We start from the raw sequence: 72,089 nt of genomic DNA on the forward strand, positions 1-72,089 counted from the left end.
TGAAAGTGCACACTGGGAGGGTTTACAGAAGGTGAGACTTAACGTGTTTATGCGTGTGGGTGATTTGTATATGCGTGAGTGTAGTATTTGAAAACAAAAAGAGCCAGGTCACATATTTTACATTTGTAATAACTATAAGTGGAATTCGTTTTATAGTTAATTGTAACAAATGCATATTGACAAGAAACAAATATACTGTGGGTGTTTCTGATCACATGAGCGCCGAAGACAAATTATTGAAAAGGTATGTCAAGGGACCATTCCGAAAGTCTCCATCTCGGAGTACCTAAAGCTGTGAAATATTTCTATAATTTCCTTCATTTGCAGTTGGATAAGCATTTCATTTTCCCGAGCACTTCCTCTTCAAATCTTCTCACCATAGTTTTTCATTCAGTAAATGATCAAATGAGCTTGCTAAAACAACTTTCAGGCTGGAAAATTCAAGGCGAGGCCTCTGTCCCTGCCTTACCTGATCATACTCAGGCTGCTCCGTGACTGAGAGGCTGACTAGTCTGGAATGGATTATTAGCAGCACGCATGTGCTCACGACGCTATACGGCTGCGAATCAGGAGAGGAGGCAGCAGGGTCTAATCCCACCCTTCATGAAAACTGTCACAGGGTACCGTGGGTTCAGTAATGCTTGCAGACCCCACCCACCCTGTGAGTGCTTGGAATAGGGTGTTGCAGCCTGAAAAATGATTGACAAGGAGCCTCAGGAAGTATAGGGCTAATGCCTTACAAGGCAGGTGCTGCTTGAAAATATGACGCTCCTCTGAGTCATAAATGGGTGGTCTCTTGGGACCCCCAAAAATTGCAGGACAGGGCTGGCTCTAGGTCAGCCTTTGTCTACTTACATTCTAAATCATGCGCATGTTTCATTCTCGATAGTGCCTGGCTGCCTGACTCTTGTGTCAGTCAGGATGAGAGGCAGGCAGCCTGTCATCGATGGAAGCGCTCGGCACAGGCCTTAACCGTAAACCTTTGACTTTATAAAATGTATATTAGAAGGTGTTATGTGGATGGTGATTTCTCTTAGGAATTACCATCTAAATAACATAGAAATTATTTATTTGCTCTCCACCTTTATCGGGTTCTGGGCTGCTAAAGGAGTCTCTGTGGAGGGCTGACCACATCCCTCTGTAGGTTTTTGTGGGCCTAACCCCCCTTCTAGGAGTCTCCCTCCGGTGCTGATTGAGAACCCAGGTTCTCACCCACTCATCAGCAGTCTCCCCCAGTTCCCTGGGACCAGACAGTTTAGAATCCACTAAATAAGATAAGCCAGGATTCCTGCTACAACTCACCTCTCTTGACTAACACAACATACCGGCATGACTCATATCATAATCTCTCTTTCTTCGATTTTCTAGATAAAATCACAAAAGTCATTTAAAAACGACATACAAAATATCAGTACATAGCCATTCGTATTTTAAAACTCCCACCAAAAAACGTACAAGAGAAAAAAAAATTAAAAGGTGAATTCAACAACTGTAAGAAAAGTAAGGCTGGCCTAACTTGGTTAGAATTGAGCAGTAATAAAATTGGGCGTAAAAATTATGTTGCAGGTAACTCTATTTTGGGTAAAACATAACCACATGTAATATGTCGTCGATCGTGGTGTTATCACAGTTACAGGGGGGCAAGTCTGAGTGTTTAAAACAGCCGCGGTTAAAAGGGACCAGTCAGTGAAATAAATTTGATCTAAAATAAGTCAACAGATGGTGATGATAGTGAGGTATATCCAAAGTCAGATACAGTTGAATATTACTAACTGTTTTCACCAGCAACGCATGCTGCATAGAATGTTTTGTTAATGCGACACCTTCGCGTTCTGACCTGAGTTTATCAATGAGTGCATATTCAACCCATTTACCATCGGTGCGAGTTATGCTTGTAGTGTTGACAAACGTATCCGGCCTCCCTATAACTCTCAGGCTACATTCCACATACGCCAACCATGGAATCTGTAAGGGCTTATCTAATAGTAAGCTGTCTTGCTGGATCAGTCTGCTAAAACCCAACTCTTCCTGTGTCCAAATCGAGTTCCAGAGTTTTAGTGGACTAAGGCAATCAGTTCAGTTAAATAATCCACACCGAGTTCTTCATGAAAGATTTCACAAGGTGTGTTTTGACCAACACCCAGGAGACTCCTAAAAAACTTGTTTTCTACAACTTGGAGTGGGGCCACCTGGCCATATACGCAGATTCCACTACCATAACATACTAAGTGGATACATTTAGCCCTGAAGATCTCCAAAACTGATTGGATATGAGTACGCCCCAATCGGTGGAAAAAATACCTGACACCAAATATTGCCCTGCTAAAAGCAGGAACATTTTGATTAATGAGCGAGAACTCAGAATCCAGTTGTATCCCCATATAATTGAACTTATCCACCTTCCTAATGTGCTGGCCATCTATCACACACTTCATGGTTCTCGTTTTTAATGGGCCGAAATTCATCACGTGTGATTTAAAAAAGTTGGTGGATAGGTCAAGACTGTTCATAAAATTAATAAAAAGAGAAAGAAGCTTTTTCAGGCTTTTGGCATACATTAGAGCAGGAATGGGGCAGCCACCTACTCTAGGGACATCAACACCCTCCACAGTCAAGACCTGCTTTAGACTGTTGATATAAAATATAAATAAGAAAGGAGCTAAAATACAACCCTGCCATACCCCTCACTGAAGTTTAAAGTGCTCAGCGCATTCCCCATTGTGGCCAAGCTGACGCCGGTGGACAGGCCATTGGTGCAAATCACACAAGAAATTAATCAAGACTATATCAACATCCATCTGTTCCATCATCGACCAGAGCTTAGAGCTATTGACTCTATCAAAGGCCGAGCTAAGGTCCATGAAGGCCATATTACATGCTTTAGTAATAGTTAGCTGCAGCTGGTGTTCCCCGGTTGGTTTGAAAGACTTAATAGCTTCTACAAATGTTTTACCATGCATATGCAAGGTCGGGATTCAGGCACCACGGAAACATCCAGAAAATTCACCAGAATAAGCATCAAGCAACTGGCATAGATGACCTCACAGTGAATCTTCCGGAATTCAGCCCTCATCAAATTAATCCCCTGTACCTGTTCCTTGCTATAAGCAATCATAATGTGACCTTTGTGAACATTCTAAAACACCTTCTAGAAGACAGCCTCATCAAGTGAACCATCTGAACCTGTTCCTTGCTATAAGCAATTAGAACGCAACCTTTGTGAGCATTCTAAAACACCTTCTAGAAGACGGCCTAATAAAATTAATTAATCTGCACCGGTTCATTGTTATAAACAATTAGAAAATGACCTTTGTGAACGTTCGAAAGCGGTCTTATTTAATAACTGTCCACACTCCTCCCCTTCGCTTAGCCGCTTAGCCTCTTTGCCGGCCACTCACCTGTTTCCTGGCTTCCTATATCCTCCTGGTTTGACCTCAGCGCAAAGAACATCCTGCATTAGTTTCACACCTGGATGGAAAAAAGACACAGAAGAAAAGGAGAGACGCCTTAACAGACTTAATTTTTTCTACACACTGAGCTCCGTCGCAAAATTGTGCTGCAAACAAAGGTAACCGGTGTTTTTGTTTGACTTATACATACCTATTCATACTGTTGGCAAATTTGCTTATGGGTTTGATGCTAAAATCATACTCACTACAGTTTCGAAGATTTTGATAAAGGAGTCTCTACGGACAATCTGAAAGAAAACAAAACTATAGGATGGTTGAGATTTGAAAACCTTTCATGAGGTGATACCTTAAGAGATAGAGTTAATACTAGACTAAAGCATTATTATTTGTTTGTTTGTAGATATCATATCTGCCGGTACCATTTATCAGACTGGTTTGAATGTCTGCTGTTACCAGTTATCAGACTGGCGTGAATGCCTTCTGCAGTGTTGCAGTTGAGTAGATGAGCCGCAGCATCTTTGACTCTCTCTCTCCATCCTAACCCCCTTCCCCCTAGGATTTGCCACTGGAGCAGTGTCTCCTCCTGTAAACTGAGGGCAAGTCTCAGAAGGATTCGGGAACTAGCGTTGTCACCCCGTTGGAATCATTTGGGATCCAGGTCAGTGGCCTATGACAGAATGTGCTCCTTAAGAGTTAAGTTGTATTGCTTCTTAGAGGTACTTACCTGGTTTCCATTAATCCAGCCCTCTAGCGCCTTCACTGAGATGTCTACAAAGTCTATCCAGCTTTGGGTGCTGACTTTCTGGGTGTCTCTGAACTTCACCATGTACTGCTCAGGGATCAGACCAAATTTCCTGACTAGACATTTTCTCATGTGATAGTAAGATTCTGCTTCTCAGCCCTGTAGGGTCAGGAGCCTATCCCTCCTAGCTACTGGGGTCAGTTCCCACAGAAGTGAATCAATATACTTAGAGTGGAACCCCCTCATATCAAGGGCCCTTTCAAATGCAGTCAGCCATTTGTCAATGTCATCCCCCTCAACGTACTTGGGCCCATCCCTTGGCGAGCCTGGGGTCACACCCACCAGCCCTGGAGATCTCAACATCTTCCTCTTTGTTGCTGCCACCATTATTGCTTGCTTCCTCCCTTGCCCACTTCTTCTCTAGTTCCAGTTTCTCCTTCTCTAAAGCAATGGATGCTAACTGAGCTGGAAGCTGTCTCTCGACAAGGGACAGCTCTGGTTCCTGTGTATGGGAGCCTCCCCTCACTCCCCTAGCTGGAAGTATGAACCTGGTACTGGGTGTTATGGACATGTTGTCATCATCCTCCACCTAGAAATTGTTGGAGGGGACAATACCCTCCCTCCCCCTCATCCCCTGGAGCTGTCACTGCCCAGGCCTTAAGGTACATAACGATATCTACCTTAGTAATCCAATTAGCAGCTGGCAGCCCCCTAGTCCTACACTGTACCCTAAGCTCACCTACTGTGAGTTTAGACAGGATAGCCAAATTCAGCTCCATGGCATCCCAAGTTTTGGGTCACAAAAACGTTGGCAACACAGCGATAGAACAATTTAGAAAAAGCAAAATAACGGATTAAAAACAGTTTTAGTCCAAATTTTAAAAATAATTTTTGTCTAAGTCAATTTGGAGAATTCTTAAAGATCTTCACTTAATTACTATATGGTGTATTCAAACGCAGGTACTTATCCTCACAGATAAACATCAAATGTTGGAAACTGGATTATTAGCAGGGATAAGTAGGGACTAACTACCAGTAATAAGGCCACAATCACAATAAAAGGTCCAGTCAAGAGCTCAATAAATCATTCCCTTGCTCAACACTTGGTAACTAGCAATGAGCAGGCTGGCTTTACTTAGGAGACAGGTGTTTAAAGCAACACATTAAATAGGTAGGACATAATATATAATAGAAACCCAACACCAATTTATAACAAGCATTTGCAATGCAATAGGTCTCGCCTTTGGGACCTTATATGTATTTAGCTATGCAGCACATTGCCTGAGTGCTGAAACATCTACTGTTCTTTAAAAAGGAGGGAAAGTCAGCACCAAACTGCATGACGCACCAGGTATGGGAACACCTGGAGAGAATTATGGCCTTTCAGCGGGAAATGGTATAGTCCAAAGCTCTGTTTTTGATATAAAATCAGGGCCTTCGGTGGTCTTATCACTGAAAATATAAGATTTGAAAAAAATATTATTGCCTACGGGTGCTCGTGGAAGACCATTTATTTGGATTTGAATCTAGAGAATTCTAAAGTGAATCTGGTATTTTACTGACCTCTGCTGCTCGTTTACTACCAAGAGAGTTAAATAGAGGCAGTTGCCAGAAAAATAGAAAAAAGAAAGACCCTCAGCATAAAGCATTTCTGGTATTTTACTGACCTCTGCTGGTTGTTTTCTATCAAGACAGTTAAATAGAGGCAGTTGAATAGGAAAAGAAGTTCCTAAGCGGAAGCAGACAAGTCCTATGACTGATCTCCAAAGCCCACAAAGTACATACACATATAAGTATATAATAAAGTATATAAGTATATACAAGAGGTCTTGAATGCTCAGCCTAAAAATAGGTAACATTTTTATGAACAAACAGACACCAAAACAACTAAAATCCAATTTAGGGAACCGTAGATATGAATCTCTAAAGAATAAACACTATCGGAGAACGCCGCGCTGTTACCTGGTGCCTTTACTCTGCTGCTACTGCCGAACCCCTCAGGGTACTTGCGGTGTTCAATCTAATTTTGCCGCGGGAGGCGGAGGTTTGGCTCCCGCAAACTCGCAGCGACTCACGGGCGTCTTCTGCTTTAGACAACGGGCCGTGAGAAGTGATCGTATGCCTGCTTCCGGCCCGATCTCGGCGTGTGGGCTGGTTGTGCCAAAACCGAACTTGCCTGCCCTTTACATGCGGTGACTCCGCAGCTTCAGAACTGTGAGTACGGCCTCCCTGCTGCAATGTGCATCTAGCCGTTATCAAGCCGACATTCACTGTGGACCAAGACCTTCTCTCCGTCCCGTCCGCGCCCTGCATGTGCAGCATGCTGTGCACCTCCTGATCCTCATAGCGCTTATATACCACAGTAACACTTAGCGCTTGGCATTAATTAACTCAAGCAGAGAACTGCTGAGAAGCAGCCAGAGCCTCAGGGTGTGAGAGGAGGCCACTGGTCTGTTTTGCGAGGCCTTCCCGAAGTCTGCATAGGAAGGCACAAGTAATATACCTGGTATTACAGCACCCGAAATTGAACTCTTTTCTGACCTGACTTCATTCCATATGTCCAGTTGGCGGGCGTGTGTACCTCGGCCACTCCTAATTTCTTTGTATTCAGATATAGTTTTCATTGAAAACGCAGGACTACAAGGCCCAGAGTGCAACGGTTAATAAGTTCTGTATCGCCTACACGTCCCTGGAACAGAACAACTTGTAACATTTTCTATTGATGGTGGACGGTTGATATCTGCGACACCATCCTCCTGTGGTAGAAGTCCCCCCTAAAACCTGACTAGTGAGAGCGCCAATTCCGAGCGGTTGGAGGACAGGACTTTGTGCACCTTTGTGCGCCTCCCGCCCGGTGTTCCCGGCCTTGTCTGGTTGTTGTTCACCCGCAGCGCTGCCCCCGTCACCAGGGAGATGGGATTGGAGTGAGCCACTGGAGTCACTGGAGTTGTTGAGGGATTATCGCATCCAGTACCACAAGCGGTGCACGCCGCAACGTCACCATTCTGCGCCTGGAGGTGCCTGTCAGCGGCAGGAGGAGGCAGGGCAGGGCCCCCTCTCATACAACTGACAGCGTGGACAGGACCAAGGAGCGAGGACCTTTCTTGCCTGGTACCACAGTGCAATTATATCCTTTGTCATAGCTGGATGTTGTTTCCATCTGTGATGAGGTGGTATTGATCGTCCTATTGATCCTCCTATTTCCTCATACAATGAGCAAAAGCAAGGGGTCGGTGGGGGTCAAAGGGACACTGGATGCATTTATTATAAGGGCCGAATCACTGCTCAATCATGAAATTGAACTTACAGAGAGGAGGTTATCTTTAGATCCCTCTTCCCTGCAGAGGCGCTCCTCTTTAGGTATTGCTGCTTCAACTACCCATCTAGCCTGTTTGACAGCTACTCCGCAGGGGACATCCCAGGCTACATATATTTACGAACCGCAGACCCCCACTACGGACATTTCCAACGAGCCAAGTATAGCCTTAAGGACTCGAACCTCCAAATTTCAGAGTGATCAGATGAAAAAAGACCTTACAGCGAAGGGTAAACGGGGCAAAGGTAAGAACATACATAAGACTAAAGTACAAAAGGATCCACGGCATATTTACCCTGCATTGATCCAAACAAACTCTATAAGCACACAGACCGATGATCTCTTGCCCCTAATATCTGGTATCCCTCTAAATGCGACTATCGAGGCTGGCAAGTCTGCTCTGGATAATGCTCTAAACCAGTTTACAGATCAGATTGACATTAATCTTGCCAAAATGAACGGACGCCTAGAACATATAGACATGGTCTTGAATAACGAAGTTGAACGATCAAAAAGTACTTCAGAGTGTGTCTTCTTATATCACTGATGCTAATGCTAAAGGGGAGGGTTTGGGTGTTGATAATTTAATTTCATTAGTTAAAGTTCCCATCGAGAAAATACTGGATAGGGTTTCTGCTATTGAGGATGTATTGAGAAGAGACCAAGGGGCACGTTCTGCGAATAATTCAAACACCATCGTAATACCTACTCCTATATCGGATAACGATAGGACAATTCTTGCCCCTCATGAAGATATTTCTCATGCCTTAGCAAGGGTACCTGAAGGGCATGAGAATATCATAAATATGAAATACACCGAAACCTCAATAAACAGTAACTCTAGCCGCTCTCAACCACTGCCTAGGCCTCATGTAGCCCATACGAATTGGGAGAATAAGGAAGGGGCAAGATTGCACTTGCCACCAGAAGCCACACCATACATAATAGTACTGGCAAATGTACCTTCTCTTACTCCCCTAGCCAATGAAACCTGGGAGGCACTAAGGAACAAGGCACTCTGTTGGCTTGGAAATAAGATTGGGCTAACAGAAGCTCTGCTTGCCGAGTTCAAAATGGTAAGAAGAGTGGGCTGGGTAGGGACAAGGGAGAAAACACTACCTGGCGATTGTATAGTTCTCACACTTAGATCGCCCAGTTTAATACGGGAGATCTTGCGAAGACTTGGTAGTGTTCATGTGACAACTAGAAGCATAAACGTAGTTCCTCTAGGGTTTTTCTACCCTCCAACAGTTCATGTCCAGCATCAAGTATTACAGCAGAGACCTACACCCTCAAATATTCATCTTCAATCTAATATCCCACTACACAATAGATTTGACATATTCCTGGAGGAGATAGATTGACTCAATCAGACACCTAGACATGTAGTGCAGAGTAAGCCCATTGTAAGCCACCCACATGAGCCAACTCCAACTTCGAGCTCCGCTCCTCCCAAGCAGATAGATGACCAAAAAAGCTGCGATGTCATACAAGATGACGGAAATTTGTGCAGTACTGCGCCATCGGCTGATATCCTTTTAGATGTGGAGGTTGAAGGTGATAGTAATGAATTCTGTTATAAAAAACACAGCTTACATCAGATAAATATAATAATTCCCTGTGTACCTCTAATTACTCCATATAATAACAGTCCTCCTCTCAATGCCTCTCCCCCCTGCAATAATTATGATGCTTCCAGCAGGAACTGTGAAGATCAGGGTGTCCATTGATGTAGTGCAGAAAAAATAATTCCCGGCAACTTGGCTTACAATACTATTAATCTATGTATGCCAACTGCAAATAATATTGTTGCTACTGGTGATGACAATAGGACTTTGATAACATCACCAGGGAATAGCTTTAGTATTGTAAGTTGGAATGTGGCGGGGCTACGCAGTAAATGCAGTAATCTGGAATGATTGGAGTTTATGACAGCTTTTGAGATCTTGATGGTGCAAGAATCCTGGGCTAATAACCCTATACATCTTAATGGGTATACGACCTTTCACTCCAAAGCAACTCCATCCAGCCACAGAAGATCTAAGGGCGGCCTCTGTGTTTACGTATCTAATAAACTGGCCTCAACTAGTGCTATCATACACCCACCCAAGTTGTCTTATCAAATAGTCCAGGTCGTGTGTACAACCTCCATTTCTTTGATATTAGTTAATTTTTACAATAATGCTCGTGACCTGGACATAATAGATTCTCTCTGCCAACTTGATGAGGATTTGGAATCTATTCTGGACAAGGGTCCTAATGAAAATATCCTCCTTTGGGGGGGGTGACTTCAACATTCAACCTTGCCAATCTGTGGCTAATAAAGTTTGTGGTATGATTTCTGGAAAGGGTGACAACATCACCCACTTTTCTCATTCAGGGTACGGAGAGAAACTCATTGAGTTGCTTTTTAAATATGATCTAGGCTTTAGCAACGAATTTGGAGGCAGCCCGGTCATTGTACCTTGTACATTTGATGGTAGCCGAGGAAGGAGAATCATTGATTTTCTTTTATTTTCCAATCGCTACTCAGCCGTAGTTTTTAACTTTATACTACATAACATCGCATTAAGTGATCACTTTCCACAGAGTTTGTCACTGAAGATCAGTTTTCAAGGTGAGCCTGGCATAGAGCAACCCACCCTTGCAGCGGAAAATTTAGCCCTCTTTCGTCTAAACGGCTTTGCCCTGCGCTGGTCAATGGTCGATCCATCTCGATTTCTACAGAAAAAATGAACAAATCAGAGGAGGGCTTTTGAGGTCTGTTTGGACGAAACTGCGGATGCCAACGCGGTTGTGAAGGCCTTTAGTCAGATTAGGGAGGAAATTAGTGTAGGGTTGACTACTAACCAGATTAGTAGGGCCACGAAAAAGCACGGGTGGTTTGATTATGAGTGCAGTCTTGCGCACAAGAAGTTAAAGCGGGCCTTGAAGGAGGTACCTAGGAATATCTCCGTAGTACAGAACTGCAGGCGGGCTTATAAGCAAGCTTTAAATCATCGCAAAATGATTTTGAAAGAGGAGGCCTGGGATCATCTGCAGGAGGCAAGCCAGAGCAAGAACTCTAAACGATTCTGCCGTGTGGTAAATTCACCATTTTTCTGTGACAACGATAAGCCTAGTATAGAGGTAGCAATTACAGAACAAGAATGGATGGCCCACTTTGCGAAACTATATATGGGCCCAACTGAAGAAAGACAAGATAACTCTATGATAGGGATGAATGGTGTCCCTACTGGGCTTTTTATTTCACTGCAATATTTTGATTTTAATTTCACACTGGAGGAGGTGATATGGGCCCTCAGAGCAAGCGAGGGAGGAAAGGCACCCGGCCCTGACGTGATTCCGATTGATATCTTTAAGGACAATATTGATCTCCGGGGTCCTCTTGTGACCCTGGTTTTTAAGTCCTTTCGGGAAGTTGGTTTCCCAGCGTCATGGTCGGAATCACATATTGTACCAATATTCAAAAAGGGAGATCGAAACTGCCCCGCACACTACAGACCCATCTCCTTGTTGGATTCTTTGGTTAAGGTGGTGGGCCGTATTGTGTTAGACAGACTACAGGAGTGGGCAGACTGTAATAATATCTTGACTGACTTCCAAAATGGTTTCCGCCAGGGTGTTGGGACCGTAGAGCAGGCCATTAACCTGAACCTGTTAGTGAGCAAATACACACAAATAAAAGGGGGTAATTTGTTCTTGGCATTTGTGGAGTTATCCTCCGCATTCGAATGTGTGGTCCATGATAAACTTTGGTCTATTATGACCTCCATGGGCGTTGACTGTGCCATCATTAACTTTCTTAGATATTTATATTCAATGAGTTCTGCCAAGATGAGATATGGTATGAACGGTGAATGTACAAGCCCAGTAGACATCAAAAAGGGGGTCCGCCAGGGGTGTGTGCTCGCGCCTTTCTTATTTATTTAATTTATATATCAATGGCTTGGGTGGTACGCTTGTGGACTCATGTATGGACCTGCCTCAAATTGGCAACAGGCCAGTACCAGTATTACTGTATGCTGATGATGCAGTGCTTATGGCCCGTACACCTAATGCACTTCAATAACTTTTAGATAAATTTGTTAATTTTATGGAGAATCTGGGTCTTTTAATTAACATAGGTAAAACGTTTGTAATGAAAGCTGGCCTTAAGTCAGCTAAGGGACGCAACATTTTAATAGGAAACAAGACTTTACCTCAAACACTAACTTTTTCATATCTAGGAATAATGTTTGATAGTAATGGTAACTGGAAAAGTGCAGTAAAATTAAGAAGAATGCAGTTCCTCAGATCAATTGCGGGTCTGAGTAACTTTTCAAGGAAACTGGGTTGTAAACTCCCAAGGGATATGTTGAGTATTTATAACGCAAAATGCCGGTCAATAGCTATGTACGGTTCTGAATTGTGGGGACATGTAGACGTTGAGTCTCTACAGCTGGTAGAAAATGGGTTCCTTAAAAATCTGTTAGGGCTGCCTAAAAGCTGTTCTAACTTTGTCTGTCATGCATAATTGGGTTTAACCTACCTGGAGGACCTGATTAGGTTGCAGCCAGTCCTCCCATGGCACAAGTTATGGACATCGGATCATACAAGTTTTAATAGAGCCATTTTACAGGATTGCTGTGGCGCTGATCATGCAATGAAAAAAACATGGTTGAAATACGTAAAAAATTTCATGCATGATATTTGTCACCCTGAATACTATGCAAAGCCTGAATCTTTACTGCATATTTCCAGAGAATCATTAAAAAGAGTATGTCTGAACAACTAGGAGGAAAAAAGATTAACATTGGAACTTGTGAAGCCCACCGTACTACAAAATCAAATGATATTGACCTGTTATACGATACAACCGTAATTAATCGGGGTTTTAAATGCCCAACATAGATTTGTTTTGACACGCTTTAGACTGGATATTTTTTATCGCTTGACTAGTTTCCCTAATAGAAACAATTGGTCTCGTCAATTAATATGTTGTCCTTGCGACCAGATCACCAGACAATCAACCATTCATGTATTGATTTTTTGTAAATTTTATTCTGATTTAAGGACTATTTTTATCAAGCCTTTATTGAAATCCTTAAACTTCAGACAATGTATACCGGCCTATATATTTTTACAGCTGCTTCCGGATTTGTTTACTTGTGTGGTAGTGGCAAGGTTTTTGAGGTCCGTGATTACCAGAAGGATTTAATTAAATCGGTTTTTAATGATTTGAATAACTTTCTCTTTTTAAACTTGTATTGAACTGCAAACTTTTATGATTCTTTCTATGAATCGAATAAAGTTAAATTGATTGATTGATTGATTGACCTGGGACAAAGTCAAAGTTTGAGACTGACTGCAATAGAGTCATGGTTGGATACAGTAAGGGGAGGCCTTGGTCAAAATGTTACCATCACACTGAGAAACTTTTTCAGAGCTTTTTACTCTTGTTGTTGAGCAAGGCACTTCCTCAGGCTGGATCCTCGTCAACTTTGTCAGCTTGGCTCAGCACTAGGTCCTAGTCAACTCCTGGAAGTCTCATCGACAGCTGGAGCTATGTAGCTTTCAGTGGAACCAACCTGAAATCCAGACTGGGTTGCAGTTTGACGTTGACGGCTTGACTCTCGCCAACAGGCCGGTCCACCTGTGGAGTTTTTTACCAAAGTTGCTCCAAATTTCTGGAACTTCTTCCAGAAGTTCTTTTTGTGTGTTCAAAGTGTCTAACACCAATCCAAGGGTCTAGAAGCTCTGAGATGGTTATTGGGATGTTGGGACTATATTTCCCACAATGCACCTGGCCAAATCCTTAAAAGTCCACTGGACGCACACCTGATGTGTCCTTCTTGGTGGAGATGATGCAGACGGAGATGTGTTAACCTGTTGCTTTCAGGGAGTCCACTCCTTAATCCTTGTGAAGCAGGTGCAGTCCTTCAGAGTGCTATCCTTTGGGTGCAGATCAGGCTTCCAGCAGAGCATTCCTTCTTCTCCTTGTTGTTTCAGGCAGGGATCTGAGTTGCTGGGCAACACTCCCATATTTATTTACATTTCGTGGGTGTCAATCAGGCGGGTACAGCTGACCAAAGGGATATAAAATATATGTTATAATGTCCCTGCTCATTGTTACAAGGCACTCTACTCCTGGGGCACTTAGGTATTTTGAGACTTTGGAAGTACCTTCAATTCCTAAGTCGAATTTGCTTATAGCTTTATTTTAAAAGCCGCCGGCAAGGCGGGACAGTAAGCATCACAGTAGTGCACACTTAAGTGCATTGAATCTAGTGGGCCTATAAACCTAAATGCCCTAACATACACTAGGGATTTATCGGTAGGTTGTCAGTACCAATTGTAATTATGCATAAATTCCATGTACTTGTAATCAGAGTACAGGCCCTGGGATTGGTTTGACAGAGGGCTGGCGCTGGATTTTTTGCTCCTTTTTAAGCCATTTCTCTTTTTGTTTGTTTATTGGATTGCCTGCAGTTAGGTGTAGGGACCCTTGTGGGATTAAGTTGTTAAGGAATAATGTTTGCACATTTTAAAGGCCAGGATTAATAAATGTATTTTCTTCCTCACATTTATTTTATTTTGCACATATTTCTTAATCATTTTACTGTGTTGTTGATTTACTGATTGGGGCCTACTATGTCCTACAGTAGGTCTTGGGTGTATTTTTTTATATTTTCACATTTTCCCTGCTTCTGTGCTATAGGTTTAAAAAAACAAAATGAGGGGCTTGTAAATAGCCTTCTTTTAAATGCAAATTGTAGGTTATTTTCAGTCGCTATGTGCCTGTTGGTGGTTAGGATGATAGTGACAACTGGAGTCCAGGTCCATGTAGTCAGATATGCTCCTTTGTTCTCAGCTATCTTCTTCCTCATGTGCCTGCTCAGCATTGTTTATGAGTTTTTTCATGTATGAAATGATCGATGTCGTGCTTTAGTTTTTTTCTAACTTTTAAAAGTATTTTGGAGGGGTAATTGATATTGTCTTGGGCTGTTTGTGGTTGAGGCATTTTTGTCAGCTTGTTGGTTAGCTAGTGGGTAAAGAGCAGTCCCATGTATAGTCCCATACAAAATTTGGATAAATAGTTTTTATCTGCAAGAGAAAGCTCTCCTCTCTACTTTGAGACATTTATACACTCAGGTCACATGGGGAGCACATCGCAGAACGCTCAATTTGCAAATAAACAGCTTGCAGTGGTAAGCTGAGTAGACATTATGGTATCCGAGGGGTTTGTGCATCTAACTCACTGACCCATCTGAAAATTCAACAAGCACTTTTGGGTATATAGCAACTCAAAAAGATAGGTGTTGGTGGTGAGAGAGGGAGGGATGTTCATCTAACAGAAGGAAGTGATGCCAGGTAAAAAGAAGAGAATGCCAGCATCATGCGATTCAGCCCCATGGCTTTCGCTAATAAGCTGCAGTCATCACCCAAAGCACATTAGAATGGCTCAAGGGACAGAGGGATACAATCACCCTAAAGAACCCAAACAGCCTACCACCAGCTTCTCGCAGGCCACTAAAGGAGGTATCGCAAAGAAAACAATTACAACAACCTACTGTCAATGCTATGTTTGCAGAGGGGTTGCTGCATTGAATCCATGAGAGAGTCCATTTTTTCAATGAGGAGCTGGCAAAAATGTTAGTTCTTGACCTTAGGCCTTTTTCTTTCATGGAAGAAGAGTGCTTTCCTGACTAATACATAACTACATATCTCTCTCTCTCTCTCTTTCTCTCTCTCTCTATATATATATATAATTCACTGAAAAAACCATAGGTTTCACACACGTTATAGTTAGGAATTAGCATTTAAAAAACCTTGCAAATTCTCTGAAAAAACCATAGGTTTCACACATGTTATAGTTAGCGGAAATTTTACTGATAAAAAACCAATGAAATTCCCCCGTTATAGTTAGTGCAGGCAACTATAACTCACGCGACCGCAATCCTCTGCTGATGCTAATACTGTATTTAGACACTTATTTGCCCATGTCTTCTTCCATACATTTTTAGCTATACATATATTACAAATATTTTTTTTTCATAAAGACACATATGTCATCAGCAGAAGATTGCGGTCGCGTGAGTTATAGTTGCCTGCACTAACTATAACGGGGGAATTTCATTGGTTTTTTATCAGTAAAATTTCCGCTAACTATAACATGTGTGAAACCTATGGTTTTTTCAGTGAATTTGCAAGGTTTTTTAAATGCTAATTCCTAACTATAACGTGTGTGAAACCTATGGTTTTTTCAGTGAATTTGTACGGTTTTTTAAATGCTAAGTTACTTTACGCCATTCGTGGCGTGCGCGCCCACTTAACGCAGTTCGTTCCGTGCGCGCACGGTGCGCTTCGCGCACCGTGCGCGCACAGTGAGAACGCGGTGCGCTTCGCGCACCGCGCGCCCACTTTACGCCCACCCACTTTCCTCCGTGACTATGGTATGGGTGCCATTTACCACAACAACTTGCGTTATGACATGCAAGACATTTATAGAGGAGATGGTGTGCACTTCAATGATGAAGGGAACAGAGTCTTCCTCTTGAACCTTAGACTCTGCATCGGTACTTACTTGTAGGTACCACTAAAAAATCATTTCATAAACACAACGGCTCTTTTTAGAGCCCCCTAATATCTAAACACTTAAATCTGATTTTCATTTTTTTTTCTTTTTTTTTTCTACCGTACGCTTACCGTAAGCTTACCGTACGCGTACCCCGTGATTTTTTTTAAAATCAATAAATGTTTTTTTTGTACTTTTCTGTCCTTCTTTGACCCCCTTACAAATGTTAGGGGGTCTGTAACTCTCCTCATTGCCCCCTTTCCTTGTTTTCACTCTTTTTTTTCAGAGTGAAATACACAAAATGGCGGCCGCCGCTTCCTGGTTTCGACCGATTCGAATGTTTACTAAGATCAAAGAGCCAATCAGAATCGCGCTCGCGCACGCCACCGTACGCTTACCGTAAGCGTACGGTAAGCGTACCGTAAGCGGGCTCAGATATATATATTGATTTAAAGGCTATTTTCTCAGAATCTACTGAACAGATTTACACCAAACCTACAAAAGGCACTTCCTTGACCTAGGGACTACCTCTCTGCCAAATTTTGAGTAATTCTGTTCAGCCGTTCGGGCTGTAGCTCGTTCTAAAGGTCCTATGGAAAAATGCATGGGAAAAACGCGTTTTGGGATCCCCCTTTTATCTCAGCCCCCGCTTGACGGATCCCCCCGAGACTTTCAGTGTAGGAGCGGAGCGTAGCGCCCCACCTATTTTGAGAAATTCGCGAGGATTCGTCAACCGGCGCCAAAGTTATTCAAAATAGAATGTTGAGGTTTCCTATGGAAACGTGGTCCTAACTATAACTACCTACTGGCGACCGCCAGTAGGTAATGTATATATGTATATATATATATATATGTATATATATATATATATATATATATATATATATATATATATTCACTGAAAAAAACATAGGTTTCAGGGGTGTTATAGTTAGCTGGACATTTCCCTCGTACAAAACCCTAGAAATTCCCCTGTTGTAGTTAGTTCAGCTAACTATAACTCGCGCCCCCACAATGCACTGCTGATGACGTCACACATTGCATCACTCATGACATGGTCAGTGACATCACTGATGACATCTCAAATGACATCACTGATGACATCACTGATGACGTCATCCATGTGAAAAATTAGTGCATCTTCTCACACCCTCATATAACCTTTGATACACCGACTCAAAATTTCAGACGGCCATTTTGACAACCATAGATACTACAATACCAATAACTACTCACCCACTCATTGACTTTTAAGTCTACATACATCTCCACTCACTCACCTGTACAGTCACTCGTACTTACAGTCACTCTGTGCATTTATACACCTATATAGACACTCACACACCGCCAATCATCCATTGAGGTACTGACACATCTAGTCAGTCATGCAAATAATTAATCACAGTAAAATTTACTCACCTATACAGTTAAAAACACTCAAGTTCACTTACTCATAAAAATACTAACAAATTCTGTGTCTTCCTGCAGAAAAACAAACAGCACATGACACAGATATCCTTGCACTATGGCGCATACAGCCACTCCCAAAATCACACACTCTCACATATAGATAGTGTATATGTGTCTTACACACATATACACTGCGTTTCACATATGTATTTACTGACACATGTACAACTGAGATATACATTCAATCACTAACACACCCATACATACACTCACCCAACCATACAGTCCATCACAGATGCACTCTTAAAAACATGCACCCACTGAATCACCCACTCACACATCTAGTCACAGAGTCACACACACCCTACCCACACAAACACTCAGGCACCCATACAGATACTCAGACAACCAATCAATAACCCATATAGACACTCATATAGCTATTCACAAAACCATGCAGCCACTTATACACCAACACACAAACACATACAGACATTCACACAGTTTAGTCACTAGTCTGCAGTAAGATACATTTAATAACTCACTTATAGACTCAGTTACACACCTAGAAAATCATCCATTCACACACTTGTACACCCACTTATTTTTCAACAGGCCTTTCCCTATATATATTAAACATAATAAAACTGTTCAGAAACACATACTCAATGGATGATGTCATCAGTGATGTCAGCAGTGTTGTCATTTGAGATGTCATCAGTGAAGTTATCATTGATGTCACTGACCATGTCATGAGTGATGTAATATGTGACGTCATCAGCAGTGCATTGCGGGGGCGCGAGTTATAGTTAGCTGAACTAACTATCACAGGGGAATTTCTAGGGTTTTGTACGAGGGAAATGTCCAGCTAACTATAACACCCCTGAAACCTATGGTTTTTTCTGTGAATTTCTAAGGTTTTTTAAATGCCAATTCCTAATTTTAACGCCCCTGAAACCTATGGTTTTTTCAGTGAATTTCAAAGGGTTTTTAAATGCCAATTCCTAACTATAACATGCATGAAACCTATGGTTTTTTCAGTGAATTTCAAAGGTTTTTTAAATGCTAATTCCTATCTATAACTTATCTCTGAAGATATCATGAAAAGCATTCTTTTTTAAAAGTAGGGTGCACATTAGTTTTGTGGAAAAGCATCTTTGTGATTGGTTAAGAAAAAACAGTTTCAACGTGGAGTACATATCATAGGATAAAATTTGCTCAGCTCAACCACACCTGCTACTTGCATTTGGAAGGCACTGTTCGAACTTAAAACAGTCATCAACTTTTAACCTGCACGTGTCGTTAAATGTTCAAGAAAATGTTACAAAAAAATATCGTAAAGTTTTAAAAAATTGATGAACTTTTAACCTGCACGTATTGTAGAATGTTGTAGAAAGTGTGTTGATAGAATACGTTGCACTTCTGACTTCTATGTGTTATTGAATATTAAAAAAAACGGTTCATATGGAAAATTAAAAAGAAACCAATAGAGAAGTTTTGAAACCTAAAAGAATCAAGGAACTATTCTAATTTATTCTTTACATGTATTTATGTGTGCAGCAACAAAATTATAGACACAACAGCACTAGGAAAAGGAAGAAACAGGGAGTGAGGGGAGGGGGGAGATGGGCAGAATGGCACACATGCACAATTAAGTACAACACACATATAGACTATCAATGGCCAAAATGAAACACACCAACAAGGAGCACAAGTCACACAACCTGCCAACATCACACCACTGAACGAGCATAGAAGTGAAAACCACGCTGCATTCATACAGGATGTGTACAAAGGCCAGTCGTTGGTGTTGTGGGATGTCTGCGACCGTGGTCATCACGGATGAGATGCCCAGCATGTGGCACATGGTCGAGTTCACTGTGTGTTATGTTGCCAAACGGCTGCTCCTCCCTCCCACAAGCCCCCACACTTTTGTATGGTGAGCTGTTGTATCTCGTGCACTCGTACGGCACGCCATTGTAATGCCTATTTGCGCATGTCCTGCTACACCAACTACAACATCACAGTGCCGTTTGGAGGTGGTGCATGCCACTTTGCAACATCGACTGCTGCGGCTCTTGTTACAGGCCACACCAGAACACAGAGACACACTTACCGCACTTCCTGTACACGGACATGTCCGAGACACCCCGTTCCCCTTGCCGGATAGGCACACCCCTGCACTGACCTGTGAACGACAGACCAGCACACGCCAGTTGTGCATGCAGGAGGATGCGTACGTAGCTACACATCCAGGCTCACTGCCAACGCTGAGGTGACAGCACACTGTGATGTTGCAAGGCTCGTGCCTATCATGCTAAGACAATGACCACAGGGACACACTTAATAAGATGTGGGTTTGGGGGGCATTGGCGGTCCTGAAGTTGTTGAGATGAGTCTTCTGGCCCTCATGGGTATCCCTGTATCAAGCTCATTGACTCTATGGCAGCTGTGGGTGTTCTGGTGTGGCTCTTGGCTGTGTTCCCTTTCATGGTGCAGGTAGTTGTCCTGCTTAACACCAGCAGAAAGCAGGTGTAAAATCCCTGGTGCTAACATGTCTTATCGCCGGAATTTGTATCACATTGCAATTGGTGTGAAAGTTGTGATGTGATTTTTTTCGTGTGAACAACAATATACGAACTGAGCAGTGTATCTCGTCAAGATCCAGCACCTGACGCACTATTCCCAATCAATATAAATACAATGAGATTTCTTAATAGATTTTGTGTGTATACTGTAAGTGCAGCCAATACCTCAGTGCAATACAATACAGGATTTTAGTATTTAGAATAAATCGCAAAGGTGCGCCTCGTGTCTTTTTGCACGGGAACGGTTACTCTCCATTTCATTATCAGCACTTTAACGAAAGTAAAGTTGAGATAAATCTAACACACTATTCAGAAGTTGGTGCAAACTGCAGATATCACCAGTATTCCAGCGATAAGTGCCCCAAAATTTAACACCATGGTGGACTCCATCAAATAACAGTAATAAGAACAAGAAAGAGTCACACAGCAGTTAAGAAAACAACCAAAAACATTGTTAATTTTTTTTCAAACTTTATTTTTTATAATAATAAATATATAAACGATAAACTATTTTCAAACTTTATTTTTTTATTAACATAAATATAAACAATAAACTAATAAACAAAATGTAACAACAATAATACAAAACAACAAAGCGGAACACTCCTGTGGGAACTACGGATGTCGACGACAGACCTGGAAAATGAGAAAGATTGTTAAAAAAAAAACAACATGGTATTCTCAACAAAATACCACAAGAAAAAAAATAACAGATATATAAAATGTATACAGCTAACAAAATTTTATAAGTTTATCTTACAAAAACTGTAAATGTTGCCGCTTTAAAAAGTTTACCGAATCTGAGGAAAATTTTTTGCAGAAGGCACCACGCCCACAATGTTTTTCTTCAGTGGTGAAGAAATTTTTAACTTTTTCCAAGGGGCAAACAAAGACCAATGCCACCTTCTTCATTCGCAAGATTTGCCAAAGAGTTCTGTTACGAGGGGATCCTAACAAAAAATACTCGTGCGGCACAGCAAGTATGATGAAACACATAAGAACCCTTCATCCAAACAATCTTGCACAAGAAGAGTGCAAACAGGTGAGAAACACTCCTGTTCTGTATCTGTAAAAAAGAATCACAAATAAATGTATATTAATAACTTTCAAATGTATACTATTCCATTACTGTACAAACACATCTTATATAAAAACTGACTAAGAAACTATAGCCCTGAACCACAAGTGTGACGATCGTTAAAACACTACATGCATAGTGCATATTACTTTGAAGCAGTTCATGCCCTAAAGCCTACCTCACTAAAAGACTACATGCTAACTGACTAAATGATTACAGTACTATAAGGAGACACACTGGGTGAGTGACAGGGTGTTTGCTAGAAGAGTATGAATACTAACTAGGGAATTGAAGGTGTGAAACACAACTGTGTAGGTGATTAGAGGACTGCATCCATACTGCATAGGCATTTAAAGCAGTCCATGTGCTAAGGCCTGGCTCACTGCATGACTACTTGGGTACTGACTGAATGATTAGAGTACAGCAAGGAGAGTGCCTAGGTGAATTTATAAGCGCTAGGCTTTTCGCACAGGGAATGGATTAGTACTTGGTACTGAATGGGTCACTAGAGGAGTGCAAAGGCGGTCACAAGTGCTGGACTGTATGTATACTGACTAGGAAATTGAAAGTGTGAAAGACAAGTGTCTGGGTGGTTAGAAGACTGCATGCATAGTGCATAGGGGTTTGAAGCAGTCCATGTGCTAAGGCCTGGCTCAGTGTATGAATACTTAGGCACTGACTGAATGATTAGAGTACTGCAAAGATAGTATCTTGGTGAATTTATAAGTGTTTGGGTTTTAGCACAGTGAATGGATTAGTACATGGTGCTGAATGGGTCACTAGAGGACTGCAAAGGGAGTGACAGGGTATTTCCTGGAAGTGTATGGATACTGACTAGGGAATTGAAGGTGAGAAAGACAATTCTGTAGGTGGTTAGAGAACTGCATGCATAGTGGATAAGGGTTTGAAGCAGTCCATATACTAAGGCCTGGGTCACTGGATGAGTACTTGGGTACTGACTGAATGATTAGAGTACTGCAAGGAAAGTGCCTGGGTGAATTTATTAGGGGTTGGCGCAGTGAATGGATTAGTACATGATGCTGAATGGGTCACTAGAGGAGGGCAAATGGAGTGACAGGGTGTTTGCTGGAAGTGAACGGATACTGACTGGGGAATTGAAGGTGTGAAAGACAAGTGTGTAGGTGCTTAGAAGACTGCATGCATAGTGGATAGGGGTTTGAAGAGGTCCATGTGCCAAGACCTGGCTCAGTGCATGAATACTTAGGCAGTGACTGAATCATAAGAGTACTGGAAAGAGAGTGTCTTGGTAAATTTATAAAGTGTTTGGGTTTTGGCACAGTGAATGGATTAGTACATGCTGTTGAATGGGTCTCTAGAGGACTGCAAAGGAAGTGACAAGATGTTTCCTGGAAGTGTATGGATACTGACTAGGGAATTGAAGGTGTAAAAGACAGTATGTTAGAACACTACATGCATACTGCATAGACATTTGAAGCAGTCTATTTGGTACTTAGAAACCAACTAAATAATCAGACTACTTCTAGGACAGTTCTTAGGTAAAACTTTTAAATGTTCAGTTCTGCCACAGTGAACAGAATAGTACATGGTACTGCACCTTAGTGTCAAACCCTGACTCATTTTATCAATGCATAAGCAAAGACTAGCTTCTAATGCTACTAAAACTTGACAACATGAGAGGTTTTAAATTAGTTATCTGTTAGCAAATACATGATGTTACCAAATGCTTCTCTCACGGTGGTTCTCAAATGCACACAGACTCACAGTGTAATTCTAGACAACAACCACTATACCTAGGAGTTTACCAAAAATCATTCACTACTGTGGAAGTGGTAAGCGAACTGCACACAATCTTCATATTTCAGGACTGCATAAGCAAAGACTGGCTTCTAATGCTATTAAAACTTCACAACATGACCGGTTTTAAAACAGGTATATGTCAGCAAATACACGATGTTACCAAATGCTTCTCTCACAATCCTTACCCAAATGCACACAGACTCACAGTGTGATTTTAGACAAGCAACACTATCCTAGGAGTTTACCAAAACTCATTCACTACTCTGGAAGAGTTAATGGTACTGCACACAATCTACATATTTAAGTACACCACATCAGTGTCAAAGCATGACTCATTTAATCAACGCATAAGCAAAGACTGGATTCTAATCCTACTAAAACTTCACAACATGACAGGCTTTAAAACAGTTATCTGTCAGCAAATACATGATGTTACCAAATGCTTCTCTCACAGTGATCCCTAATACACACTAACTCACAGTGTGATTCTAGACAAGCACCACTATGCCTATGAGTTTACCAAAACTCCTTCACTACAGTGCAAGTGGTAAGGGAACTGCACACAATCTACATATTTCACAACTGCAATTTACTGTCAATGCCTGACTCATATAATGAAAGCATAAGCCATAACTTTCTTCTAATGCTACTAAAACTTCACAACATGACATGATTTACAACACTTATCTGTCAGCAAACACACGATGTTACCAAACACTTCTCTCACAGTGGTTCCCAAATGCACACAGACTCACAGTGTGATTCTAGACAAACAACACTATCCCTAGGAGTTTACCAAAACTCATTCACTACAGTGGAAGTGGTAAAGGAACTGCACACAATCTACATATTTCACAACTACACTTTAATGTCAATGCCTGACTAATTTAATCAATGCATAAGCAAAGACTAGCTTCTAATGCTACTAAAACTTGACAACATGACAGGTTTTAAAACAGTTATCTGTCAGTAAATACACGATGTTACCAAATGCTTCTCTCACAATCCTTACCCAAATTCACACAGACTCACAGTGTGATTTTACACAATGAACACTATCCTAGGACTTTACCAAAACTCATTCACTACTGTGGAAGGGGTAAGGGGACTGCACACAATCTACGGGGCCGATTCACAGAATTAACTTAAGACAAAATCCTAAACTTACTACTTTTGGTATTCACAGAAGTTAGGATTTTGTCTTAAGTTTGTCTTAAGACAAACTTAAGAGAGACTTAAGACAGACTTAAGACAAACTTAAGACAAACTTAAGACTGACTTAAGACAGACTTAAGACAAACTTAAGACAGACTTAAGACAGACTTAAGACAAACTTAAGACAAAATCCTAACTTAAGTCTGTCTTAAGTCTGTCTTAAGTCTGTCTTAAGTCTGTCTTAAGTTTGTCTTAAGTTTGTCTTAAGTCTGTCTTAAGTCTGTCTTAAGTCTGTCTTAAGTTTGTCTTAAGACAAACTTAAGACAAAATCCTAACTTCTGTGAATACCAAAAGTAGTAAGTTTAGGATTTTGTCTTAAGTTAGTTCTGTGAATCGGGCCCTACATATTTAAGTACAGCACATCAGTTTTAAAGCATGACTCATTTAATCAACATATAAGCAAAGACTGGATTCTAATGCTACTAAAACTTCACAACACAACAGATTTTAAAACAGTTATCTGTCAGCAAATACATGATGTTACCAAATGATTCTCTCACGCTGATCCCAAATACACACTAACTCACAGTGTGATTCTAGACAAGCACCACTATCCCTATGAGCTTACCAAAACTCATTCACTACAGTGCAAGTGGTAAGGGAACTGCACACAATCTACATATTTCACGACTGCAATTTACTCTCAATGCCTCACTCATTTAATGAAAGCATAAGCCATAACTGTCTTCTAATGCTACTAAAACTTGACAACCTGACTGGTTTTAAAACAGTTATCTGTCAGCAATTACACGATGTTACCAAATGCTTCTCTCACAGTGGTTCCCAAATGCACACAGACTCACTGTGTGATTCTAGACAAACAACACTATCCCTTGCACTATATCAAAACACATTTCTTCATCTAGAAGTAGTACTACATTTTAGTATAGAAACATAACATAACTCATTTCACAAATTCATAAAGAATGACTGGTTTCTAATTCTACCAAAATATAAAAACTGCACAGTTATCTGTCTACAAACACACGAAAAACACAAATGCCTATCACAGAATGGTTTCTACATGCACACACATTGTAGAGAAAAAAAGTACTCCCTACACTTTAGCAGGAAAAATACATTAGTCTGATTAAAATCAAAATAGTCTACATACATCCCCTCACAATTAAATAACTCATCTTTCAAGTTCTTTTGTAGATTAAGGAGTATATCAATCACTCACCATATTTTCTTTTACAGAATCTCTGCACTGTGCACCTCTCAGCAAAAGCAAAGAATGAAAAAGTTTCCCTTTCATTTTCCACACATATACATGTAAAGATCAAATCACAATCCTTCGCACATAAACTCAAAAGCAAACACACATTTCTATTGGTTAAACATTTCAACCCTTTCCAACTGAAATACATTTCAACCCTTCCCCCAATCTGCCTTCTGCCTGTTACCATAGAAACAGCTCATGGAACACTGCACTGAGCTCACAGGTCACAAGTTCAGCACACAATGTTCCTACACAAGGCAGGAAGTGTGCTTGACTTTTCAACATATCAGCTTATCATATATAATGTTCCTTACAATCTGTTTTTGTTAACCAATAACAATCATACCTTTAAAAAACAAAAATATACACCCTACCTTTCAGTGTAGAAAGTTGTTATACAACCAATGATTTCTTGTCGTTGCCTTGGATCTGCGCACCCACCGTGAGAGAATCCGTGCATCCAACGCGATAGGATGCGTGCACCGTGCGCGCATTTTGCCTCTTTTTAAAAAAAAAAAAAAAAAGGGGGTGCCACAGGGGGTCCTTCTGGGGACCCCCTAAGCAGATCTAGAGGGTCAGAGTATTTCCACTCTGTTCCCTTTATATCTTTTACACACTTATTCCCCTTCCATCTTCAGCCTCGCTTCTACCGAGGCAGAAAATGGCCGCCAACAGTTCCTGGTTTCGAATGTAGAGAGACACTTGACAGCCAATTAGCATTCAGCGTGTGATCGGGAGGGTGCGCGCTCTGTTCGGGGAGGGTGCGCTTACGGTGCGGGTACGATCCGCGGATCCTCCGCGGCCATAGATATCACTAACTTTTTTACCCTAATTTTCTCAGGAACTACTGAACAGATTCACACCAAATATGCAAAAGGCACGAGTCCGAACTGAGGCCTACCTCTTTGCCAAATTTGGTGTCATTCCGTTCAGCGGTTCGGGCTGTAGCTGCGACAACAGATCCTATGGGAAATTGCATGGGGAAAACGCGTTTTGGGACCCCCCTTTTTTCTCGGCCCCTGCTTCACGGATCACTGCAAAACTTTCAGGGTAAGAGCGGAGCGGAGCTGGCCAAAAGTTTGGAGAATTTCGCGAAGATTTGTCAATCGGTGCCAAAGATATTCCCAATAGAATGTTGCGGATTTCCCATGGAAAATAGGTCCTAACTATAACTATCTATATATATCTATATATATATCGTTGGACCGGTACTTGTGGATTTTTTTTTTTTTTATATATATGTACATATATATATTGAAAATTTCGTGAGGATTCGTCAACCTGCGCCAAAGTTATTCAAAATAGAATTTTGAGATTTCCTATGGAAACACGGTCCTAACTATAACTACCTACTGGCGACCGCCAGTAGGTAATATAGGTCACGCATCTATTTAAAAAGTCTCTCGCTGTGTCGAAAATCATGACTTCTAACGCACTGATGAAGGCGAATGCTGAAACGCGTATGCGAACATTAAAAGCCTCTTTCAAATACCTCGTGAGTGCACCTCCCTTTTTGTAGTTGTTGTGTAACAAAACAGGTTTCCACCCCCTGTATACCTGGATGCACCCGCCGCGTGTTCGGCAGCTCTGGTGGAAGCGACGCTGGAATTTAATTGGGCTGCCAGAATCGCCGCTACAAGGCCCTGCCGATCAACAAGGTCGTGACTTATTCAAAGCCAGGAGTGCCTCGCCATACGACGGACACCCGCAGTAAGCCGATACTAAAGATCCAGCGGCAGGCGAGAGGTGACGTTACGCAGCGGTAGTGATAACAACCCTGTAAAGGAACTATGTGGTAGGACCTCAGTGGTACAAACCGGGACATTGTTCATAAGAATCTGGCATTGGTCGAAAATGGTTTAATAATACCTAAAGTACAATAAGAAACGGCATAATACCACGGGGATAGCAGTCCTCCCATTGGCCGAAATCCAACCAATCAGGCCACGCATCTATTTAAAAAGTCTCTCGCTGTGTCGAAAATCATGGCTTTTAACGCACTGATGAAGGCGAATGCTGAAACGTGTATGCGAACATTAAAAGCCTCTTTCAAATACCTCGTGAGTGCACCTCTCTTTTTGTAGTTGTTGTGTAACAAAACAGGTTTCCACCCCCTGTTCGGCAGCTCTGGTGGAAGCGACGCTGGAATATATATATATATATATATATATATATATATATATATATATATATATATTCATCAACAAACAGTCCCAATTCAGCGCGCACTATCACACAGCAGGTACCGGATGTCGAGGTCGAACCTAACCTGGCAAAGCAAACTCGACCTCTGCGAGGTCTTGGTCACATGAGCATACACAGAGTTCTGGATTTACAAATAGTGATAGCCTCAGACACGATGCAATATAAAAACAACAGCAATTGGAAAAATGACTGCATAAAACGTAAAAACTAAATGAAGAGAAACGTAATATGCAAACAGACGGTACATGCACATTAAACCCATTCACAGAATTTAGGTATGGGTGTACAAGTAGCTGAAAATGAAAAAGTGAAAGGAAGCCCTTAGCACTTTATAAATACAGACATAATAATACAAGTTCAAGAACATAACCGGGTTAACGATCAACTTTGAAAACCCATGACCCCATCAGGGTTGAGGCAAAAGACCCATACATATTGCTGACAGCTCATCTTATTTCATATATGATAATATATAAACCAAGCTATGGAAAATGTCAGTAGATCAATTGTAAGGAGTAGTACCCATTAGGTCATTAAATAGTTAGGCTGTACTAAATCAACCCATCCATGATGCATCAGTTGGACACATTTGGACATGGATTAATGTGGCTGTTGGAGAAGGGTGGAGTATCGGTATGACATCTGGTCCTTCATTCGCATACAGTACAACATTTCAGAGTTCCAAGATAAGACACAGACATATGTTAGAGCTGGCCAGACAGCCTTTTACCATCATTAACGCTGAAAAGAAGAGGTGGCTGTTGCACAGAACATCCTCAAATCTCCGGTGCCCTTAACTTGCTAATGTGGCTACTCTTTGATTAGATCTACTGCATCAGACTTGCTTTCTTAGAAATACAATAAAGGCATTAGAAAAAGGGCACGTGAAATCTTGACTGTTAAAGTATACTGTACAATAATCAGACATCACCACCAAATTAATTATAGACTTTCATAACTGATTCCTCGTTTATCCAAAAGACCTCTGGTCATCGTACATAGTTTTTCAAAGGCCTTCAACATTGTCTGGCGGGCCTTGCTCATGAGACATGGGTTATACTGTCAAACAGGAGGGATAAATTAAGAAAAAAGGGAATTGTTAAAAAAGCTGAAATGTTAAAAGCTCCAGAAACTCATGGAGTCGGGCTAAGGAAGGATAAAAAATAGTTTACAAATGTGAATGCATTTTTTTGTCATTATTTAAACCCATAGGAAGCATACTGCCAGTCTGTAGTATGATTTGTGACTCCAACCTGCGCAATGCTTGGAGGCGGATGCCTCTTCTTGGATGTTTGACTACTGTAGCTAGGCCAAAATATTTGCCTAGGGTCCAGTCCAATTGTGTACTTCATGGAAATGTTTGGCTGTGCTATAGCTGAAGTCTCCGTTAGTTATAGCCCTCAATGTTCCAGGATATGTTTCTTGACTGTGATGGTGGTGGACCTAATGGACCATTTGTCACAAGGGCAAGTTACTACATAAACCACAACATCAGTCCCATATATATAACCTACTGGGGGTCTCCAGCAATGGTTATAGTTAGGACCTAGTTTCCATAGGAAAAGCATTTTTGACTTGCCTATAACTTTGGCATAGCAATCTTCATGACATTTTCCCCCAAAAGTATCAAGGTAGGTTCTGGTTGTCATAGAAAGTTTTGGGGTGGTCCATTTAGTGTGGACCGAGAATTTGGGGCTTGGGTGCGTTTGTAATGGTAATTCCCATACCCTTTAGCCACAGCTACGGCCCAAACTGCTGAACGAACATACACCAAATTTGGCAGGAAGGTAGATGTTGGTTCAAGGAAGTGCCTCCTGCTTATTTGGTGAAATACATTCAGTAGTTGTTGAGAAATGTAAGTTTAAAATTATAGTGATATCTCTGTTCATGAAGTCTTCACGAAAAAAGACGAGCATGTGCTTGGAAATGTACTGCTCTAATTGACTGACCAACAATTCAACCAGGAATTGTTGGCAGCCATCTTGGGACCCGGGTTCACCAAGACACCTTGTGACAAACCTACTCAGACACTGATGCACCCTCTGACAGACTCATTCACAGTTAGACACCCACATTCAGACCCACTCAGACACTGACTCACCCACTCAAAGACCCAGTCAGAGACTCAGTCAGAGACTCAGATACTCACTTTCAGACCGATGCAACCACGGCCAGACACATTCAGACATCCACTCCAAGATGCATGCATCCACTGATGTGTGAGAAGTTGGCCTGGTATGTGCTGTCCACTAGTGATAGTGGGCACCTTGCACCAGTCCAAACAATCCCTTATTGATGATAGGTTAAAGACAACCTTTATTGAAAGCTATCCTAGTGGTAGCTATGGAGAGCAGCCTTCAGGCTAAGTTTTGAAGGAATGTAAAGCAGCTTGTTTTACCAGTCTATAATCTCTTGAATGGCTAAATGAAAGGCAACCACACCAGGTATATATATAAAATATATGCATTTATTACTAAACACACCCTGCTAGTCTCTTTATGAGGCTAGAGGTCAAAACACATAAGTTACACTTCAAATATTACAGTAAAATAGCACACATACACTTTAGGACCTAGGGGCGAGCCAATCCATATACTAAAATAGTGGTATAAGAACCACGACTTAACTAGACACAAGGTCTAGAGCCTGTAGAATCACTGGGACCCCAAGGAACCACCCAAGGTAGTGACACAGGGGACCCACGGGGGCCGTGTGCAGTGTGAGAACACAGCTGTGAGCTCCCGTTAGCTTCTATAGGGAAAGTCGCGGTTAGATTTTTAGACATTAGGGACACTTAGAGATGAGCTAGGACCAAACCCTTTTGGGCATAGGAAGTTCTAGGGTCACCACCCATGGGAGCACCGGAGTACTCAAGTTACCTCACCCAGGGAAGCCGGGTGCAAAGGTGTCAAATGGTCGGCTCGTCGTTTTCAATGGGAGCCAGCGAAGAAGTGCTGCTGCCGGGAAGATGCGAAGTGTCTGAAGAGATCCAAGCCTGGATCGAAGTCAAAAAGAACCTGAAAGCAGAGGGGAGAGAGTCTGGGTCACTAGCCAGTGACCAGGGGGACGATAGGTGAATGCCCACCGATGTCGGGGAATTTCAGGTGAAGAAGGGGAAGCTTGACTCTTCAGCCACGAGGACCAGGAGGTGTCAAGGACAACCAGGAGCTGAATTTGAGCTGTCCGATGAAGGATGTCGAGTTCTGCAGTGTCGGTGCCCGGATTGGACACAACAAGCCTTGGCAACAGCAATCCACGCAGAAAGAGAAGAAATGCTTCGGTGCAGACCAGCAAGGTCTGAGAGACTCACCACATGGTGGAGAGTCAGGGCATGTCTGGAGCAATCAGAGAAGCCCAAGGAAAATCAGAGTTGCCTTCACAGGGACCCACCAGTTGACGGACCAGGGATCACGAAGGAGCCTCGAGCAGAAATGCAAGAAGCGGGCTCACAGAACACTCGAGGAATGTAGGCCCACAATCTTTGGTGCATATGATGCTCAGAGCTTGGGCTGCAAATAACCCAAAGCACGACTTCGAGAGACGTCGGGAAGTCAATGCACTTGCAAATGTGCACGGTGACCAGGAGTTCCGGTTCAACATTACTCACGAGGGCTGCGGGTCTCAGCTTTGCTGGGTACTCGGGTCGGCCTCTGAGAGGTCTGGGAATCCTCTTCCTGGGGTGCAGCTACTTCAGAGTCCATCGGGAGCTTCAGAGATGCAGACCGGCAAAATGCTTTGTTGATGCCTGCCAAGCAGGGGAGTCACTCCTTGACCGCAAGGGAGATTTCTTCAGTCCTCTAGTCTTGAGTAGAGCGTCAAAGTTCCAGGATTCAGCTGCAGAGTTTTGTCCAGGGATATCTAAATTCCTGTTGCCAGGGGTTCCTTACTTATACCTAATAAAGGAGTTGGACTAACTCTAGGGACCCACCTTTAGGAGGGTTTGGAAAGAGGGGTGGCTCACCCATTTCCTTTGTCCAGTTTCATGCCAGAGCAGGGGCTGGAGGCCCCTAAACCGGTTTGAGCTGGACTATGCACAGGGACACCAAATGTGCCCCCAGTGCAGGACTTTAAAGCACTCTGAGAGTCCTCCCACGCAGCCCCAAACCACATCAGCCTGTCTGGGAGGTGGTTACACCTCCCTGTGACAGGAAACCTATTGTCCAGGCCTCCCATGCTGGAGTTTCGGTCAGCAGCAGGAGGCCAGATCCGTGTCTGTGGCTGCAGCATCCATTTTGTGATGCCAGGGCTCTGTTAAGTTGGTATCGGGTATACCGGTGCTGTCATGTCTTTCCCTCTAGAAGGGTGGGATCATATTCCCACATCAGAAATTGGTGCGGGGGTATGATTTCAAGGTGTTTGACACCAAACACGACATGTTTCCGTGCAGCCAGTCCAAAGTTATAATGCACTTAAGAGTATATGGTCAAGCTGCACTACTGACAACCCCGGAGGATGGATTCCGAAGGCTGCAGAGGGGCTCAGCTCATGCCTGGGCACCCTCTCACATATAACCAAGCACCCTGCCTTCAGGATTGTTAAGGCCTGCCATAGGGGTGACTGATAGGTTTCTATGTGCAGTGATAGGTGAGATATAGTGAACCTATATCTCAGTAAGAGGTGCATGCACCACCTTACCCAGGCTGCAGTAGCAGACCTGTGGTGTCATTTTGGAAGGCTTCCCAGGGGTGGCATAATACATGCATTGGCCCATGGTAGGCCGCTGGGGTACCTATGCCCTGGGTACATAGTATACCATATACCAGGGACTCATAAGGGTACCCCAGAATCCAATCTGGAGTGTACCTAAAGTACATGGAATCAATTTAGAGAGGAAGCAGCTAGGCTGGGGTCCTGAATAGCAGGGCCCCAGCTAGACTAAAGTTGAAAAACAGTGAAACACCAGCAAAAAGTGGGGGTAACCATAAGAGGCAGATCCTACTCTCCTACATGATGCACCCACTCTTTCTTTATTTCTTTAAACACTTTATTCGGTTTTTGCAAAGAAATCCATAAAAGTCAAACAAACACACTGATCCATCTGATACATAATAAAACAGTGAAGAATATCCATCATAGGTTCATCATTACAGGGTTAAAAAGAGAACAAGCACATGTCAAGAACAAGAGTCAGAGTTGTGGAAAAGACGTCGTCTGGGCACCATAAAGTATAGGAAAAATTATAAAAGCTATATCGGGTGCAGTGAAAACGACCGTCACAACCTCATAAAGTACAAAATGATGGACGTAAACCATACTAAGACCAAATTCCTGTTATCACGGAGTCAGGTAATAGGCCCTAAGGGTTACTCAGAGCTGGACCTAAGCCTAAGAGCAGTCCTTAAAAACACTAAGAACAAGCAGAACCGAGTAGCTAGAAAGCAGTTTTAAAAAGATAAAAGCAGGTTTAACCTGACTAAAACTAGTTTGTTTAAGAAAAGGAATAATAAAACTTTCTAGGAACCTCATAAATACTACAGAACATTAAAACGTACATTATATCATGTGTAGACTTTCCGTCACAGCTACAGAGTAGGAGGCACTGCCGTCTATGATCTCCGTGAGGATGGGCCGGGAGAAAATGAAAAAGAACCAATCGGTATCTAGTCAATAAAAAACGGCCATGGTTACTGTTAAACCATACGATATAAGGTTCAATTGATGGCCCAGTTTTCAATAAGAGGTACCTACGTACACTAGATTTCCTCAGTTCCACTTCTTCTCTGTCACACTTACGCTTCTTAAAAAAGTTCTCCTTCACCCAAGTATTATCCATACTACAAATTTTCACTGGGTTCTCGAATAGATCTGCCCTTTCCGAGCTGGCGAAGCATTCTCTGATGTACTTGAGCCAGCAAATACGATTCACATGATCAAGGGAGAGACAACCCCTTAAAATGTCCTTACTAAGGGCATTTTGCTTCTTGCGGTAACGCGTATAATTAGATATTGGAGGCAGGCACAATATAATGGTATTCAAAAGCAGGTAAAAGTATGAAAATAAAATATATTTCGCAATGAGATATATTTGATGTACATACGGGCTCTGTCACAGCAGAAACTATAACGCCATATTATAGGCCGACAGAGACACATGTTGTCGGCTATTAAAAGACGGACAAAAAGAGGGAGAAGTGGCCAAGCGGCAGAGTAGCCAGCCTCCATCTAAGGGTAATACTAACCAAACTAATCAAAACACTAGAATAAAGATGTATATCACAGTGGGGCATTTTCAATGTGTATACCGTCCCTTTTCAGGGATTATCTTGTTAGAATAACAAGCATTACAGCGTCAGTCTCTTTGCAATCGAACACCGTAGAGGCGGCAAAAACAAAATTGGTAACTTATAAATGGAGGATTATAACAGGTCATTGGAGGTATGTCCCAAATAAAGGACACACTAGGGTGCCGATTCCGATCCGGTAAAAAAAAATACAGTACGACTCGCATCCGTATTTTTTTACGTACGAGTCGCACAAGTACCGTACAAACTGCCAAGTACGATTCGCATGGGAAAAACTCCATACGAATCACATCTGGAAAAGTCCCCCACACGTCCTCGGGTCGGAAATTGTGTCCGACACATCCCCGGACGATTTACCGTACGAATCGGAAAAATGAAGTCCGACCGCGCAAGTACGATCACTCCCGTCCTTTCGATTTCACAACTGTATGCAAAAAACACCGTACCGACCAAGCACCCATAGCAAGCATGGAGACATGTGCCCGCGTACGCGCCGAACACCCCGCATGTACGCGCTAAATGCCCCCCGGCCGCGGATGTACGCGCCGAACCCCCACTAGTGTATGGATGGAGCGTACTCCCACCCATGTATGCATGGAGGGTACTAACACCCCACCCGTGTATGTACGGACCGTACTCCCACCCGTGTATGAATGGAGCGTACCCCCACCCCACCCGTGTATGTACGGACCGTACCCTCACCCGTGTATGAATGGAGCGTACCCCCACCCCACCAGTGTATGTACGGACCGTACCCCCACCCTACCAGTGTATGTACGGACCGTACCCCCACCCCACCAGTGTATGTACGGACCGTACCCCCACCCGTGTATGAATGGAGCGTACCCCCACCCCACCCGTGTATGTACGGACCGTACCCCCACCCCACCCGTGTATGTACGGACCGTACCCCCACCCCACCCATGTATGTACAGAGCGTACCCCCACCCCACCCGTGTATGTACGGACCGTACCCCCACCCGTGTATGAATGGAGCGTACCAACACCACACCCGTGTATGTACGGACTATACCCCCACCCGTGTATGAATGGAGCGTACCCCCACCCCACCAGTGTATGTACGGACCGTACCCCCACCCCACCAGTGTATGTATGGACTGTACCCCCACCCTACCGGTGTATGTACGGACCGTACCCCCACCCATGTATGAATGGAGTGTACCCCCACCCCACCCGTGTATGTACGGACCGTACCCCCACCCGTGTATGAATGGAGCGTACCAACACCCCACCTGTGTATGTACGGACCGTACCCCCACCCGTGTATGAATGAAGCGTACCCCCACCCCACTCGTGTATGTACGGACCGTACCCCCACCCCACCCATGTATGTACGGAGCGTACCCCCACCCCACCCGTGTATGTACAGACCGTACCCCCACCCGTGTATGAACGGAGCGTACCAACACCCCACCCGTGTATGTACGGACCGTACCCCCACCCGTGTATGAATGGAGCGTACCCCACCCCACCAGTGTATGTACGGACCGTACCCCCACCCCACCCATGTATGTACGGACCGTACCCCCACCCGTGTATGAATGGAGCGTACCAACACCCCACCCGTGTATGTACGGACCCTACACCCAGCCCCCCTTGTATGTGCCGTGCGAAACACCACCACCGATGGACGGTGCGGACCAACACCCTGCCTGTGTTCGTACGCACCCTACCCCAGGCCCACACACCAGCAACCTCACCCAACATCGGGCATGTACGAGTCGTACTAAGCCATAGCAAAGGACAGCACTGTACAACAACATGGCCCATGTACGCACCGTACAGACGCTAAAAACACTCCTACTGAACAAGAACTAACCAAAAAAACACAAGGACAGTCAATCCGAGGCACACATCTTATATACTGACCTGCAACTGAAAAACAGAGAAACAGAGGCCCAAACCACTACCACTCCTTATAACACACCCACCCAAAGTTCAAACACAGCCACACCCACAAATGGACCAATAAAAAGGCCCAACACACACAAACCATGATCCTTTGCAACAGATCCACTGCTGCCAGACCCCAGAGACAACGCACTGCCATCAATACACCTTACACTTGCACACCTCACACAACCACCATCACAAACACACCCTCATCACATTCACACACACACACACCTGCACAACCACACTCACACACCCACAACCATCCACACCCACACCCCCACAACCATCCACACCCACACCCCCACAACCATCCACACCCACACCCCACACCATGCCCACCAACAAGAATCCAAAGTTCACAAAGGACGAGCTGGAGTCCCTTGTTGACGAAATCATCAGAGTCGAGCCACAGCTCTTCGGAACATTGATCAGACGGACCAGCATATCAGAAAAAACTGCCATGCGGGAGAGGATAGTCAATTCCGTGAATGCTGTTGGGTCCACCTGAAGGACCAGGCATGAGTGCCAAGCCTGGTGGTACGATCTGCGGAGGACAGTCCGCCGCAAAATGACGGACGAGCACAACCAGGCCAACATCACTGGAGGAGGGCCGCCCCGCAGACCGGTACACTACCATCCCTGGGAGGAGAAGGTGATGGCCACGCTGCCACCGTTGATAGTAGACGGACTAGGGGGAGTCCGAGAGCCTGGTGAGTACACAAACAACTCACCTCACATGGGGGGAACGCCATATACAACCCAAATACCAATCATGCACGCAACCCCCCCAAAGCCAGCACCGGACACAACCACACTCCAAAAACACACACATGCCACTAGCGCCTCCATGCCCCATGCCCCAAGCAAGGCCATGCCAAGTCACCGGCCACACAAAACACCAGCACAAGACAGGATGTCCCCGATGCCGGGTGGGTGGGCCTCAAAACTGACAGAGAGCAACTCTGAAGCACACAATAATGCCCTCAGCCCATATGGCTTAGGGCACAGCCATACCAACAGTGTGTCCCCACACAGTACTGTTTTGCCTGCTAATGGTGGCCGCGTTGCAGGACGACATGGGTAAGAATGCACAATTTGCACATAACAGCAGCCAATGAAGACGCAGCACACTGAAAGAGTGTCAGCACACATCGCCACAGCAGCAGCGCAGACTCAGACACTACGCCCAATGGGTGCCCACAGAGAAGAAACAAACCCACATGAACAAGCCAATGGCCTTTGCAAGACCTGCAAACTGTGTGTGCCCAGGAAGCTGGGCTGAGGTGACAGAGGGTGACACACAGAGGGAGGGAGAGGGGCAGAGAGAGGGACAGAGACAGAGGTGGACACAGGGAGACAGACAGAGGGAGGGAGGAGGCTGACAGAGGGAGGGAGAAGGGGAGACAGAGGGAGACGGACAGAGGAAGGAGGCTGATAGAGGGAGGGAGCAAGGGAGACAGAGGGAGACGGACAGAGGGAGGAGGCTGACAGAAGGAGGGAGAAAGGGAGATGGGCAGAGGGAGGAGGCTGATAGAGGGAGGGAGAAAGGGAGACAGAGGGAGATGGACAGAGGGAGGAGGCTGACAGAGGGAGGGAGAAAGGGAGACAGACAGAGGGAGGAGGCCGACAGAGGGAGGGAGAAAGGGAGACAGAGGGAGACCAAATCACCCTTGGGTGGTGTGGCCATGTCCGCTCTTCAGCAGGTGGACTGTGTGCATGTAGACAAGGTTTGGCAGTGCCTTAACCCCCCCTTCAACCTTTGATAAACACTAGGCCATGTGTCAACCTGTGCACGAGTACATCTGTGCTGCACGCACAAACAGAACCTTACACCCAGTATACCTACCCACTGTGTTCGTCAGAACCCTGTCACAAATTGTTAAGTTACCTACCTGCATTCTCAAATAGCATGGAAAAAACACCATTTGGCCACGTACAGTGCAACACGTAAGGCGGCTCTGCATGGCTTGCTACGCCCGCTCACTACACTGCTGACTGCGTTCACAAAATATGCATCAACTAAGATTGTGTCACACATAGGTAAAGTGTCGACAGCTCTGGCCAAGGGACATACCCATGCACAAGTGCACTGTGTGAGGAATGCTAGCCAAATCCAACCACCCAGAGGAACTGTGCCAAATCAAAAAGAATGAAACATGGATGTCGCATGTGACACAATTAACACTGTCTCTCTCAGACACAGGTCAACGTCATCGATCTCCCCCCAACACTGGGAGGGAAGACTCACAGGACCAGGCTCTGCATGAAGAGGACCCCACCGGCAGCGACGACTCTCACCACTCCGTGGATGACCCAGACCAACCTGGCCCCTCTGGTGTCCATCCACCTGCAGCACCTGCATCAGGTACAACTGTGCCAACCATCACCCCCATTCCTGCCACATCCCAGGAGACACCCAGGAGCCCTGCCCGTACACAACAACGCAGCCAGTCTGTCCAGGAGGGACAAGGTTCTCCGGGCACCCAGGAGGAGGCAGGCGACACTGCAAATGCCATCCCTCAGGGGTCCCGGAGACCCGATGTGCCCACAACGGCAGGCCAGGCGCAAGTGGGCAGGGGTGGTGGGAGTGGAGGACGGCGGAGGCCCAAACCTGCCCAGTTGGCTCAGGACCCGGCTATGGCACACGTCAGAAACATCCTGGATGCATACCGGCGTAACTCCAGAGGCATCGCCCAGGTAGTGGAGACCCTCAATGAGATGAAGGCCCTGCAGGTTGAGCATCATGCCAGGATGGAGGCAAGACATGCAGAGCACTTGGCGGTGCACAGGGACGTGAGCCAATCCCTCCGTCAGATCGCCCAAAGCCTGGCAAACCCTCCCTGTGCCACCAGGCATAGAGCAGCACCACACACAGGGAGGGAGGAGGAGGAGGATTCATCTGACGGAGAGTCCCTTGCACCGTCAAGCCAGGCGTCTGAGGGTCCCCGCAGGAAGGTGGGTCGTCCACGAAAAAGACCGTGAGAGTCAGCGGAACATCACCATTTCCCAGGTCACCTGGCCTGGCACCTGGCCCTCTGGCCCAACAGCAGCACAGCAGCAAAGGACATTCTCTGCCACATGGCCTTGCTGGTCACTGTCTGACCAATGTTGACAAAGACTGTGGCACAGACTCTGATGAATGTCAATCGCAAGGACACCAACTCCCCCTGTGAACTTTGGATTCTACACTCCCGCCAAGCACCTCTTGTCACCCCCCCCAAACACGTACCCCAGCACTAATAAAATTCATCACAATCACAAGATGATGCCGTCATTTTACATTATTCCATTACATGTGTGTGTTGTAAAGTCAAACCATGCATGATTTCTGAATTAACTCCGAACCACCATACCCTGGGGTCTGAGTCTGGCACAGGACACACATGGGTCACAACGTACCATCCAAGACAGACATGGAGCACCATACTCACCCGTGATGGGCCCAACCAGCTGAGGGTGTGCCCGCACAAATGTGCCCACAGACCTATTTAGAAGAGCAACAGTCATGCGCAGAGGTCAGGGATCATGTGGAGTGTCCTGGGGTGGGAGTCCCAGGTATGTGTAGACATGTGGCAGAACCATGTCCAGCATGCTTGAGTCAGGTGGATGTGGAGAATGGTGGGCCAGCCAAGGTTGGATGCATGGAGATGGCACAATTGGGTGTTGGATCGTGGAGAGGTGTGGCTCACTGGTTAGAGGCGGCAGATCCGCAAGCAGAGAATCGGCCAGGGACCAGGGTTCAATTCCCGACGCGGCAGGGTTGTGGACCAGGGTCAAAACGGACTCGATAATTCTCGCCTCGGTACCTACTCTAACCAGGAACACACTCGGCAACTCTGGGCATTAGCTTGCCTCATCTCCACAACGGCCCCCCACATTCGCCGGGGATGCCTGGTTTCACCTTGGAGATACCCAGGAGGGACCATCTCACAGGGATAGCCAGGACGGGTTCCCCAGCGGTCTAGAGCGCCATGACGCCTCAGGGCAGCAGTGCGCTTTACAAGACACATACATTGGATCACAGTGCCACAAAGTTGTGTTGTGGGTGTGGGCTGCATCCTGAGGGTGTGCGTGGATTGAGAAGGTCATCCTGCAGCTGGCAGTGATCCACTCCCCCATCTCTGTGGGACGTTAATGTGGCCTTGTCGCCGGATGTAGTAGCAGAGCTGTGCAGATGCACCCTGGATGTGGACAAGTATCATGGGATTTCGAACGCACATGTCCGTAGAGGGCAGGGTAGGAGTAGACACGGATGCCATAGTTGACCTGGGGGATGGTCTCCCTCTTGCCTTGAGGTGGATGGAACTGGGGATCTTGTGCATAATGCAGAGTGTGCTGCCGCATGAGGCACAGATGCTGCTGATCAGCATAGCACATGTCAGCAAGCAATCCATGATGGACACCAGCTTGTTTGCGTGGACACTGGGTGCCTGCAGCAGCATGCTCCATGTCAAGGAAACAATGCCACAAGTAGCACACAAAGACAAGGAACACACTCAATGGCTTCACATGCGGCACGGTGGCCGTCGTGGAGACTGACATGCCACAAAACCTTACAATTACTCATGTGTGTCGGAATACTAATGCTACTCTGTCAACACATACACAGGTCATGTGGATGAACGCGTGGGACCAACACTGGCAACCCCCTTAGCACCACAGATGCTGACAATCCATGGCACTGGCACACAAGTGACGGGTTACAGCTAAACACCCCCTGCTGCTCACGGAGAGCCTGCTATACACCATTGAGCCCCTAATGGGGAATTCACACACCATGTCAACTCGGTGCAACCCGTATGTTTCCGAGGCCAGTGTTACACACATTGATGGCTCCATCACAATCCCATTACAGATGACTGTCACCAAGTCTGACCATCAATTCAGGTGAATTCTGCTCCAGGTCATGTGCCCCATGGTGATTCTACATGTATGCTAAGTAACCAAACATGAACAGGAGCAGTGCACACACATTCAAAACAAATACCACTCCCAAAAAGCCGTGCTGCATCCCTTACCCGAAGGAGATTTTCAAACTTGTCCATGCATGTAACGCTGATTCAGCACATGTTGCTGTGTTCATGAGGAAAAGCAGGAGCCCAACGATGCCACCAGCAGACAGCATGCGCAAGTACCTGTGGATGGAAGACACACCAGAAGTCAGCCAAAAGAAGTACATCCGCATGCATGTGCATGTACTCGACACGTATTAGGTTGTCAACATGCTAGGTGAGAATGATGACTCTGGAAAAACATTCTTCTATTGCACCATCACTCGAGTGACACATCCAAACACACCTCAGACTCACTTGGAAGACATGCAGATAGACACACACATTGCAACACATGCCACACACAGCCCAATGCGTGCACACTCAGACACTGGAACTCACCACTAAGCAAAGAAGTCGCGTATGAGCCGACTCCGCATGTCCTCTGCTGCATCCTCCTCCTCCACATCACTTGCCTCATGCCCAAGCCCTTCATCCTCCACGGGTGGAGGGTCCTGCTCATCTGGATCCAGGATGAGTGGCACAGCTTTCTCCACTGCCATGTTGTGCAGCATGCAGCACACGAGGAATATCTTGCAGACCTTCACCGGTGCATATGGGAATGCGCCACCGGTCTTGTGGAGGCAACGGAATCGGCTCTTCAGGAGGCCAAACGTCCTCTCTATCACTCGCCTGGTCCGCCCATGGGCGTTGTTGTAGCGGTGATCGGCAGCCGTGCGGGGGTTGCGGAGAGGCATGATCAGCCATGGCATGTTGGGATAGCCAGCGTCCCCTACATGGAAACATCATGGACAAGAGTGGGTCAGGAGAAGCAGTAAGACAGGAAGATGATGTTAAATACAGGACTGCCAGAGTATACCCACCAACAATACATGCTCGTTCGTTGCGCAGCTGCAGCATCATTTCAGGCACCCTGCTACGCCTCATGATGTACGCATCGTGTGCTGATCCTGGGAAACGAGCACAGACATGTGAAATCACCATGTTGGCAAGACACACTGCAAGGGCATTAATGGAGTGGTAATGCTTGCGGTTACGGAAGGCTACCTCCTGTGCCTGTGGTGGTACCAAAGCCACATGTGTTCCATCTATGGACCCAATGACATGGGGCATCCCTCCCAGTGCATAGAACTCACGCTTGACAGCTGTCAACTACTCAGGAGTTGGGAATTTTATGAACTCATCAAGGTGCTCCAACATGGCCTCTACAAAATCATGCAGAACACGGCTTAACATGGTTTGGGACATCCCACCGACATGGGCAATGGTATGTTGAAAGGTACCCGTGGCCAAGAAATGTAGGGCTGCCATCACCTTTACCTTGGGTGTCAGTGCACCAGGATACCTGTGGAGCGGTTGGAGGTGTGCTGCCAGCCGTGTCGTCAAGTCCTCAATCAAACGTTGGGGGAAGCGGTAGCGGCGTATACAGTCATTTTCCCGCATGTCAGCCAAGTCCGGAATTGCTCGAGGGAGTGGCGGAGCCCTGCAGTGAATTAGAAGGGACAACGAAGAGTGAGTACATTACACCACCAATGTCAATGTAGTGAGCACATGGTCAACAGGCAATACACATATGCTACATACAGAGTCAGGTCTGTGCAATATGCCCTGGACACGTATGCCAGCCATGTGACACTCCTACCAAGAGACAGCTCCAAACGTTTATTCTCAACCTCATAATGCCATGCCATGAAACTAGCTGTGGGCCAGTGTAAGTGAGCAGGCAGACTCATTGCAGGAGTTACAGACAACCAAATATGTGCAGAGGAAGCATGTTTATTGTACAGACAGGTTGTGGAACACTAGAGGCACAGGTCACATGTAATAGAAAAAGGACAGACCACACACCTTGCCATGAAGGATTACATTTCAAGAATGATCCCACATACATTGAGAGGATGCAGATATGTCCTTGTTTTGAAACTCCGTGTCGATGCATACACACACACCTTACGTCGGATTCCACATGTGGCCTGGTATGCGTAACACTGTGCCATGGCCATCTACACACAGACACATGTTGGTTGCAGCAACTGCAGATGCATTTGACCAAACACCTACAGCAAGCTAATGGGAACACACGACACATACATGACATAGTCACATCGTGCAACGCGGTAAGTCACATGTCAGGTGTGAAAACCCCTGTAGCTGGCATCAGGGGACAGTTGCGTGTGTTGTTGACTGTGCCATGGCAGTGACGCTTTTCACAAGTGTTCTGTACTACATGCACACATGTCAAAGGAGTGAAGGGGATGTCTGGCACATAGTCCACCATCACACATGAAATCTGTACACATCTCATCATACATCTATTGCATTCACAACTCAGGAGTAATGTGCCACATTACAGCCTGACACACTTGTCCCCCACACATGTAGTACTGCACAGACAATGCCTTGATGTCCAGCCTTGGACAAGTATGTCAGCTCTATTCCTTTCTGTGTGCTGCCTGTCACCACTGTCAGGTGTGAAATGCACCGTACATGCGCTCTGAGGGTGTGTGTACGTTCCCCATCACAATGGGAGTGCTGCCGTAGGCCTACCCATAGTGAAACGGCCCGTACACGCGTGTGTACGGGGTGTATCACTATGGGTATGCATACGCGAGCAAAGCCATAGTGGAACAGCCCGTACACGCGCGTGTACAGGGCGTATCACTATGGGTACGCATACGCGAACAAAGCCATAGTGAAACGGCCCGTACACACGCGTGTACGGGCCGTATCACTATGGCTTTGCTCGCGTATGCGTACCCATAGTGATATGCCCCGTACACACACGTGTACGGGCCCGTACACATGCGTGTACGGGCCGTTTCATTATGGCTTTGCTCGCGTATGCGTACCCATAGTGATACGCCCCGTACACACGCGTGTACGGGCCGTTTCACTATGGCTTTGCTGGCGTATGCGTACCCATAGTGATACGCCCCGTACACACGTGTGTACGGGCCGTTTCTATGCATTTGGGGTGCCCTAGGGCCCTGGAACTCACCGTACCTGTGTGTGAATGTCCAAATTACATAGGGGACACATGAGGGACAAGTATAAAGCCCTTCATGCATGCTGGTTGTCATGGAGACCGAATTAAAAGTTTGAATTTTTTTCATCAGGTGCCCAGCAAAAGTCGGTTTGAAAGAATCTACTTTGTTGCAAAGTGGTTGTTGAGTTGACATCATGCTCAAGAAAAAAAAGCAAAGGCACTGACTGTGGTAGGTTTAAATGGATTGGAGGAAACATAGGATGCAAATGTGAGTGACCAATCACTCTGTACTCCTGTGAATGAAACAGGGCAGCAAGGTAGATATAAGGCAGCCAGGTCCCATGAGAGAGCACTTGCCTGCACATCCTTTGATTCAACTACACTGCTGCTGCTCGTGAATCCTCTGGCACCATGTCCAGGTCTGTGGAGAGGGCCCAGCCTTTCACCCAGGAGGAGAACCAAGCCCTGCTGGATGTGATCCTCCCACAGTACCCCATGCTGTATGGTCGACCAGGGGTTCAGGTGAGTGCTGAGTCCACTAGCAAAGACTGTGCCCCTTTTTGGTGACTGTGACTTCTGCCATTGTGTCCAGGTGTAACACACATGCAATGTACTGTAGGGTGGGTCCCGGGTGGGGGAATGCCTAATGTCTCCCAGCCAGAGCATGCTGTGGTGCATGTCTGCTCTCCTCACTTGCATTGTGTGTACTGTGACAATCACTGCATGTGACATTACACATTCTGCCTGTCTAGTCCTCCTGGGAATGTTGTTACTACAGTCCTTATGTGAATCTGTGGTCCCCCAGTGTGACAGGTGGCAGTACCCACAGATGTGTGTTTGTTTAGTGTACATGTGCTGAGAGTGTACAAATGATGTGTTTGTCCCCTGGACATTGGTGTGTGTGTGTAAGTCCCCTGTCATGTGGGTGAGTGCATATGTGGAGTGTAGCACCCCAGCTGCATGAGGGATGGATATACCCTGCCCATCTGATGTGAGCAGGGAGCAGTGCTGTGTGTCTGCGGTGATGGGCCAGCCCCACACCTGTGACACCCCCCAGTCTAGTGGCACATGTGCAGAGTCAGGTGTGTAGCTGCAGTTGGCAATGGCAGGTGATTGTCCTGTGGCTGTGTGTGTCTGTGTACTCTGCTGAGGGCGCCTCAGTGGCCTGTGGCATGTGACTGCTTTGAGGTGCTGCACATAATCCTGGTGTCGCTTGTGATGCACAGTGTGAGCCTGGATGATTGATTGTGTCGTACCCCTCATGCCACCTGTGTACTCTACAATGCCACCTAGTGCTTTTTGCCTTCCACAGAGGAAAGTGTCCCTATGACACAGGTGTAATGAGCTTGATGCATTCTATGCCCTGTTAAAACCAGCCAAATTGCTCTAATGTGTGTCTCTGTGACATGTCGCAGGTGTATTGATGTTGTCTCACTTTTTCATCCTCACAGGTAGGCGCCTGTGCCAAGGAGCAGATCTGGAAGGACGCCGTCAGTGCCGTGAGGCGGACAGATGGTCGGAAGCGGCGCCGAGCCCAGGTGAGGAAACTCTGGCAGGATATCCGGTGCTGGACGCGGAGGATCGCACGGGTCCTGCTGGGGGACTCACCTGTGAGCCAAAAGAACCATGGGCGCCGCCGTCTGACCCACATCCACAAGCGTGTGCTGGCGGTCATCTTCCCTGACATGGACAGGCGCTTACGGGAAAAGCAGCAGCAGGAAGGGGGTAGGTACATGTGTGTTTGTTGTGTGTCACCAGCATTTGTAAGTGCACATTTGCATGGATACACTGCCAGGGTTTACATGTGCAGTGCAGTTCCTGGTCCCCAAAGTGTAGCGGTGCTGTCCTTCCTCCCTTCCCCTCCTTGGCATGTGTACCCTGGTCTGTGTGTAGTCACACTTGCAAAAGGTTATCTAGGCTGCCAGTTTATCGATGTGCCCAATGCTTGCAGCTTCATGTGTGGGGGTGGTGTGTAATAGGTTTTGGGACCTTGCCTGTGCCCTGTCCAGTTCAGTACTTGTGGGGTCCATGTCAATTGTCACTGATGCTGAGTCCAGACATAGGAGTGTGTCTCTCACGTGTATTGCTATACAGCATGCATGTCCTATTTTGTGGCGTGTGACATGATGTGCATGAGTGTGAGATATGCAGAGTGCAGGGATGGTGGCTTGTGTTGCAGTCATTACCATTCAGGACCATGGAGTAGTGTGGCCACTACTGTCCCCTGGGGCATCTTTTTCTAGGTATCATGTGTGTAATCCAAAAATGTCGACAATCCCTGTGTCGCCAGCATAGGTTGTGCTCTGTGCCATTGTACCCTGGCACCATTTGTGTTTACGTAAACTCTGCTACATCTGTCCACTGTACAGTCTGACCAAATGTCCCTTGTTCATACTCACGGGGGCCAGTGCCTGTGTGTCTTGGTACAATGATCTGATGCTGGCCATTTGTAGATGATGTATTTGTACCGGCGCACCAGGGGTATTTTGTGTCCAATCTGGATTTTTTGCAGGCCATGTGTTTTTATTCCAGACTAAGAGATGTAAGTGCTTCCTGTGTCTCAAAAAATTGTCTCATGTAGGGGGTGGTTGGTGCGGGCAAGGCATACATGTCTAGACCTGAAGTCTCCTTGCTAGGTCTGGCCAGTGTGTGATGTTTGTCTGGACATACACTCAAGGTGCAGTTGACCCATTAATGTTGGGCATGTTTTTAAGTATTGCCTTTGCAGCATGTGCCTACAGTTAATAGACATGGCTCCTGCTCATCCCTTTTTACGCCAACGCTGTGTGCTGCATATGCTGTGCTGGATAGTCCCCAGTGCCTGGCTCCTCTGTCCAAATCCATATCATGTTATTTGCTTTTGTGTCATGCTCGCCATAGTTGGTCAGTGGCATGGTGGGTCAACCAACTGTGTGTTGCAGGGCCTACATATGTACCTTGTATTGTAGATGTTACTCATGTTGCTTTTCAGGCTATGCACTGTGACCTATGTGGATTTGACTCATGTGACATATGTATACAGATGTCTGATTATTTCCTGTCTCTTCACCTTGCCCACAGCATCGTCGGGGGACTCCGAGGGAGACACTGGCACAGACCGTGAGGAGGGAGCGGGCACCAGTGCCAGCAGTGCAGAGTTGTCTGGCACATCAAGTGGCACGGAGGCCGACGGGAGTGCAGCGGAGGACCTGTCCAGTCAATCCACCACCGACTATGATGCAGACGGGTCCGAGGCTGAGCACTCCGAGGGGGCGGTGGCTGGTCCCACAGCTGACACCAGCACTCCATCACTACCCGCCCCCTCCATTCCGATCACCAGCCTCCCACTTGCTCGTGTCCCTTCCCGCCGTGCTCGGTCACCATGTGTCTCCTTCTTGCCAGGCACCGCACCCCCTGCCCCTGTCTCCACTGCTGCCACCAATGCCGAGTCTGTGGACATCCTGCGGCAGTTGCGGGTTGGTCAGACTGCGACGCTTAATGTCCTCCATGGCCACAGCCAAGTGCTCAACCAGATGGAGGCATACTTGGAGGGCATTTCAGCCGCGCAGTCTGACCAACGCAACTTGCTGAGGTCCATAGACTCGACACTGACTGCCGCAGTGGGTCTCCTGCAGCGCTATGTCCCACCCCCTACCCCTGCCCCATCCACACTTCCCACTCCCATGCCTGTCCCACGTACACCCAGACGTCAGCATGCACGCACCCCACCAGACACAGGCACCACACCAGCAGGGCAGGGCAAGCGCACACCTCCTGGCACGCACACACAGGGTGAGGTAGGCACACCCACTGGGTCGGGGGGCTAACGTAAGTCACGCAGCCAGAGTGGGAGTCCGCTTTCCACAAAATCCACTCCCTCCAAATCCACTCCCCTCAGCTCTCCTGGCCACGAATCCAGCAAAGATTCCTTCATGGCCGCTCTGTCCCTGAGCCCAACAGTGACACCACCCCGCAAGCGGGCAAAGGAGTCCCCGGTCAGGGGAGTTGAGTGCCCCCCCTGTCCACACCCTCCCCCAGTGGCGCTGCGACCCATTCCTCCGCCCCCCCCCCTCCTTGGGGCCTGTGGTTCCTTCGGGTGCAGGGGATACGCTGGGGGACCTTGCTAACGTGTGCAGCGCCATCCTCACCACCTCCTTTGGCGCTGCCCCACCCCCTGTGGTGGAGTCCTCCGTCCCTGCACCCACAACGCCTGCCCTTGCCCCTCCTGTCCCTGCGGTGCCTGGTCCTTCCCCCCCACATGATGCCCCCCCCCTGTGGAAGACAGGGTGGTCTGAACTGTGCAGGCAAGCTAGGGGACACGCGTCCCACTGTGTCCCCCATCCAGCTGTGACTCATGGACTGCCCTATGGGCTTTGTAAATATTGAACTTTATCCACACAAACATTTTTTGATAATGCTGAATAAAGCCATTTTTTTTCCTTAGAACACTACTGCTTTTGTGGTATTGCTGTTGGTGGGGCTGCTACATGATTTTGGGTGGTGATCATGTGTTGGGTGTGTGGGAAATGTAGTAGTGTGCTGGTCATAGGGGGGACCCTGGTATCTGTGTGCCATCACAAGGTGTTAGCTAAGTTTCTTTGTTCATGTAAGCAGTTACTGCATGGTGAAATTGTCCCAAGGTGTGTTCCTTCCTCTGTGTACCCTGACATCTTCCCTGCAGGGTGTTTCCAATATGTTGTGCTGAGCTGTGTCTACATTAGCTGGGAGTGTGACGGACCCCTTCAACTTTGGCCATGCATGCAGAGCGATGTCTCCACCTGCATCATTTGTGGCATCCTTGGTGATCACTGTACTTGTGTATGTAGTCTGTTGACATGACTTCATGTGGACATGTTCCCTTTTCGGCAGTATGCATGTGTGTACTCCCAGCCTCGCACACATGTGTTACATGTACTGCAGGGTCTTTTTGCACCTGACTGACAATTGTGGCCATTGGATCTGTGGGTACTCCACCATTTTTCTTTCCATGGGCACTGCTGGGAGGACTCTGCACCCACCCCTCTTGTGTCTGGGCACTGCTGGGAGGACTCTGCACACACCCCTCCTATGTCTGGGCACTGCTGGGAGGACTCTGCACCCACCCCTCCTGTGTCTGGGCACTGCTGGGAGTGATAGGCATCCACCCCTCCTGTGTCTGGGCACTGCTGGGGGGACTCTGCACCCAGCCCTTCTGTGTCTGGCCATGTATGCTCCATACATACACGGGTGGGGGTACGGTCCGTACATACACTGTTGGGGTGGGGGTACGCTCCATACATACACTGTTGGGGTGGGGGTACGCTCCATACATACACTGTTGGGGTGGGGGTACGCTCCATACATACACGGTTGGGGTGGGGGTATGCTCCAATACATACACTGTTGGGGTGGGGGTACGCTCCATACGTACGCGGGTGTGGGTACGGTCCGTACATACACTGTTGGGGTGGGGGTACGCTCCATACATACACTGTTGGGGTGGGGGTACGCTCCATACATACACTGTTGGGGTGGGGGTACGCTCCATACATACACTGTTGGGGTGGGGGTACGCTCCATATACGTACGCGGGTGTGGGTACGGTCCTTACATACACTGTTGGGGTGGGGGTACGCTCCATACATACACTGTTGGGGTGGGGGTACGCTCCATACGTACGCGGGTGTGGGTACGGTCCATACATACACTGTTGGGGTGGGGGTACGCTCCATACATACACTGTTGGGGTGGGGGTACGCTCCATACATACTCTGTTGGGGTGGGGGTACGCTCCATACATACGCGGGTGTGGGTACGGTCCATACATACACGGGTGGGGGTATGCTCCGAACATACGCGGGTCTGGGTACGCTCCATACATACACCGGTGGGGGTACGGTCCGTACATACACTGTTGGGGTGGGGGTACGCTCCATACGTACACGGGTGTGGGTACGGTCCGTACATACACGGGTGGGGGTGCACTCTGAACAGACACGGGTCTGGGTACACTCCATGCATACACGGGTGGGGGTACGGTCCGTACATACACTGTTGGGGTGGGGGTACGGCCCGTACATACACTGGTGGGGTGGGGGTACGCTCCATTCATACACGGGTGGGGGTACGGTCCGTACATACACGGGTGGGGTGGGGGTACGCTCCATTCATACACGGGTGGGGGTACGGCCCATACATACACTGTTGGGGTGGGGGTACGCTCCATACATACACTGTTGGGGTGGGGGTACGCTCCATACATACACTGTTGGGGTGGGGGTACGCTCCATACGTACGCGGGTGTGGGTACGGTCCGTACATCCACAGGTGGGGTGTTGGTACGCGTTGTACATACACGGGTAGGGGTACGGCCCGTACCCAGGTCTTTGGAACGTGGCTACTGGCCGTACCTCCATTATTGGGGTGACGTAGGGATGGGCGTGGTACGACTCGTACCCACGCTCTTAAGGCGTGGGTACGGTACGTACCGGACTTGTTGTGTTGCCGGTTCGCGTGTACATCCACTTCCGTTGCTGGACACGCCCCCACCCCCTCAAAGTGACCAGGCCCTGAAGGTCAGGTATGTCCAGGGCATGTATGATTTGTGACTTGGGTGGGGGTTTTGTGTCCTGCCCCTGCCCCCCCCTTTGCCCCTGGGTGTTGTTCTGACCTTCTGCGGCGTCTGCGTCGGTACCTGTAGAGCAGGTGGACTGCTATGAGGGCTGGGATGACACGTAGGTTCGGGTCCATGGCTGTCCGTCGCGTACAGGTGCTCCTTGTGCGTGTCGTCCTGATTTCCCGGCAGTTTTTGGCAGGCGGAGAATTTTATCCGTGCAGGGTGACGTCGGTGCGGATCGTACTTCCTGGTTCGTGAAACGCAGCCTGCATGCCTCCCGACGTCACGTCGGCGCTTTCCCGGATCACATTTGTATGTATATTTTCATCGGTCGGTGTTTTGTACGATTCGTACGGAAATTGTGTTTCCGTGCGAATCGTACTTCCATGTTTGTAATGTTTTTTTCCCGGGTACGAGTCGGACGGAGAAAACGCTCCGACCGACGGTTCGTACCCGGTTTTTACCGGATCAGAATCGGCACCTAGGTCTTCAGAATGAAAATGTACCCTAGCATCTTAAATCCAAAATCACAAAAGGTGTCTGATGCATAATATGTTAACTAGAGAGTCACTTGTCAACATAGGTGTATAGAGATGGAGGTAAAAGGCAGGGAAAGAAAAAGGGCAAATAGAGATCTGAGTAGCAAGAGTGGTCCGAAGTTCTAGAAGCATACACAGGTCAGGGGTTATATATAAGTATATGCAAAAGCACATATACATTCACAATTACATGATAAGGATATGTGCAAACAGCAATACAGGTCATAGGTAATGTATAGGTTTATAGAGAGTCTCATAGAAGTTCACAACGGCATGGTTAGGGGATGAGCAGACATCAGTACATGCGGTGCATCATAGATGTAGAAAGTAATGCAATTCATTATCTACGTTAATCCCCAGATCCACTGCCCGCAGCTTCATGATCCAACGGGCCTCACATTGTCTCAATCTTTACTCACTTTCGTCACACCTAGGGTTAGTCTTGACGACCTCTATGCCATGAAATTGAAAGCCAAGTGATTTTTTCTGTTCTTAACACTCGCTTGCATGGCTACCTATTGGGTATCTAATGTCCAGGTTTTTCAGTGCACGGAAGTGTTCAGCTATTCGATCTTTGAGTGGACAAATGGTGCTTCCAATGTAAATTTTATTACATTTACACAGTATCGCATATACCACAAACTTTGTCAGGCAAACTATGTGGTCATGAATTTGAAATCTGCGTGATCCGTTATATTCAAATTCTTTTACCCCTCTTTTGGCCAACCTACACATGTTGCAGCATCCACAGATAAATGAACCGATGTTTAGTTGTGTTAGCCAGGTTGTATTGGTTTTGAACTGTGAAGGGTAGCTGGGACTAATTAGATTTTGAATTTTCATGCCTTTCCCATATGTGATGCTTGGAAGTCTGGAAACATATTGTTCCAAGGACCTGTCGGCAGTGAGTAGGGGCAGGTTGCGATTGAGTATTCCATACAGTTTGTATGACCAAGGATGGTTATTAGACACTAATCTCACAGGTGTAGTCTTGTCTTTAGGCTTTCTTGCTCTATTGAGAGTGTCTGACCTTTGTAATCGCATTGCTCTATCTTTGGCCCTTTGGATTATTTTCTTAGGATATCCTCTTGCAAGAAACCTCTTCTCAATATCTCTCAAATTGCTGGAAAAATCCATGTCTCGAATGCAGTTTCTGCGGGCCCTTAATATTTCTCCATAGGGGATGGCGTTGATTTCCCTCTTTGGGTGTAATCTCCTGGCATGTAACAGTGGATTACACGCATTGGCTTTCCTGTACATTTTACTATGTATTTTCCCTTTTTCCTGAAACAGTTCTACGTCCAGGAATATGATCTTATCTGTGTCCTCTGTCATGGTAAATGTCATGTTGTGTATCTTGTTATTCATGTGCTCAAAAAATCCTGCAAGATCCACATTGCTGCCTGTCCATATCAGTAAACAGCCATCTATGTAACGCCCATAGTATAAAATGTACTCCTGGCATCTAGCTCTCGAGGGACCCCAGATGTGCTCCGCCTCAAACCATCTCATAAAGAGACAGGCAAATGACGGAGCAGGTCAGCAGGTACCACTCGCTATTAAAAGAAAGGTATTATGTTTGAGGATCAGGAGCGACATTTCAATGAGCATCTCAGAATGCTCCAATAACTCCACAGAGCGTCGTTATAGGAAATGTTTGAGTGCCTGAATACCATGGCTGCACATAACAGCAGCCAATGAAGACGCAGCACACTGAAAGAGTGTCAGCACACACCGCCACAGCAGCAGCGCAGACTCAGACACTACGCCCAATGGGTGCCCGCAGAGAAGAAACAAACCCACATGAACAAGCCAATGGCCTTTGCAAGACCTGCAAACTGTGTGTGCCCAGGAAGCTGGGCTGAGGTGACAGAGGGTGACACACAGAGGGAGGGAGAGGGGCAGAGAGAGGGACAGAGACAGAGGTGGACACAGGGAGACAGAGGGAGGGAGGAGGCTGACAGAGGGAGGGAGAAGGGGAGACAGAGGGAGACGGACAGAGGGAGGAGGCTGATGGAGGGAGGGAGCAAGGGAGACAGAGGGAGACGGACAGAGGGAGGAGGCTGACAGAAGGAGGGAGAAAGGGAGACGGGCAGAGGGAGGAGGCTGATAGAGGGAGGGAGAAAGGGAGACAGAGGGAGATGGACAGAGGGAGGAGGCTGACAGAGGGAGGGAGAAAGGGAGACAGAGAGAGGGAGGAGGCCGACAGAAGGAGGGAGAAAGGGAGACAGAGGGAGACCAAATCACCCTTGGGTGGTGTGGCCATGTCCGCTCGTCAGCAGGTGGACTGTGTGCATGTAGACAAGGTTTGGCAGTGCCTTAACCCCCCCTTCAACCTTTGATAAACACTAGGCCATGTGTCAATCTGTGCACGAGTACATCCGTGCTGCACGCACAAACAGAACCTTACACCCAGTATACCTACCCACTGTGTTCGTCAGAACCCTGTCACAAATTGTTAAGTTACCTACCTGCATTCTCAAATTGCATGGAAAAAACACCATTTGGCCACGTACAGTGCAACACGTAAGGCGGCTCTGCATGGCTTGCTACGCCCGCTCACTACACTGCTGACTGCGTTCACAAAATATGCATCAACTAAGATTGTGTCACACATAGGTAAAGTGTCGACAGCTCTGGCCAAGGGACATACCCATGCACAAGTGCACTGTGTGAGGAATGCTAGCCAAATCCAACCACCCAGAGGAACTGTGCCAAATCAAAAAGAATGAAACATGGATGTCGCATGTGACACAATTAACACTGTCTCTCTCACACACAGGTCAACGTCATCGATCTCCCCCCAACACTGGGAGGGAAGACTCACAGGACCAGGCTCTGCATGAAGAGGACCCCACCGGCAGCGACGACTCTCACCACTCCGTGGATGACCCAGACCAACCTGGCCCCTCTGGTGTCCATCCACCTGCAGCACCTGCATCAGGTACAACTGTGCCAACCACCACCCCCATTCCTGCCACATCCCAGGAGACACCCAGGAGCCCTGCCCGTACACAACAACGCAGCCAGTCTGTCCAGGAGGGACAAGGTTCTCCGGGCACCCAGGAGGAGGCAGGTGACACTGCAAATGCCATCCCTCAGGGGTCCCGGAGACCCGATGTGCCCACAACGGCAGGCCAGGCGCAAGTGGGCAGGGGTGGTGGGAGTGGAGGGCGGCGGAGGCCCGAACCTGCCCAGTTGGCTCAGGACCCGGCACACGTCAGAACCATCCTGGATGCATACCGGCGTAACTCCAGAGGCATCGCCCAGGTAGTGGAGACCCTCAATGAGATGAAGGCCCTGCAGGTTGAGCATCATGCCAGGATGGAGGCAAGACATGCAGAGCAATTGGCGGTGCACAGGGACGTGAGCCAATCCCTCCGTCAGATCGCCCAAAGCCTGGCAAACCCTCCCTGTGCCACCAGGCATAGAGCAGCACCACACACAGGGAGGGAGGAGGATTCATCTGACGGAGAGTCCCTTGCACCGTCAAGCCAGGCATCTGAGGGTCCCCACAGGAAGGTGGGTCGTCCACGAAAAAGACCGTGAGAGTCAGCGGAACATCACCATTTCCCAGGTCACCTGGCCTGGCACCTGGCCCTCTGGCCCAACAGCAGCACAGCAGCAAAGGACATTCTCTGCCACATGGCCTTGCTGGTCACTGTCTGACCAATGTTGACAAAGACTGTGGCACAGACTCTGATGACTGTCAATGGCAAGGACACCAACTCCCCCTCTGAACTTTGGATTCTACACTCCCGCCAAGCACCTCTTGTCACCCCCCCAAACACGTACCCCAGCACTAATAAAATTCATCACAATCACAAGATGATGCCGTCATTTTGGATTATTCCATTACATGTGTGTGTTGTAAAGTCAAACCATGCATGATTTCTGAATTAACTCCGAACCACCATACTCTGGGGTCTGAGTCTGGCACAGGACACACATGGGTCACAACGTACCATCCAAGACAGACATGGAGCACCATACTCACCCGTGATGGGCCCAACCAGCTGAGGGTGTGCCCGCACAACTGTGCCCATAGACCTATTTAGAAGAGCAACAGTCATGCGCAGAGGTCAGGGATCATGTGGAGTGTCCTGGGGTGGGAGTCCCAGGTATGTGTAGACATGTGGCAGAACCATGTCCAGCATGCTTGAGTCAGGTGGATGTGGAGAATGGTGGGCCAGCCAAGGTTGTATGCATGGAGATGGCACAATTGGGTGTTGGATCACAGTGCCACAAGGTTGTGTTGTGGGTGTGGGCTGCATCCTGAGGGTGTGCGTGGATTGAGAAGGTCATCCTGCAGCTGGCAGTGATCCACTCCCCCCATCTCTGTTGGACGTTGATGTGGCCTGGTCGCCGGATGTAGTAGCAGAGCTGTGCAGATGCACCCTGGATGTGGACAAGTATCATGGGATTTTGAACGCACATGTCAGTAGAGTGCAGGGTAGGAGTAGACACGGATGCCATAGTTGACCTGGGGGATGGTCTCCCTCTTGCCTTGAGGTGGATGGAACTGGGGATCTTGTGCATAATGCAGAGTGTGCTGCCGCATGAGGCACAGATGCTGCTGATCAGCATAGCACATGTCAGCAAGCAATCCATGATGGACACCAGCTCATTTGCGTGGACACTGGGTGCCCTTGCAGCAGGGCCTGCAGCAGCATGCTCCATGTCAAGGAAACAATGCCACAAGTAGCACACAAAGACAAGGATCTCAGGAAGGAACCATGCAAAAGGTGTATGTCAAGGAAGGAATGTCTGGTTCAACATGGCACACACACACACAATGGCTTCACATGCGGCACGGTGGCCGTCGTGGAGACTGACATGCCACAAAACCTACACAGCCATGGACATCATGCACAATACAGAATCTAATCCCTGACAAACAGCTTGCATCTTGCTACTCTACACATAGACTCATATGCACCATCTCTGAGAACAATGCCAGACATGCCGCATGCACAGTGGCAACAGACCACCATTGACAGAGATGAGGCACCTTGGAGGCAGAGGGACACCTTTATTACTCATGTGTGTCGAATACTAATGCTACTCTGTCAACACATACACAGGTCATGTGGATGAACACGTGGGACCAACACTGGCACCCCCCTTAGCACCACAGATGCTGACAATCCATGGCACTGGCACACAAGTGACGGGTTACAGCTAAACACCCCCTGCTGCTCACGGAGAGCCTGCTATACACCATTGAGCCCCTAATGGGGAATTCACACACCATGTCAACCCGGTGCAACCCGTATGTTTCCGAGGCCAGTGTTACACACATTGATGGCTCCATCACAATCCCATTACAGATGACTGTCACCAAGTCTGACCATCAATTCAGGTGAATTCTGCTCCAGGTCATGTGCCCCATGATGATTCTACATGTATGCTAAGTAACCAAACATGAACAGGAGCAGTGCACACACATTCAAAACAAATACCACTCCCAAAAAGCCGTGCTGCATCCCTTACCCGAAGGAGATTTTCAAACTTGTCCGTGCATGTAACGCTGATTCAGCACATGTTGCTGTGTCCATGAGGAATAGCAGGAGCACAACGATGCCACCAGCAGACAGCATGCGCAAGTACCTGTGGATGGAAGACACACCAGAAGTCAGCCAAAAGAAGTACATCCGCATGCATGTGCATGTACTCGACACGTATTAGGTTGTCAACATGCTAGGTGAGAATGATGACTCTGGAAAAACATTCTTCTATTGCACCATCACTCGAGTGACACATCCAAACACACCTCAGACTCACTTGGAAGACATGCAGATGGACACACACATTGCAACACATGCCACACACAGCCCAATGCGTGCACACTCAGACACTGGAACTCACCACTAAGCAAAGAAGTCGCGTATGAGCCGACTCCGCATGTCCTCTGCTGCATCCTCCTCCTCCACATCACTTGCCTCATGCCCAAGCCCTTCATCCTCCACGGGTGGATGGTCCTGCTCATCTGGATCCAGGATGAGTGGCACAGCTTTCTCCACTGCCATGTTGTGCAGCATGCAGCACACGAGGAATATCTTGCAGACCTTCACCGGTGCATATGGGAGTGCGCCACCGGTCTTGTGGAGGCAACGGAATCGGCTCTTCAGGAGGCCAAACGTCCTCTCTATCACTCGCCTGGTCCGCCCATGGGCGTTGTTGTAGCGGTGATCGGCAGCCGTGCGGGGGTTGCGGAGAGGCGTGATCAGCCATGGCATGTTGGGATAGCCAGCGTCCCCTACATGGAAACATCATGGACAAGAGTGGGTCAGGAGAAGCAGTAAGACAGGAAGATGACGTTAAATACAGGACTGCCAGAGTATACCCACCAACAATACATGCTCGTTCGTTGCGCAGCTGCAGCATCATTTCAGGCACCCTGCTACGCCTCATAATGTACGCATCGTGTGCTGATCCTGGGAAACGAGCACAGACATGTGAAATCACCATGTTGGCAAGACACACTGCAAGGGCATTAACGGAGTGGTAATGCTTGCGGTTACGGAAGGCTACCTCCTGTGCCTGTGGTGGTACCAAAGCCACATGTGTTCCATCTATGGACCCAATGACATGGGGCATCCCTCCCAGTGCATAGAACTCACGCTTGACAGCTGTCAACTACTCAGGAGTTGGGAATTTTATGAACTCATCAAGGTGCTCCAACATGGCCTCTACAAAATCATGCAGAACACGGCTTAACATGGTTTGGGACATCCCACCGACATGGGCAATGGTATGTTGAAAGGTACCCGTGGCCAAGAAATGTAGGGCTGCCATCACCTTCACCTTGGGTGTCAGTGCACCAGGATACCTGTGGAGCGGTTGGAGGTGTGCTGCCAGCCGTGTCGTCAAGTCCTCAATCAAACGTTGGGGGAAGCGGTAGCGGCGTATACAGTCATTTTCCCGCATGTCAGCCAAGTCCGGAATTGCTCGAGGGAGTGGCGGAGCCCTGCAGTGAATTAGAAGGGACAACGAAGAGTGAGTACATTACACCACCAATGTCAATGTACTGAGCACATGGTCAACAGGCCATACACATATGCTACATACAGAGTCAGGTCTGTGCAATATGCCCTGGACACGTATGCCAGCCATGTGACACTCCTACCAAGAGACAGCTCCAAACGTTTATTCTCAACCTCATAATGCCATGCCATGAAACTAGCTGTGGGCCAGTGTAAGTGAGCAGGCAGACTCATTGCAGGAGTTACAGACAACCAAATATGTGCAGAGGAAGCATGTTTATTGTACAGACAGGTTGCGGAACACTAGAGGCACAGGTCACATGTAATAGAAAAAGGACAGACCACACACCTTGCCATGAAGGATTACATTTCAAGAATGATCCCACATACATTGAGAGGATGCAGATATGTCCTTGTTTTGAAACTCCGTGTCGATGCATACACACACACCTTACGTCGGATTCCACATGTGGCCTGGTATGCGTAACACTGTGCCATGGCCATCTACACACAGACACATGTTGGTTGCAGCAACTGCAGATGCATTTGACCAAACACCTACAGCAAGCTAATGGGAACACACGACACATACATGACATAGTCACATCGTGCAACGCGGTAAGTCACATGTCAGGTGTGAAAACCCCTGTAGCTGGCATCAGGGGACAGTTGCGTGTGTTGTTGACTGTGCCATGGCAGTGACGCTTTTCACAAGTGTTCTGTACTACATGCACACATGTCAAAGGAGTGAAGGGGATGTCTGGCACATAGTCCACCATCACACATGACATCTGTACACATCTCATCATACATCTATTGCATTCACAACTCAGGAGTAATGTGCCACATTACAGCCTGACACACTTGTTCCCCACACATGTAGTACTGCACAGACAATGCCTTGATGTCCAGCCTTGGACAAGTATGTCAGCTCTATTCCTTTCTGTGTGCTGCCTGTCACCACTGTCAGGTGTGGAATGCACCGTACATGCGCTCTGAGGGCGTGTGTACGTTCCCCATCACAATGGGAGTGCTGCCGTAGGCCTACCCATAGTGAAACGGCCCGTACACGCGTGTGTACGGGGTGTATCACTATGGGTACGCATACGCGAGCAAATCCATAGTGAAACAGCCCGTACACGCGCGTGTACAGGGCGTATCACTATGGGTACGCATACGCGAACAAAGCCATAGTGAAACGGCCCGTACACACGCGTGTACGGGCCGTATCACTATGGCTTTGCTCGCGTATGCGTACCCATAGTGATACGCCCCGTACACATGCGTGTACGGCCCCGTACACACGCGTGTACGGGCCGTTTCATTATGGCTTTGCTCGCGTATGCGTACCCATAGTGATACGCCCCGTACACACGCGTGTACGGGCCGTTTCACTATGGCTTTGCTCGCGTATGCGTACCCATAGTGATACGCCCCGTACACACGCGTGTACAGGCCGTTTCTATGCATTTGGGGTGCCCTAGGGCCCTGGAACTCACCGTACCTGTGTGTGAATGTCCAAATTACATAGGGGACACATGAGGGACAAGTATAAAGCCCTTCATGCATACTGGTTGTCATTTTTCATCAGGTGCCCAGCAAAAGTCGGTTTGAAAGAATCTACTTTGTTGCAAAGTGGTTGTTGAGTTGACATCATGCTCAAAAAAAAAAGCAAAGGCACTGACTGTGGTAGGTTTAAAGGGATTGGAGGAAACATAGGATGCAAATGTGAGTGACCAATCACTCTGTACTCCTGTGAATGAAACAGGGCAGCAAGGTAGATATAAGGCAGCCAGGTACCATGAGAGAGCACTTGCCTGCACATCCTTTGATTCAACTGCACTGCTGCTGCTCGTGAATCCTCTGGCACCATGTCCAGGTCTGTGGAGAGGGCCCAGCCTTTCACCCAGGAGGAGAACCAAGCCCTGCTGGATGTGATCCTCCCACAGTACCCCATGCTGTATGGTCGACCAGGGGTTCAGGTGAGTGCTGAGTCCACTAGCAAAGACTGTGCCCCTTTTTGGTGACTGTGACTTCTGCCATTGTGTCCAGGTGTAACACACATGCAATGTACTGTAGGGTGGGTCCCGGGTGGGGGAGTGCCTAATGTCTCCCAGCCAGAGCATGCTGTGGTGCATGTCTGCTCTCCTCACTTGCATTGTGTGTACTGTGACAATCACTGCATGTGGCATTACACATTCTGCCTGTCTAATCCTCCTGGGAATGTTGTTACTACAGTCCTTATGTGAATCTGTGGTCCCCCAGTGTGACAGGTGGCAGTACCCACAGATGTGTGTTTGTTTAGTGTACATGTGCTGAGAGTGTACAAATGATGTGTTTGTCCCCTGGACATTGGTGTGTGTGTGTAAGTCCCCTGTCATGTGGGTGAGTGCATATGTGGAGTGTAGCACCCCAGCTGCATGAGGGATGGATATACCCTGCCCATCTGATGTGAGCAGGGAGCAGTGCTGTGTGTCTGCGGTGATGGGCCAGCCCCACACCTGTGACACCCCCCAGTCTAGTGGCACATGTGCAGAGTGAGGTGTGTAGCTGCAGTTGGCAATGGCAGGTGATTGTCCTGTGGCTGTGTGTGTCTGTGTACTCTGCTGAGGGCGCCTCAGTGGCCTGTGGCATGTGACTGCTTTGAGGTGCTGCACATAATCCTGGTGTCGCTTGTGATGCACAGTGTGAGCCTGGATGATTGATGGTGTCGTACCCCTAATGCCACCTGTGTACTCTACATTGCCACCTAGTGCTTTTTGCCTTCTACAGCGGAAAGTGTCCCTATGACACAGGTGTAATGAGCTTGATGCATTCTATGCCCTGTTAAAACCAGCCAAATTGCTCTAATGTGTGTCTCTGTGACATGTCGCAGGTGTATTGATGTTGTCTCACTTTTTCATCCTCACAGGTAGGCGCCTGTGCCAAGGAGCAGATCTGGAAGGACGCCGTCAGTGCCGTGAGGCGGACAGATGGTCGGAAGCGGCGCCGAGCCCAGGTGAGGAAACGCTGGCAGGATATCCGGTGCTGGACGCGGAGGATCGCACGGGTCCTGCTGGGGGACTCACCTGTGAGCCAAAAGAACCATGGGCGCCGCCGTCTGACCCACATCCACAAGCGTGTGCTGGCGGTCGTCTTCCCTGACATGGACAGGCGCTTACGGGAAAAGCAGCAGCAGGAAGGGGGTAGGCACATGTGTGTTTGTTGTGTGTCACCAGCATTTGTAAGTGCACATTTGCATGGATACACTGCCAGGGTTTACATGTGCAGTGCAGTTCCTGGTCCCCAAAGTGTAGCGGTGCTGTCCTTCCTCCCTTCCCCTCCTTGGCATGTGTACCCTGGTCTGTGTGTAGTCACACTTGCAAAAGGTTATCTAGGCTGCCAGTTTATCGATGTGCCCAATGCTTGCAGCTTCATGTGTGGGGGTGGTGTGTAATAGGTTTTGGGACCTTGCCTGTGCCCTGTCCAGTTCAGTACTTGTGGGGTCCATGTCAATTGTCACTGATGCTGAGTCCAGACATAGGAGTGTGTCTCTCACGTGTATTGCTATACAGCATGCATGTCCTATTTTGTGGCGTGTGACATGATGTGCATGAGTGTGAGATATGCAGAGTGCAGGGATGGTGGCTTGTGTTGCAGTCATTACCATTCAGGACCATGGAGTAGTGTGGCCACTACTGTCCCCTGGGGCATCTTTTCCTAGGTATCATGTGTGTAATCCAAAAATGTCGACAATCCCTGTGTCTACAGCATAGGTTGTGCTCTGTGCCATTGTACCCTGGCACCATTTGTGTTTACGTAAACTCTGCTACATGTGTCCACTGTACAGGCTGACCAAATGTCCCTTGTTCATACTCACGGGGGCCAGTGCCTGTGTGTCTTGGTACAATGATCTGATGATGGCCATTTGTAGATGATGTATTTGTACCGGCGCACCAGGGGTATTTTGTGTCCAATCTGGATTTCTTGCAGGCCATGTGTTTTTATTCCAGACTAAGAGATGTAAGTGCTTCCTGTGTCTCAAAAAATTGTCTCATGTAGGGGGTGGTTGGTGCGGGCAAGGCATACATGTCTAGACCTGAAGTCTCCTTGCTAGGTCTGGCCAGTGTGTGATGTTTGTCTGGACATACACTCAAGGTGCAGTTGACCCATTAATGTTGGGCATGTTTTTAAGTATTGCCTTTGCAGCATGTGCCTACAGTTAATAGACATGGTTCCTGCTCATCCCTTTTTACGCCAACGCTGTGTGCTGCAGATGCTGTGCTGGATAGTCCCCAGTGCCTGGCTCCTCTGTCCAAATCCATATCATGTTATTTGCTTTTGTGTCATGCTCTGGTCAGTGGCATGGTGGGTCAACCAACTGTGTGTTGCAGGGCCTACATATGTACCTTGTATTGTAGATGTTACTCATGTTGCTTTTCAGGCTATGCACTGTGACCTATGTGGATTTGACTCATGTGACATATGTATACAGGTGTCTGATTATTTCCTGTCTCTTCACCTTGCCCACAGCATCGTCGGGGGACTCCTAGGGAGACACTGGCACGGACCGTGAGGAGGGAGCGGGCACCAGAGCCAGCAGTGCAGAGTTGTCTGGCACATCAAGTGGCACGGAGGCCGACGGGAGTGCAGCGGAGGACCTGTCCAGTCAATCCACCACCGACTATGACGCAGACGGGTCCGAGGCTGAGCACTCCGAGGGGGCGGTGGCTGGTCCCACAGCTGACACCAGCACTCCATCACTACCCGCCCCCTCCATTCCGATCACCGGCCTCCCACTTGCTCGTGTCGCTTCCCGCCGTGCTCGGTCACCACGTGTCTCCTTCTTGCCAGGCACCGCACCCCCTGCCCCTGTCTCCACTGCTGCCACCAATGCCGAGTCTGTGGACATCCTGCGGCAGTTGCGGGTTGGTCAGACTGCGACGCTTAATGTCCTCCATGGCCACAGCCAAGTGCTCAACCAGATGGAGGCATACTTGGAGGGCATTTCAGCCGTGCAGTCTGACCAACACAACTTGCTGAGGTCCATAGACTCGACACTGACTGCCGCAGTGGGTCTCCTGCAGCGCTACGTCCCACCCCCTACCCCTGCCCCATCCACACTTCCCACTCCCATGCCTGTCCCACGTACACCCAGACGTCAGCATGCATGCACCCCACCAGACACTGGCACCACACCAGCAGGGCAGGGCAAGCGCACAACTCCTGGCACGCACACACAGGGTGAGGTAGGCACACCCACTGTGTCGGGGAGCAAACGTAAGTCACACAGCCAGAGTGGGAGTCCGCTTTCCACAAAATCCACTCCCTCCAAATCCACTCCCCTCAGCTCTCCTGGCCACGAATCCAGCAAAGATTCCTTCATGGCTGCTCTGTCCCTGAGCCCAACAGTGACACCACCCCGCAAGCGGGCAAAGGAGTCCCCGGTCAGGGGAGTTGAGTGCCCCCCCTGTCCACACCCTCCCCCAGTGGCGCTGCGACCCATTCCTCCGCCCCCCCCCCCCTCCTTGGGGCCTGTGGTTCCTTCGGGTGCAGGGGATACGCTGGGGGACCTTGCTAACGTGTGCAGTGCCATCCTCACCACCTCCTTTGGCGCTGCCCCACCCCCTGTGGTGGAGTCCTCCGTCCCTGCACCCACAACGTCTGCCCTTGCCCCTCCTGTCCCTGCGGTGCCTGGTCCTTCCCCCCACATGATGCCCCCCCCTGTGGAAGACAGGGTGGTCTGAACTGTGCAGGCAAGCTAGGGGACACGCGTCCCACTGTGTCCCCCATCCAGCTGTGACTCATGGACTGCCCTATGGGCTTTGTAAATATTGAACTTTATCCACACAAACATTTTTTGATAATGCTGAATAAAGCCATTTTTTTTTCCTTAGAACACTACTGCTTTTGTGGTATTGCTGTTGGTGGGGCTGCTACATGATTTTGGGTGGTGATCATGTGTTGGGTGTGTGGGAAATGTAGTAGTGTGCTGGTCATAGGGGGGACCCTGGTATCTGTGTGCCATCACAAGGTGTTAGCTAAGTTTCTTTGTTCATGTAAGCAGTTACTGCATGGTGAAATTGTCCCAAGATGTGTTCCTTCCTCTGTGTACCCTGACATCTTCCCTGCAGGGTGTTTCCAATATGTTGTGCTGAGCTGTGTCTACATTAGCTGGGAGTGTTTTGGACCCCTTCAACTTTGGCCATGCATGCAGAGCGATGTCTCCACCTGCATCATTCGTGGCATCCTTGGTGATCACTGTACTTGTGTATGTAGTCTGTTGACATGACTTCATGTGGACATGTTCCCTTTTCGGCAGTATGCATGTGTGTACTCCCAGCCTCGCACACATGTGTTACATGTACTGCAGGGTCTTTGTTCACCTGACTGACAATTGTGGCCATTGGATCTGTGGGTACTCCACCCTTTTTCTTTCCATGGGCACTGCTGGGAGGACTATGCACCCACCCCTCCTGTGTCTGGGCACTGCTGGGAGGACTCTGCACACACCCCTCCTATGTCTGGGCACTGCTGGGAGGACTCTGCACCCACCCCTCCTGTGTCTGGGCACTGCTGGGAGTGATAGGCATCCACCCCTCCTGTGTCTGGGCACTGCTGGGGGGACTCTGCACCCAGCCCTCCTGTGTCTGGCCATGTACGCTCCATACATACACGGGTGGGGGTACGGTCCGTACATACACTGTTGGGGTGGGGGTACGCTCCATACATACACTGTTGGGCTGGGGGTACGCTCCATACATACACTGTTGGGATGGGGGTACGCTCCATACATACACTGTTGGGGTGGGGGTATGCTCCAATACATACACTGTTGGGGTGGGGGTATGCTCCATACGTACGCGGGTGTGGGTACGGTCCGTACATACACTGTTGGGGTGGGGGTACGCTCCATACATACACTGTTGGGGTGGGGGTACGCTCCATACGTACGCGGGTGTGGGTACGGTCCATACATACACTGTTGGGGTGGGGGTACGCTCCATACATACACTGTTGGGGTGGGGGTACGCTCCATACATACGCGGGTGTGGGTATGGTCCATACATACAGGGGTGGGGGTACGCTCCGAACATACGCGGGTCTGGGTACGCTCCATGCATACACGGGTGGGGGTACGGTCCGTACATACACTGTTGGGGTGGGGGTACGCTCCATACGTACGTGGGTGGGGGTACGGTCCGTACATACACGGGTGGGGGTGCGCTCCGAACATACGCAGGTCTGGGTACACTCCATGCATACACGGGTGGGGGTACGGTCCATACATACACTGTTGGGGTGGGGGTACGGCCCGTACATACACTGGTGGGGTGGGGGTACGCTCCATTCATACACGGGTGGGGGTACGGTCCGTACATACATTGGTGGGGTGGGGGTATGCTCCATTCATACACGGGTGGGGGTACGGCCCATACATACACTGTTGGGGTGGGGGTACGCTCCATACATACACTGTTGGGGTGGGGGTATGCTCCATACATACGCGGGTGTGGGTACGGTCCGTACATCCACAGGTGGGGTGTTGGTACGCATTGTACATACACGGGTGGGGGTACGGCCCATACCCAGGTCTTTGGAACGTGGCTACGGGCCGTACCTCCATTATTGGGGTGACGTAGGGATGGGCGTGGTACGACTCGTACCCACGCTCTTAAGGCGTGGGTACGGTACGTACCGGACTTGTTGTGTTGCCGGTTCGCGTGTACATCCACTTCCGTTGCTGGACACGCCCCCACCCCCTCAAAGTGACCAGGCAAGTATGTCCAGGGCATGTATGATTTGTGACTTGGGTGGGGGTTTTGTGTCCTGCCCCTGCCCCCCCCTTTGCCCCTGGGTGTTGTTCTGACCTTCTGCGGCGTCTGCGTCGGTGCCTGTAGAGCAGGTGGACTGCTATGAGGGCTGGGATGACACGTAGGTTCGGGTCCATGGCTATCCGTCGCGTACAGGTGCTCCTTGTGCGCGTCGTCCTGATTTCCCGGCAGTTTTTGGCAGGCGGAGAATTTTATCCGTGCGGGGTGACGTCGGTGCAGATCATACTTCCTGGTTCGTGACACACAGCCTGCATGCGTCCCGACGTCACGTCGGCGCTTTCCCGGATCACATTTGTATGTATATTTTCGTCGGTCGGTGTTTTGTACGATTCGTACGGAAATTGTGTTTCCGTGCGAATCGTACTTCCATGTTTGTAATGTTTTTTTCCCGGGTACGAGTCGGACGGAGAAAACGCTCCGACCGACGGTTCGTACCCGGTTTTTACCGGATCAGAATCGGCACCTAGGTCTTCAGAATGAAAATGTACCCTAGCATCTTAAATCCAAAATCACAAAAGGTGTCTGATGCATAATATGTTAACTAGAGAGTCACTTGTCAACATAGGTGTATAAAGATGGAGGTAAAAGGCAGGGAAAGAAAAAGGGCAAATAGAGATCTGAGTAGCAAGAGTGGTCCGAAGTTCTAGAAGCATACACAGGTCAGGGGTTATATATAAGTATATGCAAAAGCACATATACATTCACAATTACATGATAAGGATATGTGCAAACAGCAATACAGGTCATAGGTAATGTATAGGTTTATAGAGAGTCTCATAGAAGTTCACAACGGCATGGTTAGGGGATGAGCAGACATCAGTACATGCGGTGCATCATAGATGTAGAAAGTAATGCAATTCATTATCTACGTTAATCCCCAGATCCACTGCCCGCAGCTTCATGATCCAACGGGCCTCACATTGTCTCAATCTTAACTCTCTTTCGCCACGCCTAGGGTTAGTCTTGACGACCTCTATGCCATGAAATTGAAAGCCAAGTGATTTTTTCTGTTCTTAACACTCGCTTGCATGGCTACCTATTGGGTATCTAATGTCCAGGTTTTTCAGTGCACGGAAGTGTTCAGCTATTCAATCTTTGAGTGGACAAATGGTGCTTCCAATGTAAATTTTATTACATTTACACAGTATCGCATATACCACAAACTTTGTCAGGCAAACTATGTGGTCATGAATCTGAAATCTGCGTGATCCGTTATATTCAAATTCTTTTACCCCTCTTTTGGCCAACCTACACATGTTGCAGCATCCACAGATAAATGAACCGATGTTTAGTTGTGTTAGCCAGGTTGTATTGGTTTTGAACTGTGAAGGGTAGCTGGGACTAATTAGATTTTGAATTTTCATGCCTTTCCCATATGTGATGCTTGGAAGTCTGGAAACATATTGTTCCAAGGACCTGTCGGCAGTGAGTAGGGGCAGGTTGCGATTGAGTATTCCATACAGTTTGTATGACCAAGGATGGTTATTAGACACTAATCTCACAGGTGTAGTCTTGTCTTTAGGCTTTCTTGCTCTATTGAGAGTGTCTGACCTTTGTAATCGCATTGCTCTATCTTTGGCCCTTTGGATTATTTTCTTAGGATATCCTCTTGCAAGAAACCTCTTCTCAATATCTCTCAAATTGCTGGAAAAATCCATGTCTCGACTGCAGTTTCTGCGGGCCCTTAATATTTCTCCATAGGGGATGGCGTTGATTTCGCTCTTTGGGTGTAAGCTCCTGGCATGTAACAGTGGATTACACGCATTGGCTTTCCTGTACATTTTACTATGTATTTTCCCTTTTTCCTGAAACAGTTCTACGTCCAGGAATATGATCTTATCTGTGTCCTCTGTCATGGTAAATGTCATGTTGTGTATCTTGTTATTCATGTGCTCAAAAAATCCTGCAAGATCCACATTGCTGCCTGTCCATATCAGTAAACAGCCATCTATGTAACGTCCATAGTACAAAATGTACTCCTGGCATCTAGCTCTCGAGGGACCCCAGATGTGCTCCGCCTCAAACCATCTCATAAAGAGACAGGGAAATGACGGAGCAGGTCAGCAGGTACCACTCGCTATTAAAAGAAAGGTATTATGTTTGAGGATCAGGAGCGACATTTCAATGAGCATCTCAGAATGCTCCAATAACTCCACAGAGCGTCGTTATAGGAAATGTTTGAGTGCCTGAATACCATGGTCATGTAGGACATTCGTATACAATGAGACCACGTCCATTGCCACGAATCTCATACTTGGGTCTCAAACTAGATCATTAAGGATGTTTAACACATGTTTTGTATCCCTTATGTACGATGGGAGGTTGGTCACGTATGTTTGCAGGAAAGAGTCCACAAACTCTGCGATCCTCTCAGTTGGCCCCCCAATCCCAGATGTAATCGGCCTACCCGGTGGGGTAGCTAGGCTTGTGTGTATCTTTGGGAGCGCATACATGCAGGGGTATCTTGGTTTATCCGTCCTTAGGTAAGAGTACTCATCATGAGTCAAAAGACCATGTTCACACCACTGTTGTATGTCAGAGTTGATTATTTTCACTATTGCAAACATAGGGTTATTGTCAACCTTTCTGTACCATGTCTGGTTGTTTAGTTGTGACATGATTTCCAGATCATATTTGGTTTTGTCCATCACAACCATGTTGCTTCCCTTGTCAGCTTCCCTCACTATGAGGTCTGTGTCTTTGGATAGAGTCCTCAGCCCCTCCGTTCTTTAAAAGTCAGATTGCGTGATCGGGGTACATAGTTACTCACGAGCATGTTCCTATCCCACTTATCTACTTCCATATTCACCATCTGCTGAAAAAGATCAATATTGTTTCCACTGGTGAGTTGTGAGCTCGACCTGGATTTGTTTTTGAGGCCACTGTCTATGATCAAGTTCGTACAATGTTCTAAGTCAGATATAACATTGACAGGGGCATTTGCATCCTCATACAATGATAGCAATGTGGTCACATTATAGTCATTTTGAATCGACAATTCCCCAGTAATAGTATCACATGTCTTAGGTACAGCAGGCTTTGGATTGCTTTAAAAAAACTTTTTTAATTTTAGTTGTCTTACGAATTTGAACACAATTTTTACATTAGTAACATCATACAGCCAATTCGGACAATAATTCATATCCTTTTGTAGAGCCAAGATTTCTATATTGTTGTTATTGTAGCCCTGAGGAAGTCAATGGGCGATATACCCAAGACGAAACACGTGTTGGCTACGTCGGTTACGCCTATATGTTAATACGAACCATCTGTGAAATACCTATGGCTTCTGAATGTGATGACATGAAAATAAGGAAGAACACTGAAATACAGACTCTGGATTAATACTCTTTTTTGGACTGACTTTTTGCTCGGGAACAGGATCTAGTTTTGCACACTCTAACCATTTTAAATTGAAGCAGTAGTAGCAGACAGGAGAAGGCTGGAGCTGAATGAGAAAGTTTTAGAAATGAAAGACAGTTAAAATTGAAGTTTTCTCCAGGTTTAAAAAAGCACATATTTGATTGGATGTTGTGAACATGTAGAGGAATAAAACTAGGTAGTGTGTTGAGAGGATTAGTAAATACATCTGTGATTAGCTCTAGTATAAAAATGTTTTAATACAGACTTGGATATGCTTTTTAAAGTCTACAGTAAATCACACCTGCTGCAGTTGATTTTGACACAAGTATGGTGCTTCTAGAATGTGGTGTGAACTTGTGACCTACTGGTTCTATAGGGCTGGTATGGAGACTGTGCTAAGAGTGTATTTTTGAAGGGTGTTAAAGAGATGTGTTAAAGAGACATGCCACTATTTCTTATAAATGTGAGGTGATTAGACTCCTATTACTATTAAAGGGTTTCATCTCCTAGTGAGGACTTGGTATACCTGTGTACAGTGTTAAAGTCAGAAAACTATGAAGGCAAATATGTTTTTGGGCTTCCATTTTCTATTTGCGAATTCACCACGATGATCGAGAAGAAGTTGCGATTATACACAAATAGCATCCATTTTGATGGTCTTTGCAAAAGGGGACTTTATGGGTTCACACATACCTAACCATTGAGAAGTACTCTTGCAATACTAAAATATGAAAGGAATAATGTGCTGCCTTCTGCAGTATCAGACAGTGCAGAGTTGAAAAGGTAGCCATTTATGGTTGCTTTATATGAGAGTGGTATGCCATTCTTTACAAAGCCTGAAAACTATTGCATCTGTCTAAGAGCAGAAAAGGCTATTTGATCAATGAACTCAATCTTCTGATATGTCTATTTCATTTCTTTTTAAGCCCCAAAAATTGATTAAGAAGGTATATGTGTATGTGAGATTGTAAAAACACAATCTGAAATGTATATAATTGTTTTTGACTGGTAGTATGAGTCCTTTTATATATTTCTTAATAGGACACTAAGATACAGTTTGTGAGGTACAGACTAGGTATTTGTGAAGTTAGTTCACAATGTAGTGCCATGTAGCTCTATATATTTCCTTGTGCTGATTTACTCCATTCTCTTAATGACAGAAAAAAACATTGTAGTCTAATTGTTAAAGTTCTATGCAAGTGCATTTGAAGATGTGAAAGTTTTTTACGTGTATACATGATCTGCTGGTGGAAGTTCATGTTTTTCTTTGTGTTCCAGGACTTGTAGTCCTATTTATTCCACCACTCACATCCCAAGATATAGGGCATTCTGGGATCGGGCTTTGGGAAATTCAATCACTACAAAACAGTGAAACACACTATTTACAGAGATAACTAAACACCAGTTGCTAGGACTATGAGAGGTCCACTATAAACTTCTCTACGATTGGTATCTCTAACCTGCAATGCTTCACAAGCCCAGATACATCAGGTCGTTGCTGCAGAGGATATGGGCTCTTGGGGGACTTCAGACATATATGGTGGAATTGCCCCTCCATTAGACCATATTGGAATGAGATCTTGGCCCAAATTAAGGATTTCCTTAGATACCCCTTGCCTCAGGCACCTAAATTTGTCCTACTAGGACTTTGGATACCTTGTTAAAATACCAAACGATGGGAGACAGATCCATAATGTGGCTGTGCCTGGGTGCAGCCAAAATGGCATTACCAGCGGCATGGAAGAATCCATTGGCCCCTTCTGTGTCTCAATTGCATGTTCTCTTGTGGCACGGTCTAACCATGGAGACTCTGACAGATAAACTTACAGACTCTCGAAAAAGGTTTGATTCCATATTGGGCCCACTAGTGAGATACCTATCAGTTGATCTGCCACAGCTCTCCTACCACACTCATACCCGTGCCCTCCACTTGTTCCAGACCTAATCCCTCGTGGGAACTCGCTCCCAATCCCGTGTCAAGCAGAACCTGCTTCTGCTGCCGCAGCATGACCCAACTTACAATTGTGTAATGTTGTTGATTTTGTTGCCACTCTGTGTATGCATATTCCACCTAACTGTTTTATTACATTTTGTTTTTAGTTATCTTTGTAATACCAAATCATCCCAGTGAGCAAAGCTGGATGTGGCTTGCTGAAATATTTGCTGTATGATTCTGTATCAATCATTCTGTGAGATACTGTTAAATATAATGGAATTATTTTGTTAGATGGTTCTTAAAATGCTAAGCTGTTCCACTGTATGTATTCCCCAAAAAATCAAATAAATGCAATTTGAGAAAAAAGAATATGCTTTTAATTGTGGCATTGCCAAAAGTCTTGGATTTTCCAACTTGGACATAACTTGGATTGGCCATAGAAGCATGAAGTGGCATAAATTGTTACCAATAGTTGAGAGCATTTTGGATTGTAGGCACCCAGCCCTGATGATATTGCTCTGTGGTGGAAATGACCTAGACTCAATCACAGTTATTGTACTTGTTATCCAAATGAAGGAGACAGTTTCACTATTAATGTCTCTCTTTCCTCACAGCGCTTTTATTATTTATGTCCAAGGCAAAAATTACAAGGATGAACAGAGTTTTGTCCTAAGATTGATAAGCACCGGAAGCATGTCAATAAGACGGTTACTGCATTTCTCTGTAACCATAGCATGGGCTCCAATTATTATAAAAATTACTGTTTTGATATGCCAGGTGTCTATAGGAGAGATGGAGTGCACTGCAGAGGGGAACAGCATCGTCCTTAATAACTTAAAGGAATGGATCCAGTTCTATGTGTAACAGAACACTACACGCTATGAACACAAAGGCTCTTGTCAGCTCCACCCTATTTCTATATTAAGTGATTCTTTTATGTTTTAAAGTACTTTTTGTAGGATATTGGCACCCACACGACTCTTGCATGAGCTCCCAAATGCCTGCCTCTGCCCATACATTTCTCAGACTCTAACAAGAGTCTTGCAAACTCGAACACTAAGCATGGATAACATTCCTGTATTCTTGGGTGTGGGTAGTGGAGTGTACAAACACATACACCTTACTGCTGAGACATCTCTTTTTTGACAGATTTTTCTCTACCCCTTCCTACTTTTTTCTGATCCTGTGAGGGTCTCAA

The sequence above is a fragment of the Triturus cristatus genome, chromosome 7 (assembly GCF_964204655.1).
Source record: "Triturus cristatus chromosome 7, aTriCri1.1, whole genome shotgun sequence".
Taxonomy (NCBI): domain Eukaryota; kingdom Metazoa; phylum Chordata; class Amphibia; order Caudata; family Salamandridae; genus Triturus; species Triturus cristatus.